Source organism: Diadema setosum, chromosome 21 (assembly GCF_964275005.1).
Source record: "Diadema setosum chromosome 21, eeDiaSeto1, whole genome shotgun sequence".
In the NCBI taxonomy this organism is placed as follows: domain Eukaryota; kingdom Metazoa; phylum Echinodermata; class Echinoidea; order Diadematoida; family Diadematidae; genus Diadema; species Diadema setosum.
The window spans coordinates 2,621,500-2,693,588 of record NC_092705.1 but is presented as its reverse complement, the minus strand read 5'-3'; the positions used below and the strand labels follow the sequence as shown (position 1 = coordinate 2,693,588).

Sequence of the window (72,089 nt, the reverse complement as noted above, 5' to 3'; positions counted from 1 at the left end):
AGCTAAAATGTACACACACACGCGCGCGCGCGCGCACACACACACACACACACACACACAGAGCAATGATTTGAATGTCATCGGTGAGCGAATTCACCCGACAATTCTTCGCAACAAATTTTTATCAGACAGCAAAAGAAATCCCAGCCATCTCTCGCACTCTGAGTGTAATAACATTATTGTTATCTCTAGAGTTGAAAGGCAAGGAAGTGATTGCTCTTTCAAGCGTAGCAGACGGTTATTACGCTTGTCGCATCTTTCTCAAGTGTGCGTACATCTCCCCACATCGTGTGTTATCCGTGACGGGGTAGGTATGATTGAGTATGGCGTTCTTGAAACGAGGCGCTCTGGGGTTGACTTTTTAAACTGTTCCGTAAAGGGGTCTAGGACTTGTCCCCCGGAGGACAACTCCCCCGGGGACTACTCCCACCTGACAACTCCCCCGGAGGACGTCTCCCCCGAAGGACCACTCCCCCGGAGGATGTCTCCCCCGGAGGACAACTCCCCCGGAGGACGACTCCCCCGGGGGACAACTGCCCCGGAGGACAACTCCCCCGGAGGACCACTCCCCCGGAGGACCACTCCCCCGGGGGACCACTCCCCCGGAGGACAACTCCCCCGGAGGACAACTCCCCCGGGGGACAACTCCCCCGGGGGACCACTCCCCCGGAGGACCAGTCCCCCGGAGGACCACTCCCCCGGGGGCAACTCCCCCGGAGGACAACTCCCCCGGAGGACAACTCCCCCGGGGACAACTCCCCCGGAGGACTACTCCCCCGGGGGACAACTCCCCCGGAGGACAACTCCCACCTGACAACTGCCCCGGGGACGTCTCCTTGGGGACAATCCAATAACTGAACAGAGATGTTTCTTTTTCGTGTCCTAGAAATTAAGATTGAATTCATCTGTGTAAAAACAGTATTCTTTTTATATAAAAATTTAAATTAAAGTTAGCGTAATCTAAGACACGTCCATCTTCATAACAAAGTTTTTTGAAATCTCAGCACAAAGTGTTTACTATTGTACACGCTACATGTAATGTCGAAAAAAGTAGAAACGCAGGTCCATTTTATCACTGAAAATTGGTCAAGAGATCAACACATTGACGTAAACACGCTTTTGAGGGGAGAGTTCATTCCTTAGCATGTACCTGTTATTCTTCGTTATTTTATAATATTTTGAGAAGTCCATTCTTTGATGATTTTCTTTTTCTTTTTTGCAATTCATGATCATAGTAAGGAATATATCAAATGAAAGGAAGATATCATTCAGAGGGGTGAAGGCTCAAGTTTTTGAGTTTCTTCAGTTTGTCTCCCTCTACAAAGGAACATGTTGTTAGAAATACCCTTTTAATGGGGTTATATTTTTATCTTAGATTCTTATAGTTACTATCCTGTATGTCACTGTCAGTAATTTCATTGTGCAATTTTCGTTTGTTATGTTGACTGAGAATTTATCTGAACATCATTACAATCCTTAATGTCGGAGAAATAACTGACAGAAAAAACCCCCATATGAATATTCTGTTCCTGAAAAGACTTGAACGTGTAAAAAGGTAACATCTTCCAACAGGCATTGGGCACTCAATGCAGAAACAGTATTAGCACTGGTTGCACAGTTACCATGCATCCTGAATGCACCAGCCACATACCGGTATCTGTATGACACAACCCTTGCTGTATTATTGTTGGTAGAAAACACAATTTTTGATAGCTAGAACTTGTTATTAAGAGTATGGTAGTCAGTACTACTTGAACAAAATACAGAAAAGGTGCAAAAAATGGCAGTTGGGGTATAAAGGCAAAGGGCAAGAAAAATCTATGTCTAAATATGGGCAAAAGGTTAATATCATGTGGAAGATTAGGTTTTACACTAAAATTATCATTATAATCAATTTCCTTGACCCCCAAAACATGGGGTTAGACACCAAAACCAACAAAATTGACCAAAGAATAGCCGAGTTATAACCAGAAATGTCTTTTTAAAGCCGAAATTGCGACCAGCTTGGATTTTTTACGATTTCGGCCGGGGCACCCTGGATTTAGCATTTTTCGTCTTTTTTTTTTTCAAAAAGGGTGTCAGTAGGCACAAGGTCATCAAACTAAGGTGTGATGAGCATGTTTTGAAAATGTCACCCTCTTTAGCCCATCTCTAAGAGATATCAAAGGATGAGGACTGTAATATTTAGGCTGTTATTTAGAGCGTTCCTTATAAGGATAGTTGTTTCTTTAATCAGTCAGAATAAGCCCACGATCTTGGCAGCAATTTGTTGTATTACAATCATGACGAGTTTGAACAATTCAAATGCTTTAGCGATATCGATTGCATCGGATGCCCAAGGGAAGAAACGGACGGGTCTAGGACTTGTCCCCCGGAGGACAACTCCCCCGGGGACTACTCCCACCTGACAACTCCCCCGGAGGACGTCTCCCCCGAAGGACCACTCCCCCGGAGGATGTCTCCCCCGGAGGACAACTCCCCCGGAGGACGACTCCCCCGGGGGACAACTGCCCCGGAGGACAACTCCCCCGGAGGACCACTCCCCCGGAGGACCACTCCCCCGGGGGACCACTCCCCCGGAGGACAACTCCCCCGGAGGACAACTCCCCCGGGGGACAACTCCCCCGGGGGACCACTCCCCCGGAGGACCAGTCCCCCGGAGGACCACTCCCCCGGGGGCAACTCCCCCGGAGGACAACTCCCCCGGAGGACAACTCCCCCGGGGACAACTCCCCCGGAGGACTACTCCCCCGGGGGACAACTCCCCCGGAGGACAACTCCCACCTGACAACTGCCCCGGGGACGTCTCCTTGGGGACAATCCAATAACTGAACAGAGATGTTTCTTTTTCGTGTCCTAGAAATTAAGATTGAATTCATCTGTGTAAAAACAGTATTCTTTTTATATAAAAATTTAAATTAAAGTTAGCGTAATCTAAGACACGTCCATCTTCATAACAAAGTTTTTTGAAATCTCAGCACAAAGTGTTTACTATTGTACACGCTACATGTAATGTCGAAAAAAGTAGAAACGCAGGTCCATTTTATCACTGAAAATTGGTCAAGAGATCAACACATTGACGTAAACACGCTTTTGAGGGGAGAGTTCATTCCTTAGCATGTACCTGTTATTCTTCGTTATTTTATAATATTTTGAGAAGTCCATTCTTTGATGATTTTCTTTTTCTTTTTTGCAATTCATGATCATAGTAAGGAATATATCAAATGAAAGGAAGATATCATTCAGAGGGGTGAAGGCTCAAGTTTTTGAGTTTCTTCAGTTTGTCTCCCTCTACAAAGGAACATGTTGTTAGAAATACCCTTTTAATGGGGTTATATTTTTATCTTAGATTCTTATAGTTACTATCCTGTATGTCACTGTCAGTAATTTCATTGTGCAATTTTCGTTTGTTATGTTGACTGAGAATTTATCTGAACATCATTACAATCCTTAATGTCGGAGAAATAACTGACAGAAAAAACCCCCATATGAATATTCTGTTCCTGAAAAGACTTGAACGTGTAAAAAGGTAACATCTTCCAACAGGCATTGGGCACTCAATGCAGAAACAGTATTAGCACTGGTTGCACAGTTACCATGCATCCTGAATGCACCAGCCACATACCGGTATCTGTATGACACAACCCTTGCTGTATTATTGTTGGTAGAAAACACAATTTTTGATAGCTAGAACTTGTTATTAAGAGTATGGTAGTCAGTACTACTTGAACAAAATACAGAAAAGGTGCAAAAAATGGCAGTTGGGGTATAAAGGCAAAGGGCAAGAAAAATCTATGTCTAAATATGGGCAAAAGGTTAATATCATGTGGAAGATTAGGTTTTACACTAAAATTATCATTATAATCAATTTCCTTGACCCCCAAAACATGGGGTTAGACACCAAAACCAACAAAATTGACCAAAGAATAGCCGAGTTATAACCAGAAATGTCTTTTTAAAGCCGAAATGGCGACCAGCTTGGATTTTTTACGATTTCGGCCGGGGCACCCTGGATTTAGCATTTTTCGTCTTTTTTTTTTTCAAAAAGGGTGTCAGTAGGCACAAGGTCATCAAACTAAGGTGTGATGAGCATGTTTTGAAAATGTCACCCTCTTTAGCCCATCTCTAAGAGATATCAAAGGATGAGGACTGTAATATTTAGGCTGTTATTTAGAGCGTTCCTTATAAGGATAGTTGTTTCTTTAATCAGTCAGAATAAGCCCACGATCTTGGCAGCAATTTGTTGTATTACAATCATGACGAGTTTGAACAATTCAAATGCTTTAGCGATATCGATTGCATCGGATGCCCAAGGGAAGAAACGGACACTGGTCAAAAAGTATATGTGCACACTTTGTTAACACGCAGGTGATAGGTTGATATGTTTTTATTCTTCTAGGTCTTGGGTGCAAGTAAGGAAGTTTGCTGAGGTAGTACTATACCTCCGGGGTTTCTCGAGAGGGTAACTATAGAGCATATCAACAGCATCATCTCTATGGGGATTGGTTGGTGCTGCATAGCTAGGCACTAGTCTGTGAGTTCAAACTGTACTAATTTCAAACATTTGGCATCTCCCTTTCTTTAGAAAAGTAAAGTTTCTCTATTTCACACAGAGTTTTTCATTTATCAACTACCACTGAAACTTAATTAATAAGGCAGTGTCTTTTTAGGATTATCATGACAATTGTTCAATACGTTGTTCACACAATATAATTGTCCTATTTGAGTAATAATGGAAATGCTTTACTTGTATGGGCGTGTTTGACTTGCCATATCTTATATCTTACATTCAACTTTACTACATGTGTAATCATAGCAACACATCTTATAAACACAAACACTACTACTTGTAAAGTCAGTAACACTTCACTTCAATGTTGAGATATCACGGCTTTGTATGACACATTACAACGCACTCTTGTAACGACGTAAGTTCAATCTCGTTCTTCACACTTGGAGGAATACTTGTGATTGTTATGTAAACTGTACTTTTGTTCACTTTTAGAAATGTGTTATTTTTGTCTTTGAAGAAACGTTAATCATTGTTTCTCTTACAATAATCAACAGAGCTGTTACTTTGGATAAGTTAGATGAAACACTTTTATTGCACTCAAAATGTAACCAACTCTGTTACTCTCCATGGATGAATAGTTCAACATCTAAAACATTATCACAATCCCGTGATCATTGTCATTTCATTTCCCGTCAAATTTCGGTATCTATCCTATAAAACAGATCAGCTTTTACACTGGTCCATATTTTTGACCTGATCTTGTGATGCGATATTATGTTGAGTCATCTAGCTTTGTTGCATTGAGGATTGTTTTCCACTGTACCTCTTCTGATGTCAATTCTGTTTTGACAGGAGCACTTTTCCTTCACATTCCACTATGCAACCTCTTGGAAACTTTAACAACAGTATCTTTCCAGAGATTGTTTTACATTCGCATCTTCACTTGTTCTCCTTCTTTGAGTGGAGAGAGCTTTTTATTTTTTGTCGCTTCGATCAAAGTAATTTTACTGCACTTTTGTTTCTTGGTCAGCTTTGTTTGCACATTTTTTATTACTTTTGGTTTCAGCAGCTGGCTAGCTGTTGGCAGGGTGGTCCTTGTCCTCCTCTGCATCAACAATTGTGCAGGACTAGCATCTAGCCCATCGATCGATGTGTTCCGATAGTCAAGAAATGCCAAATCTGGATCTGTTCCATCTCTCATTGCCTGTTTCATTAGACATTGCGATTTGTACTGTCTTTTCAGCTTTCCCATTGCTACATATATTATAGTGATGAAGACGTGACATGCTTGAATTGGTACTGACAAGCAAACTCTTTGAACTGGTCACTTGTAAACTGCGTACCGTTATCTGATACCACAATCTCCGGTATACCATTCCGTGCAAAAGTGTTGTTTGCATATTTCAATTATTCTTTATACGCTAGACATTTTTTGTTGTTTTTGTTTTTCATGTTCAAACGTTATCAAATAAAATTGTGTGAAACAAAACTCAATTTTCAATTAATTGAAACTCGAATCATCCAATCTTTGTGGTTGAGAGATTTCTGTTGGTCGTGTGGGTGTGCTTTCCCAGGGCTGTTGGAAGATATTATCTACCTTTTTACACGTTCAAGTCTTTTCAGGCACAGAGTATTCATATTTTTTTCAGTCAATTATTTCTCCGACATTAAGAATTGTAATGATGTTCAGATAAATTCTCAGTGAACATAACAAACGAAAATTGCACAATAAAGTATTACTGACAGTGACATACAGGATACTGTAGTAACTATCATAAGAATCTAAGATAAAAATCATAACCCCATTAATAATGATAATAATAATAATAGTGGCCTCTTATAAAGCGCTGAAACTTCATCAATAATGATGCTCATGGCGCTCTCACATATGAAATAGCAAATGGTATACAAACAAAAACAAGATGGTTACTATACATAACGAAATCAATCTCAGAACATAAGAAAACCCTTCATGTACAAATTATACAGTAACTTATACAGTAACTTATACAATGTACAAAACGACTCAAATTGTAACAATCACGTTCATTCACGATTGGGAATTAAACAGATTAAAAGGGTATTTCTAACAACATATTCCTTTGTAGAGGGAGACAAACTGAAGAAACTCAAAAACTTGAACCTTCAACCCTCTGAATAATATCTTTCTTTCATTTAACATACTCCTTATCATAATCATGAATTGCAAAAAGAAAAAGAAAATCATCAAAGAATGGACTTCTTGAAATATTATAAAATAATGAAGAATAACAGGTACATGCTAAGGAATGAACTCTCCCCTCAAAAGCGTGTTTCCGTCAATGTGTTTATCTCTTGACCAACTTTCAGTGATAAAATGGACCATGCGTTTCCACTTTTTTCGACATTACATGACCATTGTAGCGTGTACAATGGTAAAAACTTTGTGCTGAGATTTAAAAAAACTTTGTTATAAAGATGGACGTGTCTTAGGTAACGCTAACTTTGATTTAAATTTTATATAAAAAGAAAACTGTTTTTACACAGATGAATTTAATCTTAATTTCTAGGACACGAAAAAGAAACATCTCTGTTCAGTTATTGGATTGTCCCCCAGGAGACGTCCCCGTGGCAGTTGTCAGGTGGGAGTTGTCCTCCGGGGGAGTTGTCCTCCGGGGGAGTTGTCCTCCGGGGAAGTTGTCCTCCGGGGAGTTGTCCCCCGGGGGAGTTGTCCTCGGGGGAGTAGTCCTCCGGGGGAGTTGTCCTCCGGGGGAGTTGTCCCCCGGGGGAGTTGTCCTCGGGGGAGTAGTCCTCCGGGGGAGTTGTCCTCCGGGGGAGTTGCCCCCCGGGGGAGTTGTCCTCCGGGGGAGTGGTCCTCCGGGGGAGTTGTCCCCCGGGGGAGTTGTCCCCCGGGGGAGTAGTCCCTCGGGGCAGTTGTCCCCCGGGGGAGTTGTCCCCCGGGGGAGACGTCCTCCGGGGGAGTAGTCCTCCGGGGGAGACGTCCTCCGGGGGAGTGGTCCTCCGGGGGAGCTGTCAGGTGGCAGTAGTCCCCGGGGGAGTAGTCCTCCGGGGGAGTTGTCCTGATACGCCGTAAAGGTATAGTCTGCCCACTCGAAACATCCGAAGGGGGGGGGGGGGGAGGAGGAGGAGGAGGAGGAGAAGTGTGTCGTAGACGTTGTGTACTTTAAAGTAAAGCATCTTACGATGGTTTACTATGTTCGCAGTTTTTGCGTTTGTGGTGTAATACATAGAATAAAAAAGGAATAGTCAGAAAGATTTCGTATATGATACATCTCCCACGTCCCGGTGAATTTGACGTCAAAAGGTCTAGCCTTCTCTCAAGGCTTTTGACGCTTGATCAAGGATTCATCTCGTTGTGGCCGGATTTCTTAACAGACCTTAAATCTTGCGAATTCACTGCGTAGACTGAAGCCCAGGTATTCCAAATATGTAGGTTTTTCGACTGTGATGCCATTTTCGCCATGGCATTTTGATAGGCTTCGTGGCTGCTAAATTCCACACTGCGCTACCTTTTCAAAACTAGCTTGTTATAGGGGCTTTCACACCGCGCAGGGTGCATTGGGTAGTATTGCGTACGCATTGGCGCAGAGTAACGTAGTATTGCGTACTTTTGCGTAGGCATAATATTACGTATAGAAACGTAATGTGGCGTACATAGACTTGCGTATAAACTGCATATTTTCTGCATCCTGTGCTCTACGCCGAAAGTATGCAAAAAAAAAAAATAATTATGTATTATATATATATATATATATATATATATATATATATTGCGTTCATCTCGTGTACTCTTTTGCGTCGTTTTGCGTAGTTTTACGTGGGCCAGCTAGGCACAGCATAGGGTATATAAAATAATAATACTTCTCGTACAGAACGGCGAGGTAAATGGGTGATGGGGCAAACATTTTTTTTTTTTTTTTTTTTGCCATGTGTAACAACAATGAGGGGGCTTGCTGGCCATCGCTCTACTACTAGTACCTTACGACCCCCTCGTTCTACAGCCAATATCGTCCAAAAAAAGGACGTGACGAAACAGAAACTAGAGGGCCTGGATCTGAAAGCTTTATGACATGTCCAGCTTGAATTTCGTCACAATCATCTCCGCAGTGATTGCAGTGTGCCATGATGAAAGACCTACATCCTGCCTATCGAAAGTTGCTGAACTTGTCTCTTGACACTGACAGCACAAAGCGAGACTGAGTGCAAGTCAGGACCTTGCTTGTTGTTTTGAGGAAAACACACAAAACAAAACCAGGGTGCTACATATGGCCTAATTCTTTTTTCTTTACCACTTGCCCAATCGGCAAGCAAATTTTCATTTTGTTGCAAACACTTGCCCGATTATGAACTTTAATTGCTAGAAAAAAATCCAAAAATATCAGAAAATGATATAGAAAATCAGTAATTTGTAAGTAAAGGCCTTATTTAAAGCACGATCATTTGAATGAACAGCGTGCAAGTTGATTCCTGGGATTAATGCATTGGAATTAAAGACTTGATTCGAACGATCGAGTGTTGGTGTTACATTGCGTTGGGATTTCTTCACATAACTGTATTTTGGAAAGTTGCTAAAATGAAATGATAAAGTAAAGTGCGTTGCATCACTAAACAGATGTTATCATGGGGCTTCTGTATGGTTGATTTCGTGGGTTTGTAGGGGGATGTGAAAAAAAAGGTGACTTCAAAACTCTATGCTTGCCCAGTTCGGGCAAGCATTGTTTTTTTCTCATTGTTCTGAACACTTAGCCAACTTTGATTTTCACTTGCCCCGGGCAATCGGGCAAGCGCTAATGTCGCACCTTGAAAACAGCAACACTCTCCAATAAAGAATAGCATAATCTTGATGATGGTCAGAGAAAGTGTCCTCAAACCAGATCACCTAGGTGGTTTTAGCTAAAAAGGAAAATCTTACCCCGGTATTAACATTCTACTCGTAAGTAGCGAATAGACTAATATTAAAAGTGGTGTTGTTGTTTTTTTTAACTCAAAGCAAGTGTCGTTTTTGTTTTTACTGTTATTATTCGTTTGTTATGATAGAATTGTCTATTCTAATTCTATGATTTTCAAACATTCAGTGCCACAGAGAAAGAAAAAGAGGAAAACACGGGGAGGATGGGGTAGTAAAATTCCGCAGATGTCACAATTTCGACCGAATGTAGTTTCAGTGACGTGACCCGAATTGTGTCTGCTGCAGTCCCAACACAACATGTTTACACGCACGTTCTGGTGGGCGAGTTGTTTAGGACAACAAGTCGATGTCTCATTACCTTACCAGTAAAACAGGGCGATTCGCGTAGGCAAAATATAGGTGGTCATGGGTCATTCTGTTTACAGGGGACGACTGTAATCGTGGTCGACTGACTTTGAAAAAAAAACACACAAAAAAAACAAAAACAAAACATCGCCACCATTGATTCCAACACAGCAAACCCCGCCTGTACGTATCACTCTAGCAGACTTGCCTCCTGCACCCCTACATAGCTCCCCCTCCCACGCAGCAAACAAAATGTCGTCGCACACGGGCACATTTTGATCAAAGAGGTGAGGGTTTACTACGCTCACTTGGCTGTCGTACCTCCCTGATACGATAAACCCTCGGATTTGAAAAGAAACGTTACTTTCTTCACGGCCAAAACCCGCTCTTCCGAATCACGCTTTGAGCAAAATTGTCAGGAATGGATACTCTGCTGGCTCTGTGATCGTCGGTTATATAATCAATTCCAAAGTTTACTGGGAAATTAACGATCGAAAGGAGAAAAAAAGTCCTAGCTGTATATACTCTTCTGTAAACAAGAGGAAAGAAGAAGAAAAAGAAAGAAAGAAGGAAAGAAAGACTAAAAATCAAGACAACTCTTCCTCATTGAGAAATATCAGCTTTTGACAGACTGAGAATTTGATAGGTCGTGAAGTCAAAAGGTTAGATATGTATCCTTATAAATAAAAGAGTTCCAGGAATGAAGAGGACAGTAGAAGCGTGATTGGTATGTTATTGCACCGGGGCCATTGTTTCATTGTATTTTAAAGGGATGGAATAGTATTGGTGAAGGTGAGGATTCAGCTTTTAACTATTTGCGAGATACTTGAAACCACTTTATGAATGTTAAAAAGCATACAATTCTAAGAGGAATTCAAGGTTTACTTGATGAAATTCGGTTTTGAAATGGCTGAGATACCCCAAAACAAATTAAAATAAAGCGATTCGAATAAAAGGTGGGTATACCACCTTTTACTAGGATCGCTTTGTTTTGGATGTCTCAGCCATTTTAAAACCTATTTTCATCAAGTAAACTTTGAATTCCTCTTAGAATTGCATGCTCTTTGATATTTCATATAAATAGTTTATAATCATCTCGCAAAAAGTTAAAACTTAAATTTCGATCTAAAACTATACATCCCTTTAAGAGAATTGTTTCATTGTACAGCTGTATTTGAAGTTGAGGGGTTGGAACAGATTTATATCTGGCTCTCTCTCTCTCTCTCTCTCTTTCTCTTTATGGCTGACTGAAATAAAGTATTAATGTTCATTACTATATATGGATTTGTTTCGGTGGTGATTATCGCTCAACTCGATGTCTTCCAGATCCACCCACCATCTACCTATTTATTATGTATATTCTATTCTATTTATTTATCTATCTACCTCTCTATCTATCTATCTATCTATTTTTCTTGTGTCCTTGTCTGTCTTTCTTTCTGTCTATCTATCTATATATCTATCTCTTTTTCTGTTTATCTAAGTGTCCGTCCATGTATTTTTCTGTCCATTTATCTATCTATAATCTGTCCATCTATTTATCTGTTTATATTTATCTATATTATGTATAATCTGTCCATCTATAAATATGATATATCTATTGATCTATCTATAATCTGTCCATCTATCTGTCTATTTATCTATATGTCCATCTGTCTATCTATGTAGCTGTTTAGCCTCTCTCTGATTACCTTTGTCTCTTTGGTCTCGCGCGTGGAGACAACCCTTTATGTACTTCTTCTACATCGCAGATCTACTAATATTACAAACGGAGAGCCCAGCATCTCGGCCTCTTGCACTGCGCGTAGATTTTCTCACTTCTGATAATTTGCTCATGTCGGACTGAAGTGAGCAAAGATTGCGCTTCAGGCAGTTTCGCATAGATCTATTCATTTTTCAGAGGCATCATTATAATTATGGATGTGACAAGAACGCTCGCGAATGTGTCAGAGCGGAGCTATTAGTGTATGAACGGCTGCCACTTAATAATAACATAAGGAAGGGAAGCTAGATTGATTACGAGACCGAAAGAAACAATACGTGAAGACATGTTGTCTATAGTGGTTTGACGTACATGAGGATCCTTCATTATGCTTCTAATATTGTCTACATAACACATGACCATATGCGAAACTTATGGGAGATATGAAAACACTGACAAAGTGATTTGGAAGATACAGTAACAAAAACAGTAAAGCTCTGGGCAAGAAATGACGCATTTCGGCATTGTGTTGCATCGCCATTTTGAGTAATTCTCTCGAGTTCTCCAGTTTGTCGAACTAATCGTTTCGTAGCTACAGTTGTTCATAACGACCAGTCAAATGGTCGAAGCTTTACAGCTTTTATAATTATGAAGAACGTGAATCAATGATAATTCAAGCGTTCAGATATCCTTGAAAGCTGGTGCGTGGGAAGAGCTGTGCTTTTTTTTTCGGTAGAGGCAAAAGGCATTATTTTGATAGTGTTATCTGTTGCAATCGGTTATGCTACTTTTTGATTATTCTATGCATAGTATTCATGCAACCTTTCGTTTTTATGCATTATTCTCTCATTTTTTTTTTTTTTTTTTTTTTTTTTTAGGGGTGCATGCCGGAGAAAAGAACGTGAGGTCGTTAATCGCAACGCACGAACCAATCAGGCGCGGTACGATACATCTGAGTGTTACATTCAAGCAAGTAAGTACTTTTCCGCGTAATTAATTAATTGATTAATTAACTAATTAATCGATCGATCGATCGATTCGATCAATCAATCAATCAATCGATCAATCACTATTATTACTGTTGACCCTTACTTTTTTGTTGTCATTGGGACGTTCCTTTTCCTTTAATTTAAGAATTCGGGGAAAAAATATGCATTATTTTCTTCTCTTTTTTTTTTGTAGTAGGAAGAAAGAACAGCGTCCATTCCATGAATGACGAGTATTGGGGTACTGATGCCGAATTTTCCTCGAAGTAAGGTTGACCTCCTCCCATTTATCTTCTCCCTTACTTCTCCCTCTCTTCGTCTCGGTGATGCTGCTGTTTCTGCTGTGGAAGCGGCTGATGCGTTATCATCCTATACCCAAAATCTCATAACGTGAATGTCAAATATACTGTTGTATTATTCTCACACACGCCGCTTCTTCGGCGAAGGACGGGTGAAGTAGACGTAGTATATTACCGTGAATCTCAAACCCTATTCTCCGTCTAGGGTGCCCGACTACACGGAACGCCGTAATTTGAGCACGCGTTCAATTACAAGTACGGTAACACATCGGCGAGGTCAAGCGTTGAGTAGGGAAGTGAGAAAAAGTGGAAGTAAAGCCTTTGCTTTACCCCAGTGATCAAGCTCCCCCCGATTTTCCCCTCACATCATTGCGAGAAAGGGGTCAGAAACGAGACATCCTGTGCTATGACAGTACACACGAGAGTTCGTGTGTGTATCTGGAACATATGCCTGTATTTCGGCCACTCTTACTAATTCTTTTTCTATTCTATTCTATTCTATTCTATTTTTATCCATTATTATGATTATGATTATCCATTATTTGTTATTTTCAGAGTTTTCAGAGTAGGGTACCTACACAATATTCATACATAAGGGAGAGTGCAGGCAAAGGTGACCCTGAAAATCCGAAGTGACAAGCGTACTGAGACAAGTGTACCGTATCATGTCTCCATATTTTCATATTTGTCAAATTAAAAAAATATATATATATATTTAAAAAACGCGTTGGCGATTATCATCAGTGCGTGGGTGAACAAATAAAAATCGCGAGGCTTTTCTATATCATAGTGTAATAGAAAAGCAATAATAACGCTGCATTACAGACTCCCAATTTCCCCTACCAGGCTACAGTCTGTCGTTCGTATTGTTCCTTACTGTACTGAGTTGGCCTTCTGCATGCCTACCAGTATTAAAAGTCAACCATTATTTATAATCTGTTACTTGTAATAATACTGACGGTTTTATTTTCCTTTAAGTTATAAGAGTTGCTTGTATTTTCCTGCGTTTGTCGTTGTACGGCATGCACAAAAATGGCGACATTAAATTTTTACCAAACAGCTGGGCTTTATCATTTTTATCAATTTCTGGCGCTTGACCTTGCGTTTACATCGCCTAATACTTTATTATTCTTGTGCATATTATTGTCAGGTTCCGAAATCTCACTTTTTTCCATAATATGATATATACTCCGTGTTGATATAGATAGACGATCGCATGTAAACATCGTTTATCCAAGAGATGTCATTTTGCGCCAACGCGAGGTTCCGTATACAAGTATACAAGTATCACCACGAATTTGATATACCGCCATGTAAACAACACTCGCATGCTCGCGCAAAATCAGATTTGAAAATGGCGTCTAAACGTGTTTCGATGCGTTAGTTCGATAAGTGTCGACGGAGAAGAAACGCGCATACTTGAGTATTTTTTTTTTCGCGTCTCCAATAGAGACCTTCCCCATAAAAGAAGACACACAAACAACCCGCCTGTCACAGGAATCGTTCGTGCATAACACCGTACCCCCTTAACACCTGGCTATTGATTGTTTTATCACGTGCAAACAAAGAATATTGTGACGTTGTTATGAATATCGCCGTACCCGCGTAGTATGTAAATTCATTTTTCCTTGTGTAAGATATTCCTGTTTAGAGAATACATTATTTTGATGTACATACCCCTCTCTTCCTTTTTCTTCTCTCTCTCCTATCTCTCTCGTTTATATTTTTCCCCCGACATGATAGTATGTCGACGATTTAATGTCCTAAGAAAGGTTAGTAATCAGCTAGTATGCACAAAGATACACACAATTATAGTAACTACAATATACAAATTTGCGTGTATGATGTACATACTCCTGTAGTGTATGGATTAAACAGTCATAAATTCATCATTGATATTCTATGTCATCAATCATGTTAATTCTAACGGTAACTAGAAAGCGTTCGTCTTGGTTTCAGATGTTCACACCTTTGCTCTGCGGCTTTTACAGATTATCTTGTATGACAAAGAAAGTCCTGACTTCCACAATATATGATATGATATTGGCATTCTGACTTAGCTAGAATTACACACACGCCTTGCGGCGATGGAACACAATGCTTGACTTCCGAATTTCAACCCGGTCGTAGTCGTGGTAGTGTTCAGCACACGAACTCCAAACAGACAATTTTAGATAACCCTGTAGAGTAAACTGATGATTTTTTATTGTGATAATTTTTGTAAAAACCAATTCAGCTGGAGAGGAGCGCAAAACATTGCTCCAGCGTCCTAAGTGTCAATTGTGTAGGAAAATCGAGGCAACAAAAAGAAGAAAAAAAAGGAGGGGGGGGGGGTATACCTGGTCGGAGACAATTGGAATTTCACAACCAAATGCCTGGAATTAATATAATGATATTGATATCATATTAAAATTAATATATTTATATTATATATAATGTAATATATATAATTATATATATCAATAAAATTACTAAAATATACACCTAAATGAGATAGAAACAGGCATCAGATTTCACTTTGCATTGTCTGTCAAAACTGCTGCGAATCATACATGTGACTCCACACGTATACAAAAGCCGTTGAGATTGTACAAGTTCCGTAGACTGGCATTGAATTTACTACATCATAATTATACACAATATTGCAAGTGATAGGCCTAAATGTATAGAAATCGTGAAGTTTATAGTGTTGGTTTACCATCAGAGACGCACACCCCATAATATGCCGGTAATAGTCTTCCCGCGTATAGGCCTATATATGCAACCCGGAGCTGTTCGAAAGACAACGCCAAATAAACAATCGAAGCGTGTGACGTCGTAAAAATGGCTCATTAGCGTGTAATTCGATTGGTTCAACTCTTGTTTCATTTTGCTTGACTATAACGACGACAACACATGGTCCAATGTCATTTTACTAATCAGTCGCGTACGTCATTAGCAATACTGCCTATGTATTTATTATTTCTCTTCCCTGTTTTTTTTTCCTGAAAGTGGTTTCAGTGGACATTCGAGTGTGAATATGCCAGGAATTTGAGCTTCAAAAGATGTCTTTGCATGGATCGCAGGAAAGATGTGGCTATTACCGTTTTCCACTGGACAACTGGGCATTAGAATTGACCGTGAAAGTCGCAGCAATTGAAAAAAAAAGGAAAAGTAAAAATCTGTTCGCTATGGTAGTTTCTTTTTTTTTCGCACGTGTGTTTGTTGCTTTATAATGTTCTTTTCCCTTTCTTTCATACGGGTTTTTTTCACACAGTCGTGCAAATCAACCGCCTTGAAAACGCTGGTCTGGAACCATACGCTCTGCTGCATTCAATGACGTTATTTAGATTCATTTCATGAATATGTACTATTGACGTGCTCTGCCTGCGTCGTGTGTTGTATGAAGTATGACGTGTATGCCGAGCTCTCATTATCAGCAAACTGACAAATAATATTATAATTGTTGGTTTTTATTGCCCTATACCCATTCCGCTTCTCCATTCGACAAAACTCACGAAAATTTGTCGACTAATCAACTGTGTACAGTGTACGATAACAAGAAGCTGCCGACTAATGTGCCCCTCGCAATGTGCCGTAACACTTTATCGGGACGCAAAAACGATACGCAACATCACCGTTGATAACTATTAATAAAAGAAATGGCCCTACTTGGTGACGTCACGGAGGTGGGACGAAACCTGCTGACATTGACTACAGACATGGAGACTGAAACAACGAACAAAAACAGAGACATCGAAAGAGTGATAGGAAATGGGAACAGTATAGGCCTGAGAAGAAAACAAGCAGAGATAACGAAACAAGAAACCAAAATGGAATGGAGAAAATGATATGACGAAAGTAGAGTGAGTCGAGGTGGCATGGAACAGTCACGTTTAGTTCTGCCCAATGTGCCAAAAGTCCTCCCTGGTGAAATATTCTTAAACGCTTGTCTCTACGAGTTGTAGGTACTACTGCGAGTCCGTCAAATTAACACAGAAAGGGACTAAATTGGTGATTATGAACGACTTTTTTTTTTTAAGTCATAAGCAACAACTTTTTGTCCGCAGCTACAATTCAAGAGATGTATCGGGCCGTGCACTGGTTTCGTGAGGAATATCATATTTTCCATATTTTGAAGTCCTAACTGGCTTTTAATTGTGTTGGGTGATACGTGGGCCAACAACGCCTCGTCGCAGACAATAACAGAGTATAACAATGCAAATACGAATAGAACCACCACCCTTTAATGTTCGCCCCACCCTCGTGCAGTCGGCCCCCTGGGGGTGGTGTGACAGCTTCTGACGCTTCCGTCCGTGTTCGACCGTGAGCAGGTAGCGAGATATCTTTAATTGTTCACCACTCCACTTAATTCGTCTTACTGGTACGTGATAGCACCAAGCATCCTATGGCAAAGACCCGCTGATCATCCTTGCTCTCACCCTCCAACCGACAGTCCTTTACTTCCTCTTTCAGGCTTCGGTTTCGCCTGGCCAGGCGTGACATTTTTTCGCCTGTTATATATTTTTTCTAATCCCCCGATAGACTGGGAAGATAATCGAGGATAATTGTGAAATTCGCAGGTAATGCAAGCAAGCAAACGCTGTAGGACTAACGCTGATTCTGCCTTCTTGGTCATTGGTTGATATCGAATTTATGCGCGCCTTCGCTGGAGGACGCGAACATTTGGGTTTTGCTCCGATATCAGTCGCGTGTTCAGGTTACGAAGTTTTTTGGCGGCAAGTAACATGCGAACGATCGTATCGCGTCTTGATCAGAAAATACCGTGTACCGGGAGTATACGCGGCGACACCGATGCCTATTTAAATGTCAATCTTGAGGTAATATAATTAAACAATATACCCGGGTCCAGTATACCCCCCCCCCTCCCAATATGTTTTTATTTTCCACATTCTTGTAAAGTTTTTGTGCTTTTTTTTTTTTTAAGGAAGGGGGTGGCCTTTATATTTAGGGCCTACCCTTTTCTCCTTGGACTTGAACAGAGCGAACGAATTTCTATAGCTATCCAGCATGTTAATGAGTAACATATACTTGATGTTTACAATATTCATTGAATTTGGTTTCACACCATTTTAACAAAAGATTTTAAGTGCGGGAGCGTCTGCAACCTTATTCTCTTTATTTCCCCCTCTTTGTAAGGCACGCACTGAGCTGACAAACACCCAACTTGATATGGAATGAAATAAAAGTATGTAATATAATATCATATTTGTTTTGTTGTTGCGTTTTGATGCAGGCTTTCTCAGAAGTCCTTTGCCTAATATTATTCTCCCATGTATCCTTGGACGCTATTTCCCAGTTTACCCCGACTTCTACATCTCCTAACCCCTACACCACCTCACCACCTCACCACAACCACCCCACCCCATTCGCATCTTTTCCACTCCTTATTTTTTTTTCTTCATATGATATTGATGATCACGTTTATCGGAACAGACTGCAGCCGCCGTGCGTGCTGGTCTAGTTGAAGCGTGCTAATTTCTGACTTTCCTTTAACATCGTGCAGTCCTTGCGATGCGAAATACGACAAGAAAATGAGAATAAAAAGGAAGAGAAAAAAGTGAAGTGATGGAGAATGGAGGAGGGGGAGAGATGTAACGGCAGCGCAGGCAATAGGGTGAGGAGACAGACAAAGAGAGACCGACAGACAGAAAACACGCAGACAGACAAAATGAGGGGGAGAGAGAGAGAGGTGCAAGCGGCGGGTGGGGTTGTGCGGGGAGCGAGGGGGGAGGGGGCTTGAAGTGAGAATCACGTTTCTCGTAGAGAGATCGATTCGCGCAGTTTCTTTGTGTGCGCGGATGGCAGCGTAAGAAGTAATTGACGAACATCGCGTATTATTAAAGAGGAACGCAACGCGCAGCTAACGGCCGGATGATGAACAAGAAGACACGTTTATAACCAGTGGATTCATCGCCATCGTGGAGTGATGATAAAATTGACGTCATAGAATACAATGAGCGTTTTGTCAAGATATTGATAATAGTAACGAAATTAAGACAATTATACGATAACTATACAATGATTGTTATCACAGTGATATCGAGGAAAGAAATGAAAATAGGAATAACGATATCCATGATTAACAATGATAATGAATGCTAAAACAAAACGACAACAGTAATGCCGATAATAATGATGATGATTTCATGTATCTAATACAATTCAAATTTTGGTTGCAGCATAATAATGGCGTCGTTATATAATGGCAGGGGATATAAATCATAATTACCCTATAGTCGGCGCACATTTTTTTTTCTCGTATTTATTATTACAGCGCGATGTTTCTTCTTACATATTTCGATTTTCGACTTTAGGTCTATTGTAGATAACGCAGTGCTACCTCGTAATATGTATGTATGTATTATGATTTGTAAGATTTTGTAAGATTTTATTGACTCTATCGACCCCCTCTCGGGGTATGAGAGTACAAACATATTTACAATATATGAATACAAAAATATAAGTGATAATGTACATGTACGTGTGAAAATAACAGATATAAATAAATACGTTTACAAAACAAGGCGTAAAGGACGTTTAACTACTCTACCACTACGTGTACAAACATTCACATCTACTTTACTTTCTACAAAAATACTGTCTTTCTTCTATGGTATTGAAGAGAACTGAAACATAATAATTCTGACAAATTTGGCTAGTTTTTTCAAATGGCAAGCATTAGTTGAATTGAATAATTTGGCCATATGTAATGCACTTGGTCTACTGGCCGTCAAGCTACTTGGTAAATACAATAATCTCTCTTTGTTGAAAAAGGGACAAACAAAAATATAATGAAATTCATCCCCTATATCATCGGATGAACAAATAGTACAATGCAATTCATCTGTCAGGCTTGCATCAAACCTGCCCTTATTAACGGGTAATCCATTAGATCTACATCTGAATTTACTTAATGTAATATAATCTTTCTTACACAAGACTTGTAAATACTTCTCTAACATCAAATTATCCTTAAACATTCTATAATTTGTACAGATTCTATTTGACCATGTTGCTGCTCTCCACTCTTGAATAAACATATCAAAAAGTCTAACTTTTGAGGTGTGTGAAATCCATGCAGCACTAAATCCACCCCCTTGTGCTAACCACACATTCCCTAGCCCTGCATAATAAAAAATATTTGCGATAGATAATAACCATTGTGATTTTGACGGGGAGTGTATGTCTCCTTGTAAATGCAGAAGAAATTTGAAAATGGTACATGAGTGTTTGGTTTCTTTTCCCTTGACTAATCTCAACCAGAATCCAATCATTCGACATTTAATATGGTTCAAAATTACTCCACGTCCAGTTTCACCATAAACCATACAATCAGGAGTACATTTGTTCACAAGCAAAATTTTTCTTAAGAATTTCCTATGGAAAATTTCAATTTGGTCTATGCACTCATAACCCCAGACTTCACAACCATAGAGTAAAACAGGTAAAACAAGATGATCAAATAGGTGGCACTGTGTGTCCACAGAGAGCTGTAACTTTTTAGCCTTGACCAACATGCTATAGAGTGCTTTTCTAGCTTGTGTGACTTGTTTAGAAATTGCCTTTTTAAAACTACCATTATAATTGAATTTAACTCCAAGGTACACAAAGTCATCTACAACCTCAAGTGGATCACCAGCATAAACGAATTCAGGAATTCTTCTAACCTTCCCACGGGAGAAAATAACAATTTTAGTCTTGCTTGTATTTACAGTCAAGCGCCATGTCTGACAATAACTATCTACAGCATCAAGAGCTTTTTGCAACTCCTCCGGAGTTTCTGCTAAAATTATTGTGTCATCTGCATAAAGTAAACAAGAAAGATTTAAAGCTTTTTTGACATTATGAGAATCCAGGTGGTAAGAAATCTCACTTTCCAAATATTTAAGTCCACCATATGAATTTCTTATGTATTCTTGAAAATCATTCAGATAAATGGCAAATAAAAGCGGGGAAAGGTTTTCACCCTGTCGTACACCAATGTTACAAGTAAAAAACTCTGACATCTCCCCCCTAACCGCCACACATGATTTAGCACTTTCATAAATATTCTTAATGACAGTAAACAATTTACCCCTAAGCCCCATCTTCAACATTTTGTACCATAAAGATGATCTATCAATTAGATCAAATGCTTTCTTGTAATCAATAAATGCACAGTATAAGCGTTTTTTATTTTGCAGATAAACATCAATTATAGTCTTCAAAACAAAAATATTATCAATTGTAGAATAATTAGAACGAAAGCCAGCCTGTTCTTCACCTAACATATTAGCTGCTTCGAAAAACTCTGAGATTCGATGATTCAAAATGGAAGTAAAAAGTTTTCCTAGACAACTGAGAAGAGTTATTCCTCTATAATTATCAGGATTTGTGTCTATACCCTTATTCTTAAAAATAGGAATGATAATCCCTATGCACCATTCAGTTGGAACAATACCACTGTCCAGTACCACATTAAAGAACTTTACCAACACATGAAGCATCTCTACGGGACAATTCTTAAGGAATTCATTTCTTATGAAATCTTTTCCACAAGCTTTTGAATTTTTAAATTTCTTAATCATTAATACCACTTCTTCCAAAGTGACTGGGGCATCCAAGGGACCATCTGCCTCAACAATTTCTGAAGTACCCATACTATCTTCCAGGCCTGTGGGCTGGTCCTCTTGGCTATTACCTAAACGACTAAAATGATTAACAAAATCCCCTAATGAAACATTTCCTGTTTTCTTTACTTTGCGTTCATTATTACTGTTGAGTAATTGCCAATATTCTTTCGGATTTGATGCCTGTAATGAACGGAGAGATTCATTCAAATCTCTATGAAATACCCTTCTTTTATGTCTTGATAAATTCTTATAAAGCTTTCCTGTAGACTCATAATGATTCAATAGACAAGTAACCCCTGACCTGCCCTGAAATTTAAGCTTCCTCTTTAATCGATTTTTAACATTCAAATACTCCTGACGGGCAGCTCTACATTCTGCATCAAACCAAGGCTGATGGTTGTTTTTATCCTTATTGACAGTCTCATTTTTGTTTATATTATGTCGAGATTGTCTCCACTTACAAATGCCAACATCTTGTGCAACACTGACGAACATATTGCATAATTGTGAGTAACAAAAATCAATACTATCTTGATTTGCATTCCCATCTAAACATTCCACATTTTCACACATTAGCTCAGCCGAGTCCTTAATTTTCTGTTTAAATATTGCAGCGCTGTCACTGCTCCACTGGAATAATAAATAACGTTGACTTTCATTAGGCTGTGAATCTAAAACTGCGTTGTCTACTGCAGCGTTTTGAGAATTGTTAAAAACAGTGTCGACATTCACAGCAGATTTAGAATTTTCCGATTGCAAGGTCACACTGACAGGACAATGAACATCTGACAAACATTTATCAAATACATCAATACTGAAATGTGTAATGCTAGAAAATAACTGGCGAGATACAATGACATAATCAATGGTGCTACAACCACCATTTTTGTTGAAACATGTGTATTTTCCGACAGACTGATCTTCCCCTATTCTTCCATTAACAATCCTGAGATCAAAACTTTGGCACACATCAATAACAGACTTACCATTATTATTTACATGGACATCAGTATTATAACGAGTAGTTGGAATATCTAGGCCATCAGTAGTTACATGCATATCAGAGGCATCATTATGCATATATCCATATTATTTGTATATGCTTATCAATCGTGGAATACATACATATTTTCATCAGCAAATACAAGAAAGTATTTTGAATGTACTGAATTTGTGTGCATGTTTTATAATGTAAAACATATATCATTTGCTTGTTTGACTAACCATTTGACTTAAGTAGTTTCATCTTTAATAGCGGGAAAAACATCACGCGATAAATACTCTTCGTCTTCGTGATGTTATGAAATTATAATGTCCTTCTCTTGCAGAAATCATAACCTCGAAATGAATCATTAATTTGTCTGAAATATGCGTAGTGCAAGGATTTGAAGACAAGCAGTGACTGTCCTGCCTTATTTTGATAAAACAAAATAATGATCAACTAAAAAAAAAAAAAGATAAAAGAAACTGAAACTGAAGTTGATGAGGAATATAAGCAGGGAGGTGGGAAACCCTGATATAAGCAAAGTCAGCAGTGGCCATGCTGGATTCATAACCTGTATGGACATATCTGTCCCTCATCCTCTCTTTCTTATATACCGAGCGCTCAAGACGTTTGTTTATCACTGTGTGAATGAGACAATATTATTAGTGAAGCCTTCCTAACAAGTCGAAAAGAAAGAATGATTACTAAACGGGTCTAAAAGAGTAAAAATAGGAAAACGAAATATTCCATCCGAGGGAAATATGTTACCCTACATGTCCTCATGAACATTAAGCAATTATTGTGCCTATTATGAAGAAAGGGATTTAATGTCTTTTGCTTGTTTCTGAGGAACGTACAGTAGAAACTCTCGCGTTAGTTGATCTCGTTTAGAATTCAGTACCGACGACATAGCTGCGATAAACACGATGCGAGCGTTACTATACACCGACCCCAAGGAGATATTTTGTTGGTATATTTTTCTCAGGTTTGCAAGATGTCCTAAATCAATTTGTCTGTCTGTCTGTACGTGCGAGCTTCGCTATTCTAGTCCTCTGCTCCGCCATGGGTCTGCAGTTATTGAGAAACTATAGAGATGATGAATTTACCGTGCGTTTTACTCGTAATTTAAATAGCCTCGGTGTCTTTATTGAAAGACGGATCAAACGCAATATTTTTTTTTCCAGTTCAGTCGTCCGTCTCTCTCCTACTCTCTCCGTTTCTCTCTCCCTCTCTCCCGTTTCTCTTTCGTTCGTTCTAGTGATTAAGCTGTGTGTACCTTCACGTGTGTGCCGAAACATCGGCGGGTTGTAGTTTTCGCTCATTCTCTATAGCTCGGGTTTATTGATTGAATGGAATTAATACATCGCCAAGCACAGATATAATGGCGCGCGATTTACAATAAGGCCTTCATACGGCGTGTATGTTCGGTATTGAGAAGGCGAGAGTGGAGCGTGTAACACTGAAACTACGCAGCTGCTAAAGCTTGCCTCGTGCAGAGGTACCCCTGTTACGAGCCATTCCAAGGTAAGTGTATAGCGTTTGTGTTTCACCGCATGCCCCCTTACCTCGAGATATGCGTGTGTGCAATCATCTTTTGTCGTCCACGAAATCGTGCGAGAAAAGCTGAAAACTTGAAGAAGAAAAAAGAAAAGTTGCGCAAACGGCGAGATACACCTTGACGCTATTCGTGCCTTTCAGTGTTAAAGGTATACTCTTCTCGTAATACTATCTGTTTTTTGGTTGTTGTTGTTGTTTTTTTGCTACTACGCAGGCTATATATCACCTTGAACTTGGTTTTTGTATAGTATGAACTTATCGTTTGCAATTCTGCTTCTCTCAACAGACGACGCTTATTCCTATATGCATGTATCAATGGATAAAAGCGAAAAGAAGAACAGTGTTTGCGAAACAATCTGCGTTGTTTACATTTTTCGTATCAGTCACCCTATGTCAGTCGGTCTTGTTCTGTTCTTATCTCTTGCTAAAGTATTAAACGACACTGGCACTCCATTTATTTTTTAGAAACAAATAAAAACGCAATACGTGTGTAACTGCTTCTCGTTATTCTTGCACGTGAGAAAGAGCGTGTTGGCGTAATGTTACTCACAATTTACCACGCACGATTGGAATGTGATGTGTGACGGGTCCGTTTCATTTGATCGTAACAATATATTATATACATTACTGAGCTTCACATTTTTTTTTTCGTTCCTATCGAGCCTCTTGCACGTTGTATTTTCTCTCGCACGAAGTTTTTTTTTTTTAATATTTCATCTATTCATTTATCTATTCATTTATCGCAGAGGAGATGAATTCGTATCGCTGAATATGAATTCCTCTAGGAAATACTGAAATTTGTACGAGTATTTAATACAGATCAGCCATGCCATGAGTGCGTATCCGTGCTTATATGGCACTTTGTGCATTCCCAAGTCACGCTCCCGCTATTCTTCGTAGGTCTACTTATTATTATTATTATGTTTAGTCTTATCTCCTACATCACCGTATTTAGTCGACTGTCCGATATAGCGCTTAATATAGATTTTGAAAGTGAGGCTTGTATAAACTGACTAGCAGGATTTCTGTGACGACGCTGTCTTGAGCTTGAACGCTTGGGAATTACTCGCGATTGGGATCTGTACATTGTAAATTCTTCAAAATCCCCTTTTTTACGGCACAAAACTAAACAGACACAAAAAAAAGCGGTGGATTTTCAATGAAGACGTGCGAAGCGGCGCCAAGTCGATTGAAGGGGAAAAAATCGAAAACGTGGTCACACGCATTGTTTACAAGGGTTACGCCGATGTCTTTGTCTGCTCGGTGCGCGTGGTACGTTGTGTGGGTGTGTCTGTGCGCACTGGTAGGGACGGGGTGTGTGTGTCGTAGTTTGCCTACCGGTGTGTCACTGTGTGTGTCGTGAGGGTGGGGAAACGGATGACGGAGGGTCGGGATTTCGGCTTGGTCGTGGTAGCGGGGTATTGGGATATCGGCTGTAGCGCATCCTTCTCTTCCTCGTAAATTCAGGCGCAGCGCATCGTGAATTTACGGTCTAATCGGCCCGAGTTTGTGACGTGCTGGAATGACCGATAAGTATCGAAGCCCCAGAAGCGTTTTGCAAACGCAATGGGGTTCCATGTGTCAGAAGGTGATGTTTGAACGATCAATGTGCAACGTTAATCGGACAATCTTTTATTTGGAGCTTCATGGAAGGTATAGCAGCCTTTGAACTGAAGAACGCTTTACTCTGACCAGGGAGGTGATGTCTTTTTATTTCCACTCGATTGTAGACCTGCTTTCTCCTCAAACAATGCTCACGAACTTGGTCAATTAAAATTTTTCCTCTATAGTTTAGATGTAGGGATTTAGCTTTCTACAGTAGTTACCAAGAGGGTATACCCTCTTGGTTGTGCGTGATACTTGCGACAAGGGCGACAAAATTTAATTATTATTATTTTTTTTTTTTTTAATCTAGACGATTTTGTCAGTTTCGCCATTTGCGTTCACCGAAAACGATTTGACAGAAATCTTGAACAGCAGCTTTAGTGATTTGATTTGAAATGAAATGCAATTCCTCAACTTTGTTCATTAAAGGAAGCTTTGGTAAACTGATAAACAAAAGACAATCTGACAGAATCGTCATAAATAGCCCCACATAATATTTTACAATAATCATTTTATTATAGTGTATTTAATTATCACCTTATCTTATTGACATAGCACCGTTAATATTACTTTCTTCGTGAAAATCTGATCATTTTTGCAATTATGACATTCTTTATGCTATACGTCCGAATTCGATCAAGCGTCCACCGTTTTTTGTTTTTTGTTTTTTTATTATGCTATGTTCGCATTTGAAAGCAAACTTGATCATGGTGTGGCATTCCACGTTAAGAAGAATGTGTTGCCTTTGCCGCAACAAACGGGAGGACGATGTATCCCAGCAAAAATGCCAAAGCAATGTAATCCTTAATGCTTATTGCACATGATTGTGAGTAATGAGAGGCCGTATTGTTGATGTTGAGTTAAAGGTCATGTTTCAGCATTGGACGACATTCCAATGGAGTATGTAGGCTTACTTCTCCCTCCCTATTCCCTACCCCCCCCCCCCCATGTGCGCATATTGCGAACATGGTGCAAAACCTTTAAGATTTTTTTTTTCTGTAGTACTGAGGATAATTCTGCTGCAGAGAAATTAACCTGTCGATACCGTCATTACTGTTTGTAAACTGTCTTTTGAGAATACACCAAAAGGAGGGGAAAAAATCGGGTGCACGTCACGAGACCGACACCCACGAGTCATACTGCTCATATCACAAGTCATACAGCCCATGAGTTTATACAGCTCACGAGTCATACAGCCCATTAGTTCGACACTAAGCAAGGCCCACGAGACCGACGTGTTGTATCTGTCGAACTCGTGTGCTGTTTTTACTTAGTGTCGAATTCATGGGCTTTATATGCCCAGTGTCGAACTCATGGGCTGTATATGACTCGTGAGTTGTATGACTCATGGACCTGTATTCAATGTCGTACTCGTGGACTGTATGACTCGTGGGTGTCGGTCTAGTGGGATGATCCCGAAAAATCAGGAGACGGAACTTCTGTAGGTTATTACGATATAACCTGTGTTGCCCCATCGAGTCCTGTATATTCTAATAGTGTGGATACAGAACTCATAAACATTGGATCGGAAAAAAATCACTTCTGATAACACTTCTGCCATCGCCAGGTCTCTGAGCTCATCATCATGTCAGATCAAGAGCTTCGTCGTTCGGAGCCACGGCGCCGATAATATGTTGCAAGGCCGAGCGGCGCTGAGATCGAAGCACGCATGGCGAAAACCACGGAGTTACGAAATGTACGTAATTTTTCGGCGTTTTCCCTTACAAAACGCTGCTCTCTCCCTCTCTAACGGAGGGGAAGGGAGCCCCTTGCAAGAGAGAGAAGGGAAATGTAACCCTCGTAATTACGACTCCTAAAGTTTCACGCACAGCTCTTCGACGACGGAACCAGAGCGCAGACATGTACGAGAGGGACAATGACTGTCGGAATGCGAAGAATTTATAATGGCCGCCGAACAATTCTTCCTCGGCGCGTAAACTTTCAGGTCGGATTTGCATTACACGCTTTTTAAGACGAACTGTGTTGAGGAACGGTGCCCGTGTTGTTGATCGGGTACCCGCTCTCATCACGTCACGTATAATAGCAAGTTAATGCGTAAATCAGCTGTGTCGAGATTTGGTTTCATATCAATTTTCAGCGATAGGCTGTGTGAGAGACTGGGGCATAACCTCCCTAGTATAACTTGTGCTCGGATGGAGCGATAACACAACCAGTTTGCAGTTTGTAAAGTGCGTTTTCGCGTCACAACAGTCATGTATCTCTCCAAGTCCCCCGCCCCGCCCCCTCTCTCTTTCTCTCTGCTTTTCTGTTTTTCTTTTTGCTTTTCAGGTGGAATGATTAGGCGAAAGAGAGATGAGCTTACGGCACAAACTTGTTTTAATCTTTCTCTTCTTTCTTTTTCGTTTTTCTTGCCATTTGCGCCACGGATTGCGTTCTTGGACGAGACACTGCGCACACAATGGACACACCTTTGCTTGCCGACATTGAAAAAGAGAATCGGGTTGGTATGGACAGGGAGGTGGAAAGAAACCACCTCCCTGGTATGGACCCGATGGGTGTGTCCACGGTGTTCGTTAGGCCAATTGTGACGCACAAGTTACCTTTTATCTGCGCTGTGGAGATCACGGGCAACATTTAACATATACTAAGTCCTGGAATTAAAAGTATAACAACATACATCTTCCGCTACAGTTGGAATTTGCTTGCAATAATCATATGGAAAGGGTCTACCAAGAAACTTGTCGGTCTGACGCGATTTGCCAGAATAGTGAAGTTGTTTTGGAGTATTATGAGATTAAAAGTGAAAATATAGTTTTGATCGTAGTACACGACTTTTATTCCAGAAGAGCTCTCCCCGTTCAGTAGTGGGTTGGAAGAATCGCTTCCAACCTCTTTGGTTTGTTTGTTTTTTTTTTTAAGCTGCACGCGGTTCGCTCTCGCGCGGATCCAAAATTGTTGGATACTGTATGGACCTGTTAGTCGATTTATCGATAATCGAGTATGAAACATTACGTAGCAACCACGATCGAATATGTTCTCAGATTGCAATACTGTAGGCATACCTTTTGGGGTAATATTTCGCATCTTTGTCGTTACCCATCTGAAATCACGTTATCACAGCGTTATTTCACATGATTATTTCTATTGGACATGTGTCCATTTTAGAGCAAAAAATTGAATTTCTGTCGACGTATGAATAGTTAAGTAAGGGTTCTGATAGTAAACGTTGACTTGTCTATACGATAGTTATTCGACAAACGTGTAGAGTCTTTGAATGAAATTAGGGAGTAAAATAAGCATATGTGTCTGTGACCCCCCCCCCCCCCACACACACACACACGCACACACAATTTTTCCATTTAGAGTTATGTTCTATCTTTAGTTCATTTCCCATATACATCTTGTTAATCACATTTTTTTACCTTCCTTCCCCATCCATTCTGAATAAAATGCAAAATTTCACTTATTCAGGTTTACCCTTCCCCGAAAATGACATCCTATATATATATATATATTCTTTTTTTCCACTACGAAGTCAGCTAAAAACTTAAGCTTCGGAAAACATAAATTCGCGGAGAGTGCGTTACCGCAAGTTTGTGTGTTCGCGTTCATCCTTTTCCGAACTCTTCGATTTATTTGAGGGGCTTTAAGCAACGAAAATTTATTCCGACAACAAACTGATCAAATCATCAACTTATAGCATGACGTTCGGGTACGCTCAACACGAGCTGTTCAGCAAACAGTGTCTGCGTTTATTTAATTGACTTCAGAATTATCGTAACGGTCGAGTTGCAACTTCGTGAAAGGTGCATAATATAGGGGATTAGTGTGTGCCGTATCATAGACTTCTCGAATAGCTTTAGACTTAACTCGCATACATTGCTTAGCAATGCGAATCATCTACTCAACGTAAAGGTTACCCTTGAGAACTATTATTTCCCAGATAAGGCCCAGAATAGTCCCAGCATGGAGCTCCATGGTCCGAGCGAGCTTGCTCTGATATTATATCGACGAGAAAAGTGAAAAACAAGAACGAGACGAAGGCAAAGGAAACAGACGACTCTAGAAATGTTGGTGTGCAAAATTAATTATTCGTTTGCAGTATATCATCGTGAATAACTGCATGGTTTAATAGTTGTACGAGTTTGAAGGGGATGGACCATTCAGATTGTGATAAGTTTGGAGAATCAACTCGTGATTACCATTTGTGTTTACTACACTTCCGCTGTTTGTTATCATGGAATCACAGATGTGGACGTGTCACGTGAATGGTCTTATCACTGATAAGTGCATACTCATTTCTTTCTTTCTTTTTTTTTTGGGGGGGGGGCATTATCATCATTCAAGACTATTGGCAATTCTTACTTTGATAGATGTAACAGCAGCGAATGCTACAATGCTTTTATTTTCACATATCTGAATTAGATGGATTGTATACAGTAAGCTTGAATAAAGAAAAATAATAGATATTTATTTATGTGATCGTCATCCGTTGATATTACAGTAGCCCATATTTAGTAGCATAAACGTAACCCCCCCCCCCCCACACACACACACACACATTACAACAATGTCGCATTTCGGATAGTGTCTTCATTTTTTTAACAGTATGCTTGTTTGTTTCTTTGTTTGTATTTTTGGATCGAAAATTTTCGAAAACATACTCTTTTGCCTCACTCGCCGCGAACATGAGCGTGGGTGTGAAAAAAAAAAATGGTTGAACAAGTCGAATTACTTGAGCGTCACCGATCCAAAAAGAGTTTCTAGCCGAAAAGAAATACCGGTAAGCATGGAAACAAAAGTCAACAACAACATCAACAATAAACATATCTCGCTGTTGGGGTGACAAAACCTTGTATCACATATACGTCAAATGTTCAGGATAGCGAAATAACATGGCAGCCAAAGCACCGCAACGTAATGCGATCGCATCTCCTTTTACATGCCGTGGTGTTTTTTTGTTTTGTTTTGTTTTGTTTGTTTTTTGTGGTGAGACAACTAGGATTTGGACAGGACATCACTTAACTGATTATCTGACAATTTATAACAACAAGTGATTTTCACCAAACTTTGAGATATGAGGTTTTCGTCACCCCATACATGCATATATATTTGTGAATATCCCCTTCAACTTCATATTCCAAAAGCAACCGAGGAAGCAAGTATATAGTAAAAGAACCTCATTTGTCGCCAGTCGTTGAATAAAACTGCACGGCCTACTCCCTTTAAGATAAGACGTGTTATTTTTTTTTTCCATTTATTTACGTAACATGCGCGTCATACCTTTGCGGTAATCGGAGGTGACGTCGAATCTAAATTCAGTTATGGTTCGGGACGCGGCGGCCTGCCTGCGTACCCGTTCTCTCTTATCGGGATTTTTGCATTCTCCTCGAGCCCCGACTCATACGGCATCGTGTAAATTATCATTTTAATATTGCAGTGTAAAATAAATTATTGTCCGCACTCCCCTCCCCACATGTATGTAATTTAAATATATTAGATACATCCATACATAAATATATATCAATGTATATATGCATGATTATGTAAACATAATATTGATAGGCCTATATCATAACTAAGTAAAATAAAATCTGTATATATATATATATATATATATATATATACGCGGTATTGTTTTTCTGGCGACAAAACGTCGCGCCATCTACAGTATGACCATGAGAATGGCAGATTTATTTCTTTGACAATCATCTTTCTTCTTTTTTTTTCATGAAGACGTATATCATAAATTATACGAAAAAAAAAACATTGAAAAAATGTGCTGGTAGTAGAAAAACTGAGTTCTCCAAGCGCCACAATATCAGTTTATTGTATTTCCAGTAGCTTTGCAAAGATTTTTTTTTTTTTTTTTGGTTTCAGACACCAGGCACAAAAGACGACATAAATCGGGAGGTTTTTGTTGTTTCTTATTTTAACTTATCCTTCGTCATGACAAGAAAAGGGTCAACAAAGAAACAAATAAATGGAAACCATGGCGGTTGAATCGATCGCGCCCGAAAAGGAGGCAAAACTTGGAGGACAATGTTCCATTATTCAGACAGGCATGTGATTTGCAGGTCATTTGAGCACGCAACGAACAAGGTACTAGTATACGACTTGGCGCTTGAGACACGAATTCAATGTTGAGGGGAGTTTATTACCATGGTGAACACTCAATAACGGTTATGCAAATACAGAGAATGAGAGAGAGATATAAGGTAGATAGCAATTCAGACATGACATACAGATATTTCGGTGCAAGATCAAACGTTGCACACGTTTCCGCATTTATCTTTAAAGATGCACGCATTTGGAACGTTTACTCCCCCATGCTTACACAACATGCTTAACTTCCTTTAATACGGTATGCCAAATATTACGATTGTATAAACGCGGTGCGGGCATAGTCGTTGAGGCGTGCATGATGCTTTTATCATTTTCTGCTCTCGTATCAAAATATGGCACCCGTGACATATTACATTTAGGCGTTGTCTGCTGCATTGCTTTATGTTCCAATATGTCCACCTTTGCTACACAGCTGTATAGCCGCTGTATTGAACGTGACATATATGAAATTGTTATAGATATTAAGTTCAGCAAAGTCGATATAAACACAAAAACGTGGTCACGTATGTTTTTAACTGAGATGTAATGACGAAAAGAATCGATCCGAAGTTAACTGGATCAATGCTTAACATTATGGCCTCGGCTACAATATTTTTTTTTTTTTTTTTTGTTATACAGATATTTGTAAATAGGGTGCGTCATTGAACTTCTGCCGGAAATATACCAACGAACTTAAGTCTTGGCGCTTTCTGTTATAGCAATCATGTGATGTTAGTGATTTGAATATGTGATCGATCAACCTTGATATTTGTTTTGGCCGATTTACTGAGATAACTTGCGATCGTGCTCGAGATTTCGTTCCTATTGAGGTGGGTTTCTTGCCGCCATATTGCATTTTGTAATGGCGTGTACGAAGTATTGTTATTTTCTCGCGGGATAACAACGCGAGATTGATCATCCATGAATCTCTGCTTGTGTCTGTGCGTGTTGGACACGGTGTGTGACCCTTCACGGTCAGTACAATATATCTGTCACGCGGCGCTGAAATCGTCTTTTTTATGACCCGGTACAAATGTGCAGAAAATAGCGGTTGATAAGAGATATTTGTCGAAAAAGCATCGAACTATCTGCGAGTTTAGTGGTCATTGCCGCCCGCGTACTCCTTCCGGGAGGAAATGGAATAAATGTAGATTCACAGCAGCCCAATAATACGATGCGGAAACACGTTTAGTTTGTTCATGGGCTATTGTTGGCCACCATGGGGGGGGGGGGGGGGGGGGGCTCGTGTTGCGATGCTAGTGAGTTCAGTTTATTTCTATTTATTTCAGTTGCGATGCTATTGGGATTGTTTCGAACTGCCTTGACTTGATAAGGTCTGCCGTTGTTGATTTTGTTGTTTTTCTTGTTGCTGGCGGGGGGAAATTGAGTAGATTTCGATCTCACTCGAAACAACACGAGTACATCGAGAATTATCCTGTATTCGTGCATAATGTGATTGTACTAATAAATGCATCACACCACGACAACATGCAATGAATTCAGCGATAGATACAGCATTTCCTGGAAACTATGTTTTCAGAAGTAACAAGATCTCTGACTTCCTGCACTGTCATCCTGGAGAAGACATTAAAAAAAAAAAGAAATATTTTCGTATGCAAAGGAAGAGTGATAAAAAAAAGAATAACGTACTGCAGTTTTGAAAAGCTTTTTTTCCCCCTCATTTTTAAAGGACGAATGAAGCGGCCTTTTCCTCCCCTCTCTACTTCTCTCCATAATTCTGTCAGACTTTGATTAAAGGGATGGTACAGTATTGGTGGAGATGAGAATTGGGCTTTTAACTTTTTGCGGGATATCAAGAAAACACTTATAAAATAGTACAGAGCATACCATTTTAAGAGGAATTCAAAGTTTATTTGATGAAAATCGGGTTTGGAATGACTGAAACATCCAAAAACAAAGTAAAACAAAGCAATCGTAATAAAGTGTGGGTCCCACACTTTATTAGAATCGCTCTTTTTTGGATATCTCAGCCATTTCAAAACCAATTTTCATCAAATAAACATAGAATTCCCCATAGAATTACATGCTCTTTAATATTTCATAAGAGGTTTCTCATTATCTCACTAAAAATGTTAGAAACCTGAAATTAGGTCTCAACCAAAACTATACGATCCCTTTAATCAACTACAACAAAATGATTGAATTCATCAGAATACCGTCCTCTGAGAGTTATGGCAGACATGACAGATTTGTTGTTATAATGACCCGAAATTTCATTTAACCTACCGTCTACCTAATAACTCAAAGTAACAAACTCAAAGAACCCCCAGTAAAAGAGAAATTAACTTCCGCGAAGGCTGTTTTGTCAAGTGAAGAATCGGGATTGTATATGTGTATATTCCCTACGTGATAATATTTTGTACAAAATTATGTGGATACGCACCCTAACGAAGAGGCTCGTTCGCAAAACTTCGATTTTATGATAAATGGTAATTTGCGTACTTGCTTTAATTTTCGTTTCACTGAACAAAGTGGCATCATTGCAACAGCACTGCCATACTAGAAATCATCGTGAAAAAAGTTTAAAGACCGTCACGGAGACATCCTAAAAGATAAAATTCATCAGCCTGGAAGAAGCGTCATAGAGCTGAGGAGGAGATAAAATTGGACAACATCGAACGTACACCACGAAAAGGGAGGCGGGGGAAGGGGTTGGGTTACAGTACAGATACCATGTCATGTTATCTATCACAGCTTCATAATCGATATTTTTAATGATCAATCTTTTTGTGACGTCTTTGATGTCTCTTCCGTACTCCGCTCCTCTCTTGCTTGCTTTGAATGCAAAGTGATAGACTGATTACTCTCAATTTTCGTGACGTCAGTGACGATGTCTGTCATGGAAGAATTCTGTGAATAATATGAGCTGTATTTGTTGTATAGAGGGGGTGGGAGGAAAGAAATGCTAATGATGATAAAATCAGCTACGTTAAATGTGCAAAAAAAAATTGTTGGGGACAATACTCGAAAGACCGCGAATTTCTGCCCACAGGATGCCATTACGGTTGACCTACTGACACTCGAATGGTCCTTTCCTGTTGCTAATTTCTTCATGTGTGTGCTTGCAAAAAAAGAAAAAAGAAAATAGGCAATACAAGATCAAAAACAACAAAAACCAAAAGCTTGTTTGTATGAATCATAAAATATCCTCTAAGACGGTGTACGTATAGCATCCGTTTGTCAACGTATGATACGAGAAAAAATTTGAAACGAGTACAAAGTTTAAAAGGCTATCACAGTGGCCTACAGGCAGTCATATTCGTTTTGACAGAAGTCTATAAAACGCGTTTCTTGAGATGACTAACTGTCAAGGCGGATAAGTTGTTTAAGCTTTGCGAATGATATACACATAACCATAAATTTTACGGATCGTGCACTCTTTTGCCTACCCACAGCACACAACCTGTTTAAAGTCCTAGTTTGACCTTTCCGGACAGATTTATAATTTTATCTTCACTCCCTCCCCCCCCCCCCCTCCACCAACCCCACCCCCTTTCTTAAGGTCAAATTCCATGTTTTGTCATCTGATTATTTTTCAACTGCTTCGCATGAAATTTGCTGACGAAGCTGGTGAGTTTCGCGCCAGCGATCTCATCACGCGATGTGAACATCCGTTGCAGGCAACGTTCATTCCAATTCCATCCACAAGCATGGAGATAACGAGGTGTTGTGATGTAGAAGATACCCCTTGGTACACAAAAATAGAAAAGAGACGGTCATTACACTCTCAACTGGCAAAAAAAAAAATACCAGTGCAATACCCTGAATCCGCTAACGTTGATATGAATAAACTATTTCGAGAGAAAGAGGTTAACGGGATAATGAATGTTGAACGTATCTTGATTGGCAATCTTGGATCTTTTACGGAAGAGAAAAACAAGATGTGTTAAAGGAAACCCAAATTCAACGAGAAATGTGAATTGAGTGAAAGCAGCAACATTAGTAGAACACATTAGTGAAAGTTCGAGGAAAATGGGACAATCGATGCAAAAGTTATGAATTTTTACAGTTTTGGTGTTGGAACCGCTAGATGAGGAGAATACTTAAGTTTATGTGCGATGTCAACTCAGGCGAATTCGACTGTAGTACGAAATGAAAGGTGAAGATAATAATGCTATGTCACCATAACAAGTGGAATAATTGTTGTAACTTATTTTTTGTCATTCTTTTCTTTGTTTTCTGCAGGACGCAAGCATTTCTGACTGAATTCCAGCCAACCTGGCGGCCCAATGTTACAGTTGAACCAGGCAAAATTTGCCATTGCACACAGAATAGAGCGCAGTGCAATGGACCACTCACAGGACTCAGTGACACCGGCTCAGAAGCCGCCCATCGACAGACCCCCACCAGAGGACCCGGACGAGCCGCTGGACCTCAGCAAACCTCTTGACCTATCCACAAAGTCATTGGAGACACAAGCGATGAAGGCATCGGGAGACAGCCAAAGTGTCGAGGTTCACAGAATGCCAGCTGGTCTTAAGCCGGGTGAAAAACCTGAGAGAACAGTAACGAAGTCGGACAAACTGCCCCCTCTGGGTGCGACAAGATACCCTTTACAGAGAGGCCTTGCGTATGTCCAACCCCAACAGGCTCGACTTCCACAGCGGACAGTCTCTACGGAGGACCGTCAGCCAAGTGCTCAGCGCACTCAGAATCCTCCTGCAGGAACTATTTCATCGGACCACGTGAAAGCCATGAGGAACTACGCTCCCATGCATCAACGCGTTCGTGCCGAAGCGGCGAACATCGCTGCCATGCAAGCACAAGCGATGCAGGCGCAAGCATCGCAGGCTGCCCAGGCTGCCGTAAGTAGTGCCATGGCTAGACGTGCCGCTTTCCCTGGCTCTAAAATCAAAGTCAGTCGAACTCTAGCGGACGCTAGCGCTCTGGCAGCAGTTCACAAACAAGTCCAACAGCCATCAATTGAACGTGCGCGGATCGAGGAGCGTCAGAAGCGGCTCCTGCAAGGTCGGACGGCATCCGTGCACCCAGTCCAGAGAGAGCTCTCCTCAGCTGAGGTCCAGGCGTACCTCAGAAATGAGCAGCTAGCCCAGGCCCAGTTAGCAGCACGAAGAGGGAACCAGCCAGATTATGATCTCTTGAATGCATACCGTACCGCCATGCTCTCATCAGACGTAGCTTCACGTGCAGTGCCCTCTCCCAAGTCCCACGCAACGCTCAGCCGCGATAGAGCGACAACTTCTCAGACTGATAGGATGCAAGATGGAACGAAGCGGCACACCGATCCTAACTTCCTCGCAGCTGCCCGGAGAAGTTCTCATCTCCAGCAAAAGCCAGCTGATCGTTCGGTATCACGCAATAAGGAGACCGACTTCGCCGCCCAGGTAAGGGCTAGGGAGCAGGCATTGATAAAGAAACAACGCGAATTGATTCTTCTGCAGCAGCGTCAGCTTTTCGATGATATCAATAATCGGACGTTGCAGGAATATGCAAAGACATACAATGAACGCAAGACCAAGGATGATCTGAAATATAAGCAGTATGCAAATCTCGTGAAAGCAAGAGAAGAAATGGAGGCAAGTAAGCATCGAGCCAGTCATAAATTCCAGCAGAGGCCCGCTCAGCAGGAGTTTGCTAAAGCTATGGCCGCATACAATGCCTCATTACTCTCCCGACATGTCAAGGGTGACCACGCCAGTTCCTCCCCTCCAATGCCAGTTCTGATGCCCCAAGATTTATATTCTGCCAAGTTTCTTCAGAGCCAGCATGACATGAATGGATCTCATGGGCGCAACACTCAAAGACCTGAAATGATTTCCCCACCTAGGGTACAGGTAGCCACTAAAAGGTCATCTGATCTGCGCGACGACATTATACCTTCCAAAAGGAAGGCGGTATCTCCAGTGTCATCAACTGCGAAGTCGTTCGAAAGTAGACGTAAAGATGCCCGTGCCGCTTGGGAAATGGCTGCAGCGCAGCAAAGTGCTCTTGCTCACCATTTGTTCGTAAGTGCGCAGGAGAAACGCAGCAAACCTTTGCACCAATCCCATGTCTCCACCGTGAAGAATCAACCCGGTTTGCCTGTCCGGGGTGCACTGTCGAGTATGTCTGAACGGGAGAAGGAAGAACTTTTGTTTTTAACAAGATATGGTCAGCTTGCCAACAGACAGTATATCCAGTCACAGTACTTGGACTCTCTCAGAGCCAAACAGCAGAATAAGATACCGATTCAGAATAAAGAGAAAACACTTCCGACATCAGGTTCACGGGTGGATGCGAGTCTCATCCACGCTATGAGCAAACAAACGGCAAAGCAGCAGAGTATCCCTTCAATGAAAAGTGGTATCGCCAAGTCAGTAATTCCGCAGAATGAAATCCCGTCAATTGGCGGTCACCGGTTGCCTAACAACAGAGAAATTGTTCATGATCTCACGTCCTCTTCACCAGCAAGCTCGCCGGAAGTGATCTCCCCGAATGTCGTTCATGATCTCCAGCCAGGTAAGAGGCATACCAGTCGTCTTCCATCTTATGATGACGCCATTGCTGCCCGGCAGTCTCTGGCTCGTGCGATGCCCAAAGACCAGCTAACTACAGATGTTATGTCGGACATGGCTAAGCGTCTTGTCTTCTCCAGTCAAGAATGGCTTAAGAAAGTTCTCACCAAAGACAAGGAGGTGAGTGCTGAGCCAACTACGAGCGACCTCACAAACGGAAGTACTCCAAACCCACGTTTGAATGCACCATTTGCGACTCTGGCTGGAAGTGGACTTACCGTCTCGCAGAAATCAATACACGATGACGTTTTAACAGATCGCTCCGTAAATGGACATTCTGCCAGCTCTGCTCAAGCGCCGGTGTCTCCCAGATCAATCACTGATACAAGAGTCAGTACGCCAGGAAGTGTTCCTCCTCAACCTGCCCCCGAAGGTCTCGAGATTCCTCGCGTCGGTCGTTCGCTGTCTCACGACCCGAGGAAGAAGCTGCTGGCAGCTCTTGGCTCCGATGTATCCTCTACGGAATCTTCGGAGGGGTCTTTCGTAGATTCACCTATTCCCGCCGCTCTCGGAGTCGCCCCCGAGGGTCAACCTGAGACATCTGCTACGCCAGCAGAGCGGCAGGACTCGAGTCAGCCCGAGGTCAAGAAGCAACTCCCACTCAAAGATGATGCACTGTCCGCAGAAAAGAAAGACTCGACTGAAAATGATCTGATGCAAGCTGACTCGGCATCTCTTGGTAGCGAAGAGAGAGCCCTGCAGGTGAATATCTCTCACTATTTTCGTTATCCTATCATCCAGAACTATGCGTATGATGTAATTATGTTTCACATGCATTTCTGCAGACAGGTACCTGTTTCTCACCCTATTTCTCGATGATATTATGCATCCGGTAGAACTCACGTCAGTCTTTTCATAGTTAGCCATCATAATCTGTCTTCAAAACTGAACAAGCAATGGTGAAGTAGATGGGCTAGGTGCAATAATTCATATGAATTTTACAGGTTGTTGAGTGTCACGGCAAATTTTTCATTGAAGGGTCTAGTTTAAGATTAAGATTTAAGCAGGTTGTAATGACGAAAGACAGTCAGTACTATTGTAAATTCTCGTGAGAATCTATTCGTGTATTCACCATCTTGTCGGGTCACTAGACCGTGTTGTTGAGAAGAAATGTCTTGTTCTTTGGTGTAGTTCTTTACTTGAAACTCTTTTTTTTTTTTGACGATTACAAATCTAAGGAAGGAAAGGATTTGTTTTAAGGGTATTCCTTCTGCCTCCTTCAAAACTTCCCCAATCTTATTCAGAGAGCTATCATTCGTTTCAACGAACCGGATCAGCAAACACCCGAGAGCGCAGAGCAGGAGACTCCAGCGGTAGATGGTAGGCTCTCCGGAGGAAGAGGGAGGGTTGCTCAGCGACGACGGAGGAGGAAGTTGAGCAAGTTCAGACGCCGTGTTCGCTCCAGCCGTGCACATGCCATTATCAATGGTAAGCTCCTTGTCCACCCCTCGTGTCCTCGTGAAACCTTCGTGGCAGATCGATGACGGCAAAATAATGCGGGCCAAGGATCTTGATATTGTACTCTATTAGGTTCTGGACTCGTAATGCAACCGTAAGACAGTTCCATTTTACGGGTGAAAGTCCCTTACATTTCGTTTTAAAGATCCGGTAGCATGGGAATACCATCGAGCGGGATGGCTAGCCCGGCTCGGATATATTCGAGAATCTCTGTATTAAACGAATTGTGTTTAGCTTTATCACTGATCTCTATGTCAGTACACACACAGCCAAATCTCGACCGGAGTCGACCGTTACCGATGAGCGTACGCTTCGATAAACATATTCATTCAGGGGCGGATCCAGGAATTCCGTAAAAAGGGGGGTGCAAACAATATTTCTGATGCTACTTCTGGGTTTCATCTCAATTTTTTCTTATTTATTTTGTTTTTAACAACAAATAAAGAGGGGGCGCGCCCGATGCGCCCTCCTCTGGATCCGCCACTGTCATTGACCAGTGCTGTCCGTTGTTTTCGAATGTACCCCGATGGGCAGCAAATGACTCCGGTCACCCATGAATCCCTACGCTATACTGTTTTTAGTGTTGACGATCTCAACAACAACAAAAAATGCTTCAGGTATAGTCTTCAAACCCTTTACTGTAATGCCAACGATAAGCATAGCAAGCTCCCCAGGCTTAGGAAAATGGTTTCATGACATTTTGCTCCTGCGGCAATGATTGCTCCCGTGAAATACATATACACGCTAAGCCAAACATAAATTCTACCCACAAACATAACCCTAACCCTAATCCTAATCCTCACATCAAACTAAATCTAAAACCGTATCAAAACCCTAACAAGGATGCTTCTGACTCATTCTTTGATCCTCCTCATTTCTCAATCATCTATAGACTCATGTAGGCCATATATATCGTGTGCTAGTGTTTTATATAATTTGTTGTTGCTGTGGGTTTTTTTTTTTTTTGTTTTTTTTTTTTACACGTGAGTCTATGGAAAATTTTACAGGTGCGAGACCTATACAATGAGCTAGATTTGGCAAACGAAAATCGTAAAAAAAAAGATCATTTACTGATTTAGACAATGAAGTAAAGGAAATGGGTGGTCTATGGCTCTAGCCTTGCCATTTTGTCACCTATCACCTATGTTATAGTCCTAGATTGTTGCAACAAGACAAGAAAGGAAAAGGTAATGTTGTTTATACATCCAATCCTTTCCGCTCTCTACTCTTCATTTTGAAGTGTGACCAAAAAAAAAAAAAATAGGGCCTACATGTTGTCACGTGTGCCTCTAATAACATACATAGAGAGCGATAAGCTTTGGTAATTCCATCGGTGCTGAGCAGCTTTGGTTTACTCAGAAGTGATTTGATCTTTAATGCCAGTAAAGAGGATAGGGGACAAAATACACTTAAAACTATGTAGGCCGATAGTACAGTTCAGTTCAGTCCCTCAGAATTTTTTTTTTCTTCCACAGAGCATGATATAAGAAAATTACAAATGAATTTGATTACATATTAACTGAAAATCAGAAGTGTATGGACGCATCGAAAGCATGATTGTTTACATAGTTTCAAACCAAACTTGTGACATTATCTATGTTGTGAGAAAAAAAAAATAAGGGTCCACTAGAAAGCAGTGTTTGTATGCTGTGAACAACTCATGCAGTCGACGCAAAACACTTAAGCTTTCTTAATTACAAATGTAAATCTCTTCTCGTCATAATTACAGGAATATGCGGCGAGCTCAAGTGGTGACGTTTGAATGACATTTATTGATTTTCAACCCATGAATAAGCACGCGGCAGGCATGTTTGGCATTTAGGACCTAGTCATCAGTATACGAGTATTGCAAGCCTGCAAATATTAACCGTCATTCGTAGTTATGACAAAATAAACTCGTAGGGTATAGCTTTGTATTGCAAGGGCAATAGGTAAAGCATGCGGTGTATAATTGTGTTAATCTGCATTTTCGAAACAAGATCTACCTCTTCATTAAGGTGCGAAATCCATTGCCCATCCTTTGTGACATCATTGTGACATCATTGATTTTAGTTAGACGGCAATGTATTACCGGGAAGCGATGATCCCTGGGTGACGGTTTCAATGCTGGCTTAGCACACGTGTACAATTGCCGTACGCTGAAACAAACAAACAAACAAACAAAAACAAAACTCAAACTCAAAAAAGTAATGTAACTGAAAGTAAGCTCTAATTCAAGAGAAAAAAAAGGCAGAATAGACAAGCACAAAAACAATACCAACCACGAACTTTGCCGCCTTTTTTAAACGAAAGCACTGCTGTAGAAAAATGTGAATGTCAAAGTGATACAAAGTTATGGAGCACCTCTAACAATTGCGAGGAACATCACAATAAGATACTAAAGTATATCATTAGTTATATTTTTTTTTATCATTTAAACATTCAATATCGATTATTCCAGGCTCCGAAAATCGCCCCACGGGACGAAAGCGTGGACGACCTCGCCGATCGACCGTCCCTCTTGACATGGACCTCAACGAAGCTAGGCGCAGTCGGTTCCAGGACTTTGTACCCACAATCCTGACAAGCCGTACACGCAACGCTGGCACAGGTATTACAACAAACAACACAATAACAATAGGCATCATTTATTATCAAACAGGGCGTGGTACCACTTGTCAGGGTCTAACTTGCACACGCTTACACATACACACGCTCGCATGCACGCACGCACAAACGCTGTAGTCCCATATACTTATGGGCGCGTTAAAACCCTTCGGGCTGGCCAAAGTTCACGCGACAAAGATTAGCATGTGCCATACGACGTAAATTTCCCTTATCAAATGGAATGGGCCTCTTAAAACCCGAAAATTACACAAGTCGTGGGATAAAAAACAGATGATGTATTGAGTTTTCAATAGAAATGTACACAAAGATGATTAAAGATCAGTTAGAGACATACATAACGTGTTGGTGCGTGCGTAAGTATGTCGAGTACATTTCTTACATTCCCCATTGAACAGTGCCATTGCAAATTTGGACTTCAACATAACATAGCTAAAAATTTAGGCCTACATAAATCACAGAAACCGCCAAAAACAAATCGTCTTTATCATTTAGTGATTAAATTGAAAATCTCTCATTTCGACACAAGTTTGCTCAAGTTAGGCCTACACATTGTTGTAGCTACTATAGTATTCTGGTGTTATTTGTTCAGTGAAAGAAGTACGTGATCTGTTCCTACCGCAGCATTCTTCCCCCGTTAAATTTTCCTCCAACCAATTTACGCTCGGTAACAAGAGAAACGAAAAACATCACACATGTACGTTGAAGTGATTTCCTTTAAAAATATGCATTTTTTATATTCTATTGAGCAGACTGTTTCCCCTCATATTTGGCCATATTGTGATATTCTGTAATTAAAAAAAAAAATAATGCGTGGCAGTTTGTAGGTTAGACCAACTGTTGGTGTGATAAAAGTCTATAGATCCTACTTGTGGAATTGCAGTTTGTTTTCTTGACAATCACATGAAGTCTGTCGTTGCTTTTAGATAAAGACCCTTTTCATGAAAAACATTTAACATTTTTAACAGTAAAATGAGAGCCGAGAGCGGTGTACCACTTACTGCATATTTTTTTTTTTTTTTGAACCGATGAGCATATATCTGTGTACACGTCTTCTTTCATGGATAAGATTTTTCATGTGTGTGCTGCTATCTCTAATGTACACCCACATAAAAGGGCAGATCGTCGTGTTTATCAATTCCATGAATTGTTTTGTTGGAATGTTTTGTTTCTTTGTTTTCGTTACTAAGTGGGGATGTGTTGCGATTGTGCACACAGGTCCAGTTCGGAACTATCGCTCAATGTACGATACGCGAAACGTTCGTTACGAACTGGAGATCGAACGAGAGCGGGCTAAGGTGGTGGAAAGACGACTCAGACTTCGAGCCAACAACTGCGTCGACAATGCACCCACCATGGGCAGTGACAGCGTTATTGGCAACCAAGAGGAGGGCGAACCACTGGTCAAGCGAAAACCACGTGGCAGACCACCAAAATACAGACCAGACGACAACGTGCGCGTCGCAAGGCGGGCTAAAAATGCAACATTTTCCGACGAGACGCCATCTTCTAACAACGACGGTGAACCACCCACGAGTCCCACGCACCCCTTGAGGGTCGTGCTGGACGAAAACTCGTCCAATCGAATCAAGATGAAATTCGTGAATATCCGCAGCGTACAGGCTGATGAGAACGTGGATCCCGCTCCCCCGCGTCGCAAGCGCGGGAGGCCGCCCAAGGCTAGCGGGAAAGTCGGGAAAATCCGCGGGAGGGCGGCGGTCCAGGGCTCACCCAACTCCCCGGAGCCACCCACGCTAGAACGAATGCCGCACTATAATGAGAACGACAGGGGGAGTCTCGACGGTGACTACATGCAGGTAGGCACCAAGGCTAGTGGTAACGCATCATACTGTATAACGCTGTAACAATCTTGCTTAGGTACTGCGTGGGAGTTCAGTATTGCCGTAGTTACGTGTAGTATATACTGGGCGTACGGACGAGCATTAGATACAATGTATAGTCAGAATGGCACGATGAATGCAAACTTGGTCCTACTTCTCACGATTTGGTCTACACGCCTTCAAAGTTTTGATACGCCACATTGAGTGTATGCATCTCATGCTGACACAGATATTGACATTATACTGATTATCCCTGGGGCCTTGAATTGTTGACAAAATGTATTTACTTCTACGTGCCAGTTCTTCCGTCTTCTGCCATACCTCATGTCCACGGGCACTACACAGGACAGTCTGTTCCCCGGATGTCCTGCTCCAATATTTTTGTCACTTTCGGCTCGCAGCATGAATGAATTTGCACAAACATGTTCTGTCAAGCAAACACTATTCCAGTTCCAAAGTGAAAGTCACGTAAATGTGTTTGAATTTCATCGACAGTTTGCTTCTGCAATGAATTGAAAATAACAACAACAGCTCAAGGCTGGAACTTGATCACCGCGCAGCAGCGCAATATTATGTTTCCTGGCAATCGCGCACCACCAGGTTCGCCCCCCCCCCCCCCTCCTTCCCACACACCCAAAGGGACTACTACCATTGTTTGAACGCTTGATTAATGGTTTACTTTTAATCACTTTGCGGTCAGTTGGACATGGTCTGTACTGGATTGAAAATTTGATCTGGGGTCAAGCAAATATTTTTTTTTTTTCCTTCGGACCATCTTTTCTGGAATGATTTTTCTTTAAGAAAACAAAAAGACCCCTAAAAAAGTTAGTAAAACAAGATAGAAAGCTAAAGCATGAAGACAGAAATTAACACACACTTCCGCTGCTAATTTCAAAGAGCTCTTTAGATGCGTGAAAAGGGGCGAAGATTTCTATGCACACAGCGAAACGGTACCCAAGAACATATCACTTTAGTGGAATTTCCCCTGCCAAAATAAAAAGAAAATAATTCTGCAATCGAATGAAGAGACAGGCGAGGAATATGCCTATGATGGGGCCTGTCCTTTACACCCCAGTAACAAGAGTCGTGAAAAAGTCTCCCGTATGACGTATTGTTCAAATTGGTCAGAAATGCACTTCAACACAAAAATTACGAGACATGTAAAGAAAGAAAAACTCCTCGTGATGCTTTGTTTAGCATGTAAATTAAAGCTGCCGAAGATATTTCTTTTTTAATGCACAGTCATCTTGGCGCAAATGTTGTAATCGGTTTTTCAAACATTTAGGTCTTTCAAAACATTTTGCTGTCCCAGATTTTTTTTTTTTTCCAGCAGGTCATTTATTTACAGACTGCTACTAGTTGCGTGAAATTGCCCATGGTTATAAATTAGGTCATCTGAGTGTAATCAGATTGCCATTTCGTGTAGCGCGCTCTTGATATATTTTTATTCCAATTATTCTTTTAGTGTGACTCGGGCAGAAGACCTCATGACTCTATGGGGGAGGGGGGGCAGAAAGGTGTCAGACAATTCGGTTGCATTTGCTGCTTGTTCACGCTTCATGTTCATAGCTCAGATAGCTGTACTATGTATTTATTTCTGTGATTTGTCCCTAGGATGGTGATTATGATGTCATCGATACTGGAATGACGTCATCCGAGTACATCGACACTCCTATCATACGACCCGACCCGCCACCAGGTAAGCGAAATGCGTGAAAGGATGCAGACAGAGTATCCCGAGGAAGTTTTAAACTGGGTTGACGTCACAGGGTGTGTCGAAGCAGTGTGTTAATTCCCTCGGTGGAATCAGGGAGGTGACCTCCCTGGTGGAATCTACTAATCGCGTTATGCTATCCTCTGCACGCAGTGATCGATGTGGTTACTTCTGTCTAACGCACTCTTTCTTACTATCATCATTTCTCGCAGGAGTGTTTTTCTTTTCACTTACTATTCTGTTACACGCCATGTCCCCGGCAATACATCACTCCCAATATTGTATTAAGAGGTCACTCAGTTTTGTACATCTTGGACTGTGATTGTGTGCGTGCGTGTGCATACCATGTGCGTAGGCGAGCCTTTGCGTGCTGTGCATGTAGACCACGCTGTTAATAATACGTCACTTCGCATTGTAATATTTGAGCATACACGGTACATATACTGCTGTGGGATATTTATACACAGGGGCCTGATAAACGAAATTAGAAAGCGCTCATAATCGTCACTATCATCACTCGAACACATCAGTTATGCTTCGACCGTAATATTTCAAGATGAAACTATTGCCAATTCTGTGACGAACAGAGAAAAACAAAAGCCTGCGAATTAAATTCGAAGTTTCGCTAAGAAACAAGTTGGGATGGTAAGCGGGTTCGATATTTTACGACAAATCGTGGAGAGCCGCTTCCTCTCTTCCGTACAATGTCTTGAGGATATCAGGCAGATAATCGAAGCTAATTGCAAAACAAAAATAGATGCAATATCTTAATTTTGACGCGTGCTCTAATGTTGGCGAAGTGCCAAGCGGTAGATGCAAACCCTACCTGACAGTTCATATTATGCATTTTCGCAATATATTTTCCATCATGATGTGACTTGTGTTCTGACGGTCTCATTTCCATCGCGGATGATCTTTTTCTTCTTTCATTTTCGTTTGCGTTATTATATTTAACACGTACACAGTTTTATCTTTCCTATCCGTATCTCGTTAGTTATTTATAGTCCTAGCAGGATTTATATGTGCATCACGATCGGCTTGACAAACCGAAGGATTTTTAAAGGAAAGTTTTAAATGAAATCTTTTCAAAGGATATTTTCGACAAAGCTGTAAACAATTATATTCTCATGCTATGAATTATGTAGTTTTTATGGTGGGATCGATGATGAAAAACCGCTAATATTCACAGAGTGCGTATTAAACAATTGATACAATTCCTGCTTTTGATTACCAAGTAGCGAACTCAATTTGGGAAATGGTTCGGGGGATACGGAAGTCTTGCTTCCATGTCATGAAAAACACTCTCTCGTCCTCAAGTCACCGGGAAAAAAAAATCTTTCAGGCAAACTTCCGTTTTAGATTTACACTCAACGTTTAAACAGCTTTTATAACGTATTAGACAGCCGCTAGTCTGTCGATCAAGACTTTCAGAATAATTTCTTCGTGTCAGAAAAAATAAATTGGGGTAGGGAGAAAATCAGCGAGGTTGTGCCGTGTTAGAAATAATTCGCAGTGATAGCCGAAGGCGTAAGCCAATCATCGTATAAAAGACAATGGGTCTAATTAACGAGTCGCATGATTTCTCCGTAACGATTCCAAGAGAGTTTTTTTTTTTCGCTTACTAGTCTCAATTTCTCTTCAATGCAGTGATAATTAAATAAGTATAGAATTCTTCAATTTATTTTTAGTTTTTCGCGCAATAGCGACTTGATTATTTTGAATGGGGCTTGCTTGCTTGTTTGTTTGTTTGTTTGTTTGTTGTAATTGTTCTTCCCCTGCCATTATGAAATAATAAAAAAAAAAATCTCCAGGGAAATCACTACGCACTAAAATTACAGAGATATTGTTGTTGTTTCTGGAGCTATATTACCTGACATGACGTCACTTAACGGAAATAACGATTTTGATCCTCGTTACATAAGTCGCGTGATTGCATTATGACCAACCACCAACCAGTACTTACGTACACAAATTGCAGTGATAGGGTTCACTAGCGCTTTGCACTACCGAGTTTAAAAAACTGTCTACCGTAACAAAGCTCGCCATTATAGTTGGGAAAAATCAACACACTATATTGTGTAGATGGTTAATTCGTTTAATTGTTCTGTGCGTGACATGCGTTTCAAATTTCAGGCGCTTGCGGAATATCAAAGCGTTGTAACTTTCACATTTCTTTCATTTCCTCATTAACATTCCCCTGGCATATTTCCAACATGAGCGTGGTTCTTTTGTTCGTCGCTCGTAATGTGTGTGTATGTGTGTGTGTGTGTGTGTGTGTGTGTGTGTGTGTGTGTGTGTGTGTGTGTGTGTCCGTGTGTGTGTGTATGTTGTGTGTAGCTTGAGTGCGTCAGTTTGGCATATGGCTTGTAATAATTTACCTCCCCTTATTGTTCGTTTGTGTTGTTTTTTTTTTCTTCACAGAAATGAAAAAGCTTCTGGTGAACAAAAAACTCGGCGAAACAGCACTTCACCGATCAGCGACGCTGGGAAATATGGTAAAATACATCACGCGCTAGTGCTCGCAGACCATAAACAATTAATCTAATTGCTTGTGCATAGGTACTGACAGTCAAGATTAGAAAATCATCAGTAACCGTAAGTTATTCCTCCTGAAGGCCATAATATTACGCGTTAATGGCATGGGAATGGGGCATCTTTAAAACCTTGGTCACACGGAAATACTATGCAGTGGCTGTCGTTATTAAGAACCCTCCGGAGACTGTGAATAAAACTTTACATTGTCATTGTCATTAAAGGCAGACATTGGAGGGGGAAATGACTCAACATTATTCCTCGCGTAAAATGAAAAAAAAAAAAAAGGTCACAGTAATGTAGCAGCTGCTAATTCCAATATTGCAGTTGAGCATCTACACCCAACTTGACGGGCATTTAGCATGCACCCAACTGCATCAGAATTCCGATCACGCAAGCAAATATGTCTCTTCATCTTCAGTCAATAAAGGGTAGTATATTTTTAGCTTGTAACAATGTTATGAGGAAGCTCTTTCTTTCAACAACAATCTCGCACTTCAATGGAGGTAAAGGGACAAAAACTGAAAACAGGCGAAATGTTTGTCGATAACCCGCGAACAAATACGAAAGTACAGTAAATTGATTGAATGCACATTATCTTCCGGATGTTCTTTATTTACTTCGGCCATGGAACCATGTATAGAACTATTCGTTTGAAAAGGAAAGGCAAATAACATTGTGAACGCGGATGCATTTTTTTCCTTTCTACAGGAAATCGTGGCCTACTGCGTGGATTATCGTGTGGTGGATGTGAACGCGCGTGACAACGCAGGCTACACGGCGCTACACGAGAGCTGCGTGCACGGCCATCTGAACGTGGCGCAGTATCTACTCAGCCATGGTGCGGATGTGAACGCGAGTGCCGCTGACGGAACGAGGTATGAACAAACCCCCTTTCCCGGCTTCCTGTAAAAACCTCCCCACCCACCCCCCCCCCCCGCGCCATTCTTCTCCACCCGCCTCCCCCTGCTTCCTTTCAATCTCTTTCCTCCCCACCCTAAATCGTTCCCGCACCCCCCCCCCCCCCCCCATTTCCGGGGGGGGGGGGGTGGCACCCGCGGCACCCGCAGTCGCCATCGAAGCAATATCATTTCCATACAATGTGACTGTGAAAAAAAAAAGATGGAATAAAAAGACTGCTAAATCTAGAATAGTGAAAACGTGGATGACTGAAATGATATTGATGACGAGCTCATCTTGTTAAGTTACGGTATTATCTTAATCATAATTATCAGAACAGAGAATCGCATCCTTCACTTGACTTCAATATCAATGGGGAAAAACATAAAGAAAAATGTAATCTTAAAATTCATCTATAACGATATTAGACAACGAAATTCTGTGGTTGGTTGAACCATCTTATATCATCGTTTCGTGAGCTCGTTTAATACTCCTTCCCATTCATTATATCACGTCCTCACTTTTCCGGCCTGTAAATTACATTTTAGTTTACGGAAGCGGAATCGTTTCAAAAATCTAACAAGAAAAAAACAACAACAACAACGTACAGACAAAATACAAACAAACAGCGCATGATGCATTACAATCACCGCATTCCCTTGCAATACATGGACCCATGTATTACGCGCCGACAATGAGTTTCCATGGCGATAGTCTTCCCATCCGAACGAGTTTTACGAGATATTTCACGCGCTCAAAAAAAAAAAAAATAATAATAATAATAATAATGTTCAGCGCAAAAACAGCTGCAAGCATGAACTATAATCTTGTAGCTGTGTAAAATCAAGAAATGAGGCTGAAGGAAAATGAGAAACAGAAAGATTAAAAAAAAGTAGAAATGAAAAGTTCATGGCATAATTTTTTTTTTTTTGTTTGGGGGGGGGGGTGTTTGTAATGGGATGGTTGCAAATTACGTTATCCTTCAATAATTTGGTTTCACTTTTGTTGGGGATAGTTATACGATTGAATACTGACGTGCACTTTTCCTTTCGAAAGTGCCCCAAGAATGTTTCAGATTACAACAAGACCTTATTTTTGGCATTTTGGCAATTTGTCAAGAGTCAAAGAACTTCACTAAAACAACAACAATAACAACACACACACACACACACACACACACCCATATATATATATATATATATATATATATATATATATATATATACAATGTATATATAAATATATACAAACACACACACATACAAATTATGATTATATATACACACACACATACATGTATATAAACACACACACACACACACAAACGTGACTTATTTATATTTATGTATACATATATACACACACACACACACACACACACACACACACACACAAACATAGATAACAGAAACATAGACAAAAAGGTGCACTTCACGGAAGTAGCGTGTAGTTGTATATCAGTGCAACGTCATTGAACTCTCTTCCCTGGTTCACTCGTTTCTCAGTAAGTTCCTACCCTTCGAAACGACATTTTGCTTCCAAGGAGAAAAAAAAAAATCCATTCTGTTCATCACTTTATGCATCATGGATACAAATATCATTGCACCGAGTGGCTGAGACGAGAAAAAACAAACAAACAGCAAACCAACCAGCAAAAATAGAAGATATTCTCCCTCCCCCCTCCTCCATACTTCTCATTACTTTTGGTATGTTGTGTTTTAATGACTGCATGCGGTTTTGACTACTTTTTGAGTTAGTCACGTAGCGTTTCATGCGATGTTGCCTCCCAGCTCCGCTGTTCAACACGTTTTGAAGTTCGACGAAATACGCAGAATAGGTTTTAACCATGACGTTTCCTGGATACGCAGATATGTCAAAACAAACAAACAAACAAACAAACAAACAAACCTAGCAGCTTCTTTTCTTTTCTTTTTCTTTTTTTCTTTTTTTCTTGTTTCAGTGAATTGACATGTACCGGTTGTGGCACTGGGCGAGCAGGCGTCGTGTTGTAATTAAAACGCTTAAATTGAATAGAGGCAATTCTAGTTGGAATTCACATTTTCTTTGTCTTTCTAATTTTAAAGTGCAAAACCTCCCTGGGCCATGACTTTCATTTCTTAGTGAGTGCTCTATTGTTCGGGGAGTGGTATACCATTAATGTGTTAGTCGCGTTTTTAAAGTCATTTGGAGCACATCATGTTTAATTGCTTAACACGATACACAATGCATGAATCCACATTGGAATTGAGTGGAATATGCACGAGTCTCTATTGATTTGTTGTGCTGAAAAGAAACTCGTGAAGTGGAATTCGTGTGTCGCTTTTAACTAGACCTATATCTGGAGCACTTAGCGACTCGTCATTCACAGCTGTAATAATAGGTAGGTTTTCACAAAGTTGGCCTTCGCGTGCGGAAGTTGCACGACCCGCTATTTTCATCTCAGCTTTGCAAGCAGGGCCTGGTCGCAATAGCGAGCTATTTCTGGAAAGATGTTCTTGTCAGTATCCCATGGTGGCAACAACTATGAATTAGATAGAGCCGCTGCAGCAAAGTACCCATTTCCGCTACCAGCAACTCTTTCCTATGCAGTTGACAAATTTTGATGTGCATCTTTATTCGCTTCCATTAATATTATATTTCATTTATTTTTCGTGTAGCGGGTTTCCCTTTAATTCCTATCATAAATGTAATATTTTCTCTCATGAAAAGAGCTTTGCCTCGAACGGCACATTATGCCTTTTTCTGATTTTCCTCAGGGAGGTGATACCTTCCTGCTTCCTCAACTTTTATTATGGAAATACCTTTTGTAATTTTTTTAATAAAGTAAAAAAAAAATATGTAATACACATTAATGCTCATCTGTCGTGTTTTAAGTTCCTTTGCCTGGTGGGTGTGTGTGTGTGTGTTTGTTTGTTTGTTGGTTGTTGTTGTTTTTGTTTTTTTCGTGACTTGATATAAATGAATTTGAGTTAGTATTGAGTTGAAACGAGTTTAAATACTGACTCAACCGGAACTGAATTGAATTACCGCGAACTACCATGACCCATTCTCTCAAACTCATCGTTAGAGGGAGCCAGTCTTCTTTACCACCATTTTCCCCCCGTTCTTCATTCCTCCGCCTCCAGACCCATTCACGACGCAGTGGACAATGACCACGTGGAGGTGATGCGCCTTTTGCTGGCCTACGGCGCTGACCCCTTCCTGTCCACGTACTCAGGCCGCAGGACCACCAAACTGGCTCTTGCTAGGAGCAGCGCAATGAAGACTCTACTCTTCGGTATGTGATTTTTATTAGATAAAGAGTCAATCGTGAACACTTTTCACACACAAACCTATGGACAGGAAATAATGTGGCATGTAAAGGGTTAATTGTTACAGATAGATTTGACACACTCCGGAGAGTTCAAACTTCCAACAAGGCTCGCTATACGGTCACTATCGCCATATACAAATATAACAGCGACCGCATTCCGTCAGAATGAAAAAAGAAAATACTAGGATGGAATGCCGAAGATACAGATGATTTTTACCATGGCTACTATTAAAAAAAAAATGAATACTACAAGTAACTGGTGTGAATTGGAGTCGATAATGACAGGCAATTTGTCAGTCAGCTACAAGAGAAAGTCGACATAAGAATCATTAATTTGAACACTGAATTTTGGTCTCTGTGTATAAAACAAAATAGAAACAAACGTCGTGCTGTATTCACCAACAGTTTATTACAGCACACAAATTTTCGAGCGATTCGCTCTTTCTAATTCGCTCTTTTTGTGTGTTGAAATAAACTGTTGGTGAATACAGCATGAACTTTGTGTCAGTTTTGTTTTTAATAATCACGCCAACACGTGGAAAACTTACTCTATATATCACAGAGCGAAAAAGGAGTAAATAACGTATATCACAAATTGAATTGTCTGTAATTTCCCCAAAAGTATACTCAACGTGGCATAATGATTTCTGGTATTGTGGCAGTGGTGGCAAGGTGAAGTTGAGAAAATATTTTTCCTGGCGATCTTCCAGTCATCGGACTTCAGAAAGGGGCGTTGCCAAGGGATACAAGCGTGACTCACGCAAAGTTTCGTTATGACGTCATTCCAGCCGGCGGGATTTCATAGGATCGAGGGATTCGAAACTCCCAAGCGGCAAAATCACGATTGTACTCGCTAGGTATGCCAGGTGGCGGATCCAGAGGGGCGCGCACCCTCTTTATTCTTGGTTAAAACAAAAGAAATAAAAAGAAAACACTGGGGAAACAATGCGCCCCCTAACCCCTGTTTGATTTTGTAAAGGCACCTCCCCTTTACGGAATTACTGGATCCGCCCCTGATGCCTGTTTTTCAAAAAAAAAATATGGCGTCATCTTTACAGAATACTTCGTTGCTATTCTGGTTTCTATTCGTTGTTGTAGTCATTGTTCGTTTTTTTTTTTTTATTTGTGATAATATGTGTTTAATGTCTTTTTGTCTGTGTCTGTGTCTGTGTATGTGTATAGGTTACCTGCGCGATGTTAACGGAGACAGGACCAAACTGAAAGACTTTCCGCAGCGACCCTTGGACTACCAGTGGAACTTCAGTGGATCGTGCTCTCTGTTCGGTAATTATTTTATGCTCATGACAAAATAATATTCATTCAAACTCACGCTCTGCCCTTTCCCCCGTCCTCACAACTATCTATTATTCATACTCACGCCCTCAATATCCATGTAAGAGCACGGAAGCTAGTGAATGTCGTATTTCTATGCACATGAATAACTGTAACAACCAAGAATGTCAACTCCGATGCGAACCCTCTGCGCGCGCATTAATCGTGGCTCGCCTTTAATTTCTTGGAAATACTGTATAAGAATCCGACATAGCTATCGCCGAACAGCGATCAATTTATTAGGTGATCCGAGTATCCTCTCGGATCACCTTCTGTTTCTGTACGGATTCTTTCTTCTTCTTCTTCTTCTTTTTCTTTATTTCTCCCCAAAAGTTGTGCAGAGGTTAGCTCAGAAAGTCCTGTTCCTATCAATTTCAAAAATATACCATATATGTATCATGTCCCAAAGACGACAGCGCAAGTAAAATCATAGTGATCAGTCGACCGTGACGTCACTATGACGTCATTATATGAAAACACATTTTCATGCATATCTCATTAATGGAAAGGAATTTTTCAATGAAATTTACGTCACATATATTTCAAGTCAAGCGCATTCTACTCATATTATTAAAATTCATATTTATTATTAAAAAGTGCGCGTACGCGCGCGTTGAAATATTTGTATGCTCAAATCGAGCTCAAATTTTTTTTGCACACGTTTCAGACCATTTGGAGCATTTTTTGAAAAATTGAAAAAATTGGACGGACGCGTACGCGCGCGCACATATACGCACGCACAGCTCATATGCAATAGAAATTTCCCGTTTTTTCACATTTATCAGATGCCTGAAATGTCAAGGAATATTTCTACCAAGTTTCAAGTCAATCCGACTCAATATAACGTCATACGGGCCCGTGAAAGTTGAAATTCCGCGCGCGCGTCAATGGCGATATACAGTGCAACAATGCCAAAAAACCGCCAATTTTAAATCCGATTTTACTCGTCAGGATGGACGGTGACCCCCCATTTTCTTTACATATTTTGAAAGCTGATGAGTTGTACATGTCATTTCATGGGTTGGCGATACTGAAAAAATGATTAAAAGATATCAAATTTCTTAATAAAGTAAAGAAAGTAAATTTTCAAAATGACGTCATCAAATTTCAAGTTCACAGGAGCGTATTTCACTTATCCTTTGCCTATTTTCACCCAAATTTCAGTATGTTGTAGCTTATTAAATGCTCTTTCATAAATTTAATAACACAATGTTGATTGGATGATGGCATCACCTCGTAAAAATGGATTGAATGTAACCTTGTCAAATTTGACCAGTTTACGTGTTATCTCTATGGGAGTGCAGTTTTTATATAAAGGAAAATTGACACGACTATCTTTATAGAGCAGTGGCTCACTTATGCTTCAGTGAATTTCTCCCAAATTTTAGTATGTTGTAGCTGAGACTTTGGGCTATCGTAAGTGTGCCCTTTATTTTTTCATACGACGTCGGCATCATGTCAAAAAATTTGGTTGAAATTAAAGCTTATCTTCGATGTATTGAGATATTTCTTCCTTTCTGCAACTTTCTTTGCAATAACTCAAGAAAGACAGCCCCTATCACCCCCATATTTTGCACATGTTTAGTTCATGTTACGTACATTATTTCATAAAATAACAACTACTTGATCGGACACCACTTTGGGTATGTAAATTAGGGTCAAAGGTCATAAATATTTTATCCTGTATCTTAGTAAATATATGTCCTATCTTTCCCATATTTTGCACACGTAAAGACCATGTTACAAGGATCATTTCACAAAATAACGACTTTTTGCTCAGATGTCATCTTGTCTGAGCAAAGTGGGGTCAAAGGTCATATGTACTTTTTTCTGTATCTTCGTTATGACGTGTTATCTCTATGGGAGGGAATTTTTCTAGATGTGAAAGTTGATATGATTGTCTTTATCGAGCACTAGCTCACTTACCCTTCGGTGAATTTCTCCCAGATTTTAATATGTTGTAGCTGAGACTTTGCGCTATCTTTACGTACCTTTCATTTTTTCATACGATGTCTGGATCATGCTAAAAAAAACTTGGTTGACATTAAAGCTTATCTTCGATGTATTGAGATATTTCTTTCTTTCTGCAACTTTCTTTGCAATTATAACACAAGAAAAACAGCCTCTATCACCCCCATATTTTGCACATGTTTAGTTCATGTCACGTACATTATTTCATAAAATAACAACTACTTGATCGGACACCATCTTGGGTATGTAAATTAGGGTCAAAGGTCATAAATGTTTCATCCTGTATCTTGGTGAATACTTGTCCTATCTTTCCCATATTTTGCACACGCAAGGACCATTTTACAAGAATCGTTTCACAAAATAACTACTTTTTGCTCAGATGTCATCTTTGGTGTGCAAAATGGGGTCAAAGGTCAAATATACTTCATTCTGTATCTTCGTTAGTGCATACGGAATTCGGTACCAAAGATGGCAGGTCTGACTCCCTTTTCTAAATGAGACTCCAAACATCACATGGCCAATGTCCTCTCAACACAGATGAAACCTGTATGGTCATGCCTATTGGGATCAGGACTCAAATCATTGATTTCCAAATAGATCGGATCACCTAATTTGTCAGTGTTGACAAATTCCGAGTCTAGTTTACAATGTACTTCGGGTCCACTCCAACACATTATAATTTATATGAATCCCTCCACGCATTTTTTTTAAGGCAGCCATATTTCCATCAACTCCGAGACATCGTTAGTCTGCGCAGATTAAACACGTGATATACTTGGATAATGTGTCCGTAATATATGCATTGCCTAACTTGAGTCGTCTGACTCTCTAAATTGAAGAGTTTTATAGCAAAACGCGCAAACTCCATTCTTATTTAGTTGAGATATTTGCGATTAAACGCTGCATTCTAAAAACAAAGGAAATAGTAGGAAAATACGGGATAGAGTATCTTAAATTATATACTATGAGAATATCTCTTCTTATGTCACAAGTGAGTTATCACCGGAAAGGTTTTATTTTGTTCTATCTGATGATGGACTTACTATAATAATAAATGTTTTTAAAAAAGGATCTTAGCCCATTTTGCGATGAAACTCTTCATTTGAATCCGATATAGCCATCGACACCCGGACGTGCACGGAAAGACAATGTTTGTTTCGGTTTTGCCTCCCCCCCCCCCCCCGCCTTTTACGGTTTTTATTGGCCTCGAAACTGCCAATAAAAGATCATCGTAGCATCGTGTAACACCAGGCAGGAAAGGCCCCTATTTCATTTTCGGATTTAACGAACCTTAGAAATAATGAGCCTTACTTAAGTACTTCATTTTCGGATAGTGAACCTTCGGAATAACGAACCTTCAAAATAACGAACTTAATTTCATGTTCGGATTAACGAACCTTCGGAATAATGAACCTTCGGATTAACGAACCTTCCGAATAATAAACCTTCGAAATAACGAATCTTCGGAATAACGAACATCACCCGAAAGGACTCGATATGTTAATTTTAAGATAGGAGTGGAAAGTTTGGACGTTTCTTCTACTCTGACCTTACGAGAGGGAGTATAGAAGACTAGTTGTCGAAAAGGCAATACTTATCTAGTCGTCCAGTCCGCCCGGGGGGAGGGGAGGGGAAGAGGTGTAGGTAGCAAATGATATGAAAGGAACGGTGTAATTTTCTCCAACGTACGGCCAATGGTGCAAAGAAAATGATAACGATGATAAGTCTCTTTAAAAAAAAAAAAAAACAATCAAAACAGACGACTCCGTAATAGCACGCTGGTCCTCTGTTTGCTAACAACATGTTTGCAATGATAAAGATAGTTTTATGTTATTTTTTCGATTTGTAAATCATAAGCACTCGCAGTTTTCGCAAACTACTTGACGCGCGTGTTATTTGCAAATTATAGTTTGCTTTGGAGAAAGAGAAAGAAAAAAATGAATTTCAAATAACTGTGATGTTATTATCAATATCTTGTGAAATTCTTCTCAAATGAGTCTTCTCAAGTGTTATGATCTTTTGTTCAAACTCACTAACATTATGCTCGGATGAGAGGCGTTTGTAGATTTACCAATGACTTATAAACAGAGGAAGCAATGTTTTCTACTTAGTAAATGATGTTCTTATCACCTGCTCGCAGATACAGCAAGCGAAGCCAACATCGACATTTTCGCTGATGCCCCGGCTCCCGAAGAGGAGAGCTGTCAGCCCGCTAGCGAGGCACAGGATGATGGAGTATTCTTCGAGATCAGCGAACAACCTGTCCTTCCGTCATTCAACTTTCGTCTACAGGACCAGGACAAGTAAGACTAACTTCCGGTGTCACCTCGAGAATTATTCTTCCTTATCAGATACTAATGACTTTTGTTCGTAAATTAAATTTTGTTATTACAGTACCGCAATGTAACGTCAGAATAGCGGACAACCTGGCTTCTTTTTCGTTTATATTATGTATGCTTCATACGTTTTTGTTTTGATTTTATTTCCACGGCTGTTGTATCTCCAAACTAAATTTATTTGCTTATTTCATGACAACCTTCTGCATCCATATCCCACAATATATTATACCATATAATTCAGTCAGATCATTCTTCGTTCCATTATCCTGAGTAGCTCCAAATCGACCTGTTTTTTTTTTTCTTTAATCTGTTAAGAGTCAGTTATACACGTAAATTTCAACTATGTTCGAATGTGCAGATTGTATGAATTTTTGTGTTCGAGAAAAGAATGACTATAGTTCATTTGCATTATTATACAAAAAAAAATTCTGAATGAATTGAATTGAAAGTGAATTGAAAGTGAATTGAATTGAATAATGGCGTTCGTGTGCCTCGTGCCCCTTTCATGTTAGCATTATATTAGGATGAAAAATCAAATCCGTCAAAAGACACAACTTTGTAATGTGTTAGCTTCTGAGAGGTTTTTTTTTTTCAATTTAATTTTTTACATATTGCGTAATTTTCTTTCAAATATCATCGATAGCAAAAGCGATAAGCAAAAGCAAAGCCTAGAACTAACACTGCTCCCTCACACTTTTCAGGTTTCGCAACTGGCTGATGCTGGATCATGTAGCGGAGCGTCTGTCCCTCACCCCCGAAGAACTGCTCGCCAAGCATTCCAAGGTCGTCCCCGTCACGCTCCCGGTCGAACAGTTCCAGCAGTCGGTGCAGGAGTCGCAAGTATCGCAATCGTCCTTTCCCTGCGCCGCCGCCGGTCCGCGACGAGCTTGCCCGACCTCCGAACCGTCCGCCAAAGGGGAGGAGGTGACGATAGTCGAACTGGACGACGAGCTCAGGAACCTGCTGGGCGTGGAGATCGAACATTTTAGGTAGTTGCCAGATAAGATCCTGTTGCTAGGCGTCAGAGCACACGCCTTTGCCAAGCTATCCGCAACTGGCAAAATGCCGGGGGAGTTTCTTCCGATGTTTGATATGGAACAGACATTCATCACCAACGTGGACCTAAAATAACGTTTTGATACTTATAAGCCGTGGCAAGCATTCTGAAACTCGTTTTCAGGTTTGGTGATTGACCACCTCACATCGAAGAGGAATTCATTCTCGTACGTCAGATCAAGGTTCCTGACTCTTTTCGTTCCGACTTATTCTTCCACAAACAGCAATAGATTGGTGATTTACAGCGGCGTAGTATTCCGTGGTTTGAAGCAGCCGCAAGACATTATGCATTATCATGCTTTTGTAATGTGTTTTTCTCGTTTTGTATTTACCGATGAGTATGGTTTAGTTTTGATTCAGATCAGTAGTGCCAACACACAACACACAACACACACGCAAAAAAAAACCCCACACCCAACTTTGATGCTTCGTATGGAGCTTTTGTTCAGTACTAGATTTTCAGTGTGCAAGACTCCAGCGTGAAATAGTTACTGTAAATACTTATTGCATAGTTAAAGGACTTCGACTGTAGTCTCATTGGATTTTCTCCCTTTTTTTTGGGGGGGGGGGAGAAAATGTTACGAAGAGAGAGTTATTTGGGTATAGTATGTCTTGACTGAGCAATCAGAGTACTAAAAGAGAAAGTACGGTCATTAATGTCATGATAAATATGGCCTATGTCCGGTTATTAGTGCTGCCCGATTTCCGTTAGCCATTTCTACCCTGTGGTACTACAAGGATGCTATAGTCCGTCTCGTATTAATTCCAAACGGTTCAAAATCTCCGCATCCTCTCTATCTTTTTTTCTTTCTTCTTCCGTGTAAAAAGACGGATTTGTATTAAAAAAAGATGATTTTTTTTTTTATAAGTAGTCTGGGGAAATAAACATTTAAATTCCCACACTGAATGGTATCTAGTGTTGACACGATACTCTATTATACAAAGTTTAACAGCAAATGTTGGTTTGTGTTCTACGTGTTCCGTCATGCATCCGGTTCGGATTCTTTATCTTATACTTATGTCGTGTGTAATTACAAGCTCGCGGTTTCTTTTTGTATTTTCAGTGTGTGTTCCTCTTAATGTTGTTTCGACTTTCTCGCCGTAATTTATTGACGTTGTTGGTGGTTTCAAGAGTTTTGCGCGTGTTGTAAACTTGTACATAATTTATTGTCCCGTTCACGGCTTGTTTGTTGACACTTTTTACAAATAAAACCGTTTAGAATTAAACCTGAAAGTGTTTGATAGTGTGTTGCGTGTTAGAGTCCTCAGAACAATCAGGGAGGTGAAACGAAATTTTCGTCTCGCCTCCCTGGAACGCTTGACAACCATGTCCAACACTACGGCCGTCGAGTATACACTGTGTAAACACACACACATAATTATTATACACACACACACACACGTATACACATTCAAATTCACACCTTGTGTGAATTCGTATGTGTGCGTATTTATGTATGTGTTTGTGTTCATTTTCTTTGATAGAATATAACACTTTGTCCAACGTAAACAAGGTTAAGGCGATCATTTTGTTTCTTTATTTGTACAGTAACTGTAGGTACAGTGTTATTCCCCACAAAACAAAAGTATGACATTTATTCCCGAGACGTTTGCGAATATACAAGAGATTGCTCAACAAGGCCTTTACAAAATTTTATACTGTACATGATAATGTACACAGAATAATATAACACACTAAATTAGTGCTTCACACCACATCATGGCACATGGACATAGAAGCTTTATTTATGTTGGTCCTTTCTTGATAGGTGCTCGTAATTTGACCAGTGCGTATATGCCATAGAATACAGGGGAGGAAAGTACATACAGTATACATGATGCGTGTACGTTCGTACTTCGTTTATTATCACATACACACTTAAAATACTAGTAACAATCATTTTAAGCTAAAAAGCGTTATTTAGAGTTTTCAAAGGGAAACTACATACGTTATAAGCACTATGATTATTCTTTTCGTTTCTTTTCCTTAAGATGTGAGTAAAGATAATACTTCAGGAGAGGAAAAACAACTACATGTTATTCCTATTGGACTGTCAGTCTTATTCTATTTCTTGAAATGCTGAATTGAAAGATGTTACATTTTGGTAAGTTGGAAAGCAGGGCAAAAACATACCAATGAAACTTCCAAAATTTTCCCTTTGATGGCAGAATATCTTGTTCCAAAAGAGGTCCTGGGTTGATTTTCATCTGTGCTGAAAAAAAATTATCCCATTTAAAAAGATCAAAACAAAACAAAACAAAGCAAAACAACCCCCTCCCCCCAAAAACAACAACAACAACAACAAACAAACAAACAAACAAACAAACAGATCAGTCGCTGATATCGGATCCATTCACCTCATCCTGCTTCCAAAAATGGCGTGTACAAACACACACAGGTACACACACACACACACACTGAATGTCTTTGACATAACCAAATAACAGCAACTAGCCATTATCACACTTAACATCTGAGTGGAATTCCGACGAAGAAGGCACAAGAGAAACCCAAGCCCTGCACACGCTCATTCGGCTAGATGAGGATGAATTGGACTTTGGGCTGCATATTCCCAACATTAGCGGGCTTTAGATCTGCGACGCTTAGGCAGAAAAAAAAATGGTGTTCTGCACATGCGCCAGACAGCTGTGTTCATTGTCCAACACATCTTGGGAGGCTGCGTCGTCTTAGCGGTCCCGTCGCAGATGTATTAAAAGGTCGCTAATGACACTTCTGTGACATTGCGGAATACTCAGTCACAAATATGCAGATGAAATCAATGAATACACAATGGTAGAGACAATGAAGGGTTGCCAAGGAGACGCGGTGACGACATGTGCACAGACAAGATTAAGTACTTTTTATCATAATAAAAAGAAAATATCAAATCATTGTCGACAATATCAGGCTATATTAAGGTTCAGACTTAAAAACCAAAACGAAAATACCCTAATAGAATTAAGCCTCTGATAACTTCTTGACATATCTGAGACAGCAATTTACGTGACAAGAAGTGTTGAAACATAATCATAAATTGCTCCAATCATCACATCGTTTAATTTGGTGAAACTGAAAGTACAGCAAAGTAATGACCGTTAATACATGTTCATCAATGGTTTTAATGTGAGATAACATTTCCTGCTTTATACAACATCAAGCTCGTATTCCTGTATCCAGAAGGTTCTAGAATATCAAAGGCACTTGAGCAACATAAACACGCATTTCCGTTTTGACACAGTGTGACAAAATTTCGGTAATATTACCCTGTGATGCACAAAAGAAATATAAAAAGAATGAAATTGTATTTACAGACTATGTCACACTAATACTTGTACAGATATGTACGAATGATTCAAAGATTTTTCATCTTTCTAACAATATCATTAGCGTGATTTGTTTTTGCCTTCCAACCAGTCTGCCAACGCAGACACTTCATTTGAATGAACCCGATGAGAAATGCACCCATCTCCCGAAAACAACTTCAAACAATACTTGCAGATTAGTAGATCTAAAACAGGAGAACCAAACAGTGAAAACAACCCTGCCTGTGTCTTATTTCCTTTGCTGTGTCCTCCGACTTTGTCGGCATGTATTTACACGTACTTTTAAAAGAGGCAGATAATGACATACGCTGAATGCTTCCATGTCATTTCTGTACAGTCGATTCTGATAGAGATCATTCTTTGATCACAATCCGCTTTAACGCGATCACATATGCGGCCAAAAACAAACAAACAAACAAACAAACAAACAAAAACACAAAATTATGTGTCGAATCTGCAATCACCCAACGACATCATTTCGATGTGGCTTGTCATATTTGACAATAAAAAAAAAAACTGCACTGAATAATTTCGCCTCACCTCTTGCACTCCATCCACTTCTGACATAATCATTATGATTTACCAAGAGATCGATATCTCCAGGTAGACCGTACACACAGTTAGGTAGTATATAGGTTCTTTCCAATCTCTCAGCATGCCACTGCAATTCAAAGGTCCATGATTTCATACACACAAAGGTTTCTCAGGACTTCAAGTAGAATGCGTAAGATATGTGCATGCAGAGCTAACTTTAAGGATTTGAGCAGTGTAAACATTTTACTCTTTTCTCGAACCAAAAAGTAGCCTCACTACAATTGAAAACAAAGAGCGAACGGCAAAGACCATCTGAATTCGAAAAAAGACACAACTTTTGAGATCAAGATAAATTATCTTGAGATAAGATTAACTTCTTAGTGAGTACGCTAATGAACCGGTTATGTGACGTTTTGATGTCTTGTACATAGGAATGGTGTAAATGCTCATTAAAGTTCTACGTCTCGACTTTCCAAAAGCTCCATCAAACATCGCAGATGTCCCACTCTTCACGCCCTGTCAGCTGATTGAACTTCATAGCCTCTTGCAAAGTGGCGCCTCAAACATATTCCACTGTAACACCCAATATCTCTCTCAGCGTATCGTCAAGCACCAACAGCGTCACCTCCTGTTTGGTCGACGCCGAGCATGCGGGGTCGCTGTCGGTCTTGTCTCCGTTCCATGACGAAAACTCGGCCCTGGCCACCTGCGACTCTCCCACGCTCTGCCAGAAGTGGTCGGCTGGGAGCGTGACGGGCCGGAGTTCCGGGTGCGACGCCAGGAGCTCATCGCGCGACACGCCCAATCGTTCTGTCACGTGTTCCAGTAATATCCAGTTGCTATATCTGTGGCATATTAAAGATTCATCAATTCGCATTGATCCACTTTTCAATCCTTATCCAATTATGAGAAGCAAAGATGGACATTTCCCACGTTGGTATACGTCAAATTAACAATCCAACATCTTCATGCACGTTTCATTTTCCCTGTTTAGAAGAAACTGATCTTGAGGCATCGACTGCTTCCGGGAAAGTAACCCCTCTACTAGCATTTACCCTGTTTCTTGTTGCAATCCCTGGATCATTAGATGATTCCGACACACTTAAACCATTCTCCAGGCAATCGAACATTATTTATATGCGATGCAATTCTTCTTATTTTTACACAGATTATGTTAGGAAGAGTCATAAAAATGTATTAAAAATGCCCACAGATCGTTTTAAACGCGTCTGTTTGTCTGTCTGTCTGTCTGTCTGTCTGTGGCAACATCGTTCCGATGAATCAGACTGATATTACATTAAGAAATGAATATAGATTATATCATGATCATTCGAAAAAAAAAGAAATATAATACGTTTCACCCATTCACTGAAAAACATTACAGCGTTCGTCTCTACTCATAAATGACATGACTATAGAATGATAAATACAAATGATAAAAACGAGCCTTTTTAGTTAAACTGTCATGGTGTGCTAGTAATCAAAAAGTCTTAGAAACCTTGACTCTATAATTAATACAATTTTACGTGACACCTGTTTTGTTTTGATATTATTTACATTACCAAGCATGTCTTTTTTCGATCGTAGTTCATGACTATGTGTCCAAATTGCCCACCTATTTTGGTCATCCATCCACATATTCACCGTCGGAAGCATCGGTTTTTCGCTGAACTCTACGACAACTCCTCCGTCCTTTGACATTGCGTGGTTTTTCTCGTCATTTTCCTCCAGCTCAGGCCCCTCAGCGAAAAGGTCTGCTTGCGACAGCGCCGATGCATCTATAGACATTATGATATAACTCATTTACGCCAAGTACGTCCACACATTGTGAAAAATGAATAATGCACAAGCTATTCAGACTGGCACGACCTAGAAAAGATCATCTATAAAGGAACCGAGAGAGTCGGAATTAATCTTCGTTGGCAATGATGCCGTTTATCATTCTAATATTCGGATCATATTGCGCCCACGAAAGGATATCCGAAGTAAACATGATATTTTGGTATACGTATTAGATCTACCAGCATCCCTGGTATACATACAGCAAGTAAAATAGATTCACCACAGTTCTTCATTAAAATCTCAATCTTATCATTACAGGAAGTATGCGGTATTCAATTTCATTGTTATACTATCGCAAAGGTTTTCACGTATACTTTGAATGGTTATGTTTATGTTTTCATTATTATTCTGAAAACAGGGTTGCAAAAAGAAAAATAGGACAGTATCGATGTAGATTTTTGTGTTTAATTTGCATGTCTTTTTGTGTATATATATATATATATATATATATGCCAAAAATCAGTTGAGAGGTCTCATTCAAAATATATATATTCTCTTTGCATATGCCTTTGACAGAAGAGCAACGAAAGAAACTCGGTGTGAAATACCCACCTAAGGCGGAACACGAGCCACTAAAGTTCCATTGGTAATCCAATGTTCTCTGTTGTGAATACTCGAGTGTGGCACGATCCCCGTTTACATCCCGAAGATAACCTGATCAGAAGGAATGGAGTTCATTATTTCATTTTTTTTCTTTTGCTTTTTGATTTCATCTTCAATTTTACAGTCTTTGTGTCAGACCAGGAAACGATCTCCCTAAAATTGATTGGTTTAATGATGAACTGAGGTGAGGGTAAACACGAAGACTATCTAGTCTGCTATTATCCAGTGATGTCATCACTACTCGTCGGTTTTTAAATGTTACTATTACCTAGTCATTGCTATTTCTCTAATACTTTATATATATCAAATACAACGCAGTGGAAATGTACACACAAGTGCATGTTGAATGTGTATTTTTAATTGATACCCAGACATTTTACCCTGGGTTCAAAAGCGAAAAAGGATATTTTAAGAGATTGTAGATATACGCCGTAAGACTGGTCTTTCCTTCAATGCTTAGTTACACTCTATTTGGTATAGGAGCTGCCTACCAAGAAGAAGTGTCCTCATAGCGTCACTCCTATGTGGGGCGAGTTGTGTCGTGCTGCGGCCCGAGTGGGTAGGGAGGAGGGGATCCGCCCCATAGGAGAGGAGGAGACGGACGTGTTGCACCCGGTCGTTGTCCACAGCGTCATGTATTGGCCTAGGTGGAGGAAAGAAGGACCTTATCATTATTTTGTACATCTTTGATGTCACTAAATATCACGTTGCCACACTTATTTTTGTGAAACAGCGAAAAGATCTAAGATCTTCAATGCCTCACAAACGTAATAACATCCACAAAGTCCAGGAGTTTTACCACAGCTTCCAGACCTCCGAACGTTGCCAAAGACTCCTCCCCCACCGCCTTGATAATCATTAAAAAAAAAAAAAAAAAGTTCCTCGGCCCGTGTATAAGTGATATCTTAATGTTCGTATGACTAGTATATTAGTCGAGATCATAGTATGTAGGGTATTTGTCTGTCTGTTTGTTTGTTTGTTTGTTTGTTTGTTTGTTTGTTTGTTTACCTCGTTCCGTCAGCGGCACTCGCGTTCACATCCGCACCATGGCTGAGTAGATACTGCGCCACGTTCAGATGGCCGTGCACGCAGCTCTCATGCAGCGCCGTGTAGCCTGCGTTGTCTCGCGCATTCACATCCACCACACGATAATCCACACAGTACGATACGACCTCCTGCGCGCACGGATAGAATAGGTCCGACAAAGTGATGATTATTTGTTCAAAATTTTAAGTAGTAGCAGTAGTTGTTGTTGTAGTATTATCATCATCATCATCATTAACTTTGACGTCATCATTATCAATATCATTATAATTATCATTGAAATTATTATCCTTATCACCATTGACACTTCTATTACTTTCGCATGGGGCTGCGACACCTAAGGGACTGGGGGCTGCAAAAAAAGGGGGGGGGGAATCGAAATAAAAACAAAACAAGAAAACCCATGACTTTTAGGGGAAAAAAAGTTCCGCATGCCTATTTTGTGTCGAATTTTCTTTTAATGGCCAGTTAAAACTAAACAAAACAAACGCAAATGCTTAGGAGTAAGCAGCCATGCGACTTTCAACTCCCCCCCCCCCCCCCGCGATTTCATCCACAGAACCAGAACAGCCAAGAAGAGCCTAGTACCTCCTTGGTCTATCCCACACTGGTCTGAGTTAAATAGACATCTTCGAGTAAATTCCCCAGCCACTCCCAGCCACCAATCAAGTCAAGGGGTACGCAAAGAAAATAAGATATAAGTGCTACTTACTAGGCTTCCTAAAATGGCTGCTCGATGAAGCGGCGTTTCACCAAGTGTCTTGTTTACGAGCATTTTCGTCATTTCTGCATGTGGAAGGAAAAACGCAAAGTGAGAGTTATATCTGAATTATCTAAAGATCAGATCAAAGGAAGTCATTGAAGGATTCTTTGCTCTAGAAATCGTATACAATAGCAACGCCAAGGTAAACAGGTGGTAAAAGAACCGTACAACATGTAATGCACGAAACACTCAACCGAAAAGGCTTCGTAACAATCAACATTATCAAATATTTCCCTAAGATAACAATCTCAGATTATTGACACGGGACATGTTTTTCAGTATCATCAATACAGACAACAATGCTCAGATCAAGAATGAAATGGTCTGCAATCTCGTAGTTATTCTGTAACTGAGTGCAATTACAACCTCGGAGTACATGTTGAAGAACTGGGTTTGTAATGAAGGTCGTCATTTAAAGCAATTGCCGTATCACACTCCTCTAAATTCGCTGAGTATTTCTTAGCGCTCTCTTCAATCTTCATTTCAATATCATTATTCTCTTGTAAACATTAACATGTTAGTAAAACTAGAAATAGTGTTTAGGGTGATTTAGAACAAATGAGCCTCAGTCGAAACTCGAAGCCGTTCCATTGTTATTACCTAGAGGCGGTTCAGGTCTCGATGCAGATGTCTCGAAATATTTGGATGATGTCAGCTTCAACTCCGTGATGTCACTGGTAGAGCCCTAATTTTTAACAATGATATTGCAGAATCAAATCAAAAAAGGCGTCTTAAACCCGTGGCATTTATCTCACAATTACAAAGATGTGCTGAGACTTCAACAGTGTTGAAACATTTGAAAAGCAGAATCAACAAGAAGGAAAAAACACCGAATCGCGGAAGTAGCAGAGCATTGTCGGGGCGAACTTCTGATCGGGTAGCCGGGGTAGCCGATCCCTTTCCTGAAACACTTTCTCTAACAAACTCCAATAGGCATTAGCTATTTAGGTATTCAATTCTCCATCGAGTGGTTGTTTGATTTGGGGAACGGCGTTAATAGAGACACTTGATTTCATTGACCGATGGACGGGGGTGGGGCAGTCCTTACGTCTGCATTTACCTGCGATACGTCACCGGGGGTGTTTTCATTTTCCTTGTCACAACTCGGCATCGGCTCTAGTACGGGGGGTTGATGAGGAGAAGGTATCCGGGTGGGACTCTTCTGTTTGAGGGCCATCCTCTTTTTCACCGACTTGGGCGGTCTTCCTCGTCGGTGCCGTTTTGCCACTCCCTCCTTGACCTTCTGAGAGTGCATGCTTCGTACGTTTAGGAACTTCATCTTGATATGGTTCGAGCAATTTTCGTCCAACACAACTCTCAGAGGATAAAGGTCCTTGACTTCATGTCCGTCATCCAGCAAATAGGAGCACGATGGTTCATCCACCGACTCGCGCTCGACTTCGTCTTCGGCTTCGCAACTGTTTTCATTGATTTTCCTTCGTTTTGGAGGTCTCCCGCGTGGCCGCCTTTTGACCGCCGTTGGCACGACGCCCTCGGCCTCGTCTGTATCCAGAGCGCTTAAGTTTCCGGAGGTGTGTTTGCTTCGAAGACGCTGCCGTCTTTTTATGAATTTCTTTCTTTGTCTTTCAACTTCCAACTCGTATTGGATATTTCTTGAATCATACATCAAGCGATAATTCTGCCAATGACCTGCAACAAAACATAAACAAAGAAAAACACCATGAGAGATTTTATTTTTTGTAACGCAAATGATACAGCGTGTATACATTGTCCTTTAACTCTCCGTGTACTCTAAGTGCCAATGAACACAGAAAACTCCATGGCATTGTACATACTGTCCAAAATCCGTTGCTCAGAAAGGGGTTCAACTTAACTTTAGGTTAGACTGCATCAACAGTTAGCAAACCTTTTCATGCTTTTTGGCGAGTGTTTCTATTGCCATCGTTATAGCACTCGGGAATGGGAACTATGAAATGTCCTTTGGACATAGGATACTTGCCCAACAAACATACAAAACAGAATTCCGATATAAAGATACAGTAAAGTGCAAACTATTCACAAAGCGCCCGTATCTTTCCACTTTATTTTCCTTTTAAGAAAAAAAAATGCGAATCTTATTTCATTTTCCTCGATAATACGGCAATGGCCTGACATAATCATGGCAGTTCTAGCCTCAAAAAATCAACGCTTCAATTACATTCCACTTCTTGGCAATCTTTTTGTAAGAAGATTCGAAGGACGTCCGGCGTTACCTGATCCGGCGTTACGGGTCCGGCTTGGTAGAATGGTTGGCACGAAGTCCTGAAATCTCTGGCGTTTCACTGTCATCATACTGAGCATAGATGGAGCTGAATCAGAACGCCGTGGTCGACCAGGCCTACGTCCACTTTTAGGGGTAGCTGGTTTTTACCAAAAAGAAAAAAAGAAGAAGATTTATTATGTTAGATATATCGATTCCACGCCATATGAGGAATTTTTCTGAACTGAGTATTTTATTATCATTGTACATATTAATTTGAATTAGTAATGTTTCATGTCTATACTTAAATCTTGAAGGTTACACGCTTCTGACTTTTTATTTCTGTTTGCTGGGAAATGTGATTTTAGAAATACAGTATTTCTACTGACAAACTTACACACATAAACAAACGAAAATTGATTATTCTTGATTTAATGCCTTTGGGTGGTTTGTTTTTTTTTCTCCCTCCATGCTTTCATTTCCATACATCAAATGGGTGCTGTTCGTTATTCCGAAGGTTCGATATTCCGAAGGTTCGTTATTCCGAAGGTTCGTTAATCCGAAACACGCAAATTCCCTGTACCTAGAGGTTCGTTAATCTGAAAATGAAAAAGGGTTCGTTAATCCGAACATTTGTGGCGTTATTCCGAAGGTTCGTTATTCCGAAGATTTGTTCATCCGAAAATGAAATTCGGAAAAACGAACCTTCGGAATAAAGAATCTTCGGACTGAAGAGCCTTCGGAATAACGAACCTTCGGAATAACGAGCTGTAACCCATCAAATACCGCATAAAAAAGGGAAGCGGACGTAAAAAGATGAAAGAGAACGGCCGAAGGAGACAAATCTATTCATTTATGTGTTTCTTTCGAGGACATCGCAAACACAACGGCAAAGGCATTTACATTTTGTGAATCAATGACACTAACATCAAGATTAAAAACATCCCTGTTTCAGTGACTACTCAGTGAGAAGGTGCACAAATTTGATGTAAATGTCTTTGCCCAGTGTTTTTAGAGTAAAAAGATCTCAATTCTTTCGGAGACATATTTGTATACAAAAATAATTTGTCGACGTGCCAGCGTCAAAACATTTCCAAGCATACATAATAATGTGTGTCAACATGACAATAGCATTATGACAATAGAGGTCAGTATAGTTCAAAGTGCAGTGTGCAAGACGGATCTTTATTCAATGAATTCGTGATTTATGCCCCCTTCATATCTCCAAGAACAAAGCAGTGGTACTCAAAAGATTTGCGCGATATGGTTCCTCTTTCCTTTTGCATACAATTAACTTTCTTACCTGCTGAAATGAAATGTGTCGTGTGATATCTGGGCTGGGCTTGCAACAATTCAAAGGCAAAGGATTAATGTGGCGCGCAGGGGGCATCTGTCGTGCCACACGTGGAGTTTAAAGATGCTGTCTTCTCATGATCTCGTTGTTTTGTTTTTCTTCTATACTTTTATACCTCATCTACTTGTGTGCGTATGTGTGTGTACGTGTGTTTGTGTGTGTGTGCGATTATTTTAGTAATGCTGGCACTTACTACTAACGGCTGAAATGCTGCGTTGGAGTTTAGCACGGCTTTTGAACTTGCTCATCTTCCTTCTTCTTCTCTTTCTCACCTCCTTTCTTCTCATCACGGTGCCACCTCCGCCAGCACATGCTATTCTCTCAGCTGTCCCGGGGCATTGTTCCCCAGATTCGGGGATATGATTTTGGCCTCCCTGAAACAAGAATTGGGGAGATAAATGTGATGACTCTCGAGTAAATCGTACCAATCTAACCTAGTCATGCAATCATCAGTAAAATGAGCTTCGAAGTAGAAGACAAGAATTGCTCATGAGCAGTCGTTTAAATAACTAAAATGCCCTAAAAATTCTCATCTTGAACCTAACTTAGAATACTTCACGTTTATAAAGATGATACAAGTGGGTTGCAAGCTGAACACTCGGCTGTGCATTTTGAAGTATATTCCTTTACCGTCCTAGTATGCTCCCTTGCCAGATCCTTCGCGAAGGACAATGGTAATAAGTGCAACTTTATCGTGTACTTTTCGAATACTTTTTGTTTTGCCTTTCCTGGTGTTATTCCGGTATATTCAGTGTGCATACTTCTTTAAGGCAAACTTTACGTCCCCACAGGGTCATTTACGCCGAGAAATGAAACACCCTGCTTATCTTCAAGACTTATTGTTGTCAGACATTGTAAAATGATCACAAAATGAAGATTTGTCTATTTTGTATTGTCCCTGATACCAACCTGCAGCGTAGTTTCGTCCATCAGCGTGGAGTGCTTCCCTACAGCTTCGTCGTACCAACTGGTGAGAACCTCATTGGCTGGATCTTGATCTCTTTCAACTTTAACTTCCTGGATTTCACGTGCGTCAGCATCTATATCAGAAGAGGTTGTCTTCTCAATAGCTACGGCACCTCCTTGTGTGGCCGGGAACGGTGATGTTACTTCGGAACATTCCGAGGAATAAAGCGACAGTTTGGTATCCGTAGCCCTCAACGCCGTCAACGGGCTTAGGTTTTGTTGATCAAAGATCTCCGTCGCTGGCTCGGCATCTTCCGACTTTACGATGGAAGGGCAATTTG

General features: G+C 40.4%; 1 protein-coding gene across 1 annotated transcript; it reads left to right on the top strand.

Moving 5' to 3' along the window:
* The first annotated feature begins 12,346 nt into the window (after positions 1-12,346).
* LOC140244499 (uncharacterized) lies at positions 12,347-60,412 on the top strand. The gene is made up of 12 exons (XM_072324127.1): positions 12,347-12,442; positions 35,789-38,820; positions 39,363-39,546; positions 42,017-42,166; positions 43,399-43,997; positions 45,636-45,720; positions 48,157-48,230; positions 48,979-49,145; positions 52,293-52,444; positions 53,663-53,764; positions 57,924-58,086; positions 58,824-60,412. The coding sequence occupies exons 2-12, from the start codon at positions 35,833-35,835 to the stop codon at positions 59,113-59,115; spliced, it is 4,956 nt and encodes a 1,651-aa protein (XP_072180228.1). The 5' UTR covers positions 12,347-12,442; positions 35,789-35,832; the 3' UTR covers positions 59,116-60,412.
* Positions 60,413-72,089: the final 11,677 nt, after the last annotated feature.

What these genes read in the sequence shown, in the direction of transcription:
- LOC140244499 (XM_072324127.1), top strand. Translation starts at nt 35,833, where the DNA reads ATGTTACAGTTGAACCAGGCAAAATTTGCCATTGCACACAGAATAGAG. An exon ending in TACACGCAACGCTGGCACAG is followed by an intron (nt 42,167 to 43,398) that starts GTATTACAACAA and finishes TTGTGCACACAG; the next exon opens with GTCCAGTTCGGAACTATCGC. An exon ending in AATGAAGACTCTACTCTTCG is followed by an intron (nt 52,445 to 53,662) that starts GTATGTGATTTT and finishes GTATGTGTATAG; the next exon opens with GTTACCTGCGCGATGTTAAC.